At 36.1% G+C, this 72,089-nt stretch overlaps 7 protein-coding genes across 10 annotated transcripts in view; 3 read left to right on the top strand and 4 right to left on the bottom strand.

Annotated features, from left to right (window-relative positions):
• The window catches only part of Ufd4 (ubiquitin fusion-degradation 4-like), a 36,585-nt gene extending 23,699 nt beyond the window's left edge, over positions 1-12,886 (top strand). For all 4 annotated transcript variants that reach the window (XM_073083067.1, XM_073083070.1, XM_073083068.1 and 1 more), the window contains exons 39-46: positions 1-26; positions 706-910; positions 1,789-1,913; positions 2,007-2,122; positions 2,205-2,418; positions 7,693-7,934; positions 8,383-8,527; positions 9,777-12,886. The exon at positions 1-26 is cut by the window's left edge and continues 98 nt beyond it. In XM_073083067.1, the coding sequence (XP_072939168.1) occupies positions 1-26; positions 706-910; positions 1,789-1,913; positions 2,007-2,122; positions 2,205-2,418; positions 7,693-7,934; positions 8,383-8,527; positions 9,777-9,914 (1,211 nt within the window). In that variant the 3' untranslated portion in view covers positions 9,915-12,886. The remainder of the gene's footprint in view (positions 27-705; positions 911-1,788; positions 1,914-2,006; positions 2,123-2,204; positions 2,419-7,692; positions 7,935-8,382; positions 8,528-9,776) is intronic.
• Positions 12,887-15,710: 2,824 nt separating this feature from the next.
• Positions 15,711-16,662, top strand: LOC140749830 (uncharacterized). Its single transcript, XM_073083041.1, has one exon. The coding sequence runs from the start codon at positions 15,757-15,759 to the stop codon at positions 16,639-16,641; it is 885 nt and encodes a 294-aa protein (XP_072939142.1). The 5' UTR covers positions 15,711-15,756; the 3' UTR covers positions 16,642-16,662.
• Positions 16,663-20,292: 3,630 nt separating this feature from the next.
• LOC140749853 (uncharacterized) lies at positions 20,293-21,248 on the top strand. Its single transcript, XM_073083076.1, has one exon. The coding sequence runs from the start codon at positions 20,336-20,338 to the stop codon at positions 21,116-21,118; it is 783 nt and encodes a 260-aa protein (XP_072939177.1). The 5' UTR covers positions 20,293-20,335; the 3' UTR covers positions 21,119-21,248.
• Positions 21,249-27,076: 5,828 nt separating this feature from the next.
• LOC140749595 (uncharacterized) lies at positions 27,077-31,486 on the bottom strand. The gene is made up of 2 exons (XM_073082702.1): positions 31,481-31,486; positions 27,077-27,826 (listed from the first exon to the last, which is right to left on the bottom strand). Exons 1-2 carry the CDS (start codon positions 31,484-31,486, stop codon positions 27,077-27,079), a joined length of 756 nt encoding a protein of 251 aa, XP_072938803.1.
• Positions 31,487-32,074: 588 nt separating this feature from the next.
• On the bottom strand, positions 32,075-32,803 carry LOC140749407 (uncharacterized). Its single transcript, XM_073082438.1, has one exon. It carries the CDS (start codon positions 32,801-32,803, stop codon positions 32,075-32,077), a length of 729 nt encoding a protein of 242 aa, XP_072938539.1.
• A 6,908-nt stretch (positions 32,804-39,711) lies between these two features.
• LOC140749957 (uncharacterized) lies at positions 39,712-40,443 on the bottom strand. The gene has a single exon (XM_073083226.1). It carries the CDS (start codon positions 40,441-40,443, stop codon positions 39,712-39,714), a length of 732 nt encoding a protein of 243 aa, XP_072939327.1.
• A 4,000-nt stretch (positions 40,444-44,443) lies between these two features.
• LOC140749948 (uncharacterized) lies at positions 44,444-45,169 on the bottom strand. Its single transcript, XM_073083210.1, has one exon. The coding sequence runs from the start codon at positions 45,167-45,169 to the stop codon at positions 44,444-44,446; it is 726 nt and encodes a 241-aa protein (XP_072939311.1).
• Positions 45,170-72,089: the final 26,920 nt, after the last annotated feature.

The following is a 72,089-nucleotide window of genomic DNA, read 5'->3' as shown; positions in this document are numbered from 1 at the left end:
CTAACCTCTTGCGATCTGCAATGCAGGTATGAATTTATAATGTTTATACTTTTTTTTTTCCGCTACCAATATGATACTAATTAAATTAAAAATTAACTAATATTAAAAAATAAATGTTTATACTATTTATGCAAAAAAATAACTTCTTAAGGTATCAAATTTATAAGTTAAGTTTGGGTAATATTGGAGCTGGGGTGAAACTATATGATTTTGATTGTATACTAAATAGGCCATATCTACACTAATATTATAAAGAGGAAAACTTAGATTGTTTGTTTGGTTGTAATGAATAGGCTCAAAAACTACTGGACCGATTTTAAAAATTCTGTCACCATTCGAAAGCTACATTATCTACGAGTAACATTTTATATGAAATATATTTGATAAATAGATTTTGAGGTGGTACAAAGTTTGTCGGGTCAGCTAGTTTTTTATATAGGTATAGTCTGCGCCAAAGTTGCTAGTTGCGACGCGACTCATTTCTGTATTCAAATCGGACTAGAAGTTTGGCGCGGAATCTATATTGTTAACTATGCGATGAAAATCATTTGACCATTTTTTAAATAAACGACCAAGTAGCTAAATTTATTTTTCAATGTTTCATTTTTATATTTCAATTTCATAAATAAATTCTGAGGCGGTACAAAGTTTGCCTGGTCAGCTAGTAGGGAATAAAATGAAACTAAAACGCGTCGTGTGTGGTAGGTGATGCGCGTGCACGCCGGCCGGAAATCTGTGCTAGAGGTAGAGTTCGCGGGCGAGGAGGGCACCGGGCTGGGCCCCACACTGGAGTTCTACGCGCTGGTGGCGGCGGAGCTGCAGCGCGCCGACCTGCACATGTGGCTGCACGACGCGCCGCACGCGACGCCGGACGACGAGAACGCGCCCACGCACCTCACGCTGCCTGACGGTGAATTGTGTTCGATATTACCACGCTTATATAAAGTTGGGCTGTATGTATGTATGTTGTATATATGTAACGGAATCTTTGAACTCGATTCTTACCCACTTTGAACGGTCCGATTAATTTAAAATTTTGAACAATTATCAAGAACCAAAGATAATACACGATTTTAATAATTTTATCCCATTCTCCTCATCAGGATCGTCAGGAATCAGGATTAACGTTTTTCCTTGTGCTATTTTAGCGTCTTTTTTAGTTTTTACACTATTAACATTATTTAATACTGCTAAGGCGCGTTGAGTGTTTTTTTGGCCGACGGTGAAATTTTTGTTCTTTATTTAAATTAACACTGTTTAGGCGCGTTGAGTGTTTTTTTCGGCCGACGGTGAAATTTTTGTTCTTTATTTAAATTAGTACTGGTTTAGGCGCGTTGTGTGTTTTTTTGGTGGGGAAATGGGGGTGGGGAAATTTTTAGATTCTACCTGGGGGAAATTTTGGAAGCGTTCGCGTCGCTGACATGTATGTGTTTCTATGAGTACGACGCATTGTAGTTTACCAGCAGTAAAAACATACATGGATAAATTAATTCAATTATTTTACAAATAACATTTTTAATTTAGAAATTATGATGCTTTAATTTATTATATTACAATTAGTTAGGATATTAAAAAGGACAATTTTTATTGCCTCATGTTTACACTTTTGTAGGCGGTCCCATTTTTGAGTCTCTTTTTATTTAGACAATACTTTTGCATAAACAATGAACAGTGTGCTTGTTCTAAAATTGTACCAAATTTTACTTGTAGGGAGGAAATAATCATAGCAGTAATATTTTTGTAAAGGATTTTTTCTACAAATCTTAAATATATCATTACTATTCACAGAAAAGCCACCCGGATACTATGTTTCGCGTGCCGAAGGTCTGTTCCCGGCGCCGCTACCACAAGACTCTTCTATCTGTGATAAAGTTTGCAAGTATTTCTGGTTCCTAGGAGTATTTTTAGCTAAGGTAATTATATATTCATATTTTAAAACACTTTTAAATTCCACTTATAATTTTTATGATTTTATTACAAGTAAACATTTTTTTTTATAATATCAGGTACTACAAGACGGTCGTTTAGTAGATCTTCCGTTGTCGGAGCCGTTCTTACGTATCATGTGCGGCGAGGAGCTTTCGCCTGAACATTTGGAGGAGGTAGATCCTATCAGACATAGGTAATGTACATGTTTTAATGATTGTCTTAGAATATACTAACAATACACAAAAGTAAACATTTAAATTAATTAAATTCTCTAGGTTCCTCGCACACGTTTTGAAGGCGGCAGATGAGTATGCTGCGCTAATGAGTGACGCGTCAATCGAAGCGGAGCAGAAAGAGAAGTTAGCGCGTGATATCATGGTAGAGGGCGCTACGTTCGAACAGTTGTCGCTCACCATGACGCACATCGCTGCGCACACTGATCCCTCCGTCGCTGTGCAACCGCTATGCGATAACGGGGAGCATATAGAGGTATGTAGTGCTGAGTATATTATTATGTCTAGTAGAAAACAGTTTGTTATGCACGCAATACTATAACATTACATATCATGTTTTTTTTTTTAAATTTTGTTAAAAGTATTGTTGGGCAAGTTAAGTTAACTTCATTAAAATTAGTTTAAATTGACTGATATTAACAATTGGAATTGGATCTCAATTGTATTTTTATTAAGACCATATAGTTCATAAGCGTCCACTCGTCCATTAACGTCTGTTATTAATAATGAATCTTTCCAATGTTTTGTGTAACAAAGATCGACATTTGACAGTTTCTGCATCTTAAAAATAGGCTCGCCGCCTAGCGTAGTGAGCAGGCGTGTCTTAAAAGTTTATTACAAACTATTAAATACATTGTAATCCATTTTAAACCATATTGAGATAGACAAACAGTACAATTTTAAAAGTAATGTGACCGCGTATATAAGTCTTTTCACTATTGACAAGTTTGTGATCGGATCGACGTGAGCGCCGCTCGGGCCACAAAGTGAACGAGACGCACAATACTTCGGCAAGAATCGTCAACGCTTATCGCAACCCGACGTCTGTCTACAAAATAAGGATTCGTCCAACCGAACAGAGCGGTAAGCGGAGTATCCTTCAGAATTTTATTAAGTACAACAGAATTTTATTACAACAAAATGAATATCATGCGGTCGCCGACTAAAGGTGCAGGAGGGAGCAGTCATACTCAACCCGATTTATCTAAACTTAGTGCTTCAGACACAGACTTAAGAAATGTCGCGACGAGGAAAAGAAAAAACTTGGAAAATAATTTTGCCTATGAGTTTAGTGAATTCAAAAAAGAAATTTTAGAGATAATTAAAGACACAAATATACAACAAATTGAAAGTATAAACAAGATTGGCCAAAATATCCGCTCGATCAATGAACAATTAAAAGACATGAAAAGTACAACTGAACATTTAATAACAGAGAATGGTCTATTGAAGACACATGTTTCTAATTTAAATACCACTGTTAAGACCAATGAAGAAAAAATAATATCACTTCAGAATGAAATTAAACAGTTAAAATCCCAACCAAAAACAACTCAACCGACATCATTCGAACTAATGCCTGCTATGATAACTTCATGTGACGATGCATTAACTGAGCTACAAGAGCGAGCAGAGCGAAGCAAGAATATTATTATAACGGGCATTTCTGAACAAACGTGCAGTAACGCGATCGAAAGACGTGAAAATGACACAGCTATGGCATTTCAAGTCATACAAAGTATTCATCCAGATTGTCCAGAAATAAGAAAGATTATGCGTCTAGGTAAATACGAAGATAAGAAAACCCGCCCACTAAAAGTTTGCTTAGATTCTCAAGATACAGTTAAAACCATACTGCGAAATAAATCAAACGTAAAACTCGACGGCGTTCGAGTCTTTTCTGATCAGACACCATATCAACAAAAGTGCATGGCAAATCTCAAAAAAGAACTTCAACACAGACAAGAAGGTGGTGAAACAAACTTGACAATCAAATACATAAAAGGAACTCCAAAAATTGTAAAAATCCAGCCAAAAAACTGAATAGTCAAGAAAACACATCTAATGACGACCAGAAAATAACATATGAATTTACAACTAAATATAATGATGTTACAACCTCCTCCAAATCATTTAACTTCCTTTATGCTAATGTACGCAGCATCGTGACACCTGGAAAATTAGATGAGATTAGATGCGTTATAGATGCATTCAAAAATACTGTACATGTCATTATTCTAACCGAAACCTGGATAACGGACGAGCTAAAAGCCCAGACACTAATTATACCCAACTACACGCATCACTATAATTATAGAGTAAACTCTAGAGGCGGTGGAGTATCCATTTACGTGCACAACAACTTGAAACACGAGGCTATAGATGATCAATGCGATGACGGCAACCACTGGCTGTGGATACACATAGAAAAACTTTCTTTGGACATTGGAGCTGTATATAGACAACCGGCATCTAATGTAAACAAGTTTCTTGAAAACTATGAAACACAGCTAACAAATCGGAACAGGGCTATACTTTTCGGTGATCTAAACCTAAATTTACTGAGTAAAGAAAAATGTATAAAAGAATACAAGAGAATAGTCAAAGAAAATGGTTATGAAATACTAAATAAAATAGATAAAAGTCATTGTACACGCCAAACTCACACCTCTAAAACAATTTTAGATCACATCTGTACAAATCTTACACACAATAATTTTCATATGTGCATTATTGATAGTTCACTCTCAGACCATAAACAGATTTACTTATCACTCAAAAGATCAAAAGAGGAACGGCTAAAACGAGTTAAATATGAGGCTATCAATTATTTAGGTTTTTACACTACCGTTCAAAACTTGATTATAACAAATGCAAACTTAGATCATGAATACTATATTTTAGAAGCTATGTTAACACAGGCCCTTACCAAAAATAAGGTTATTAAAACAAAAATACTAAACCCCCCAAGAAAAGACTGGATAAATAAAACTTTAATTAACGCAATTAATGACAGAAACACGCTTTGGCGTAACTTAAAAAAGAATCCTGGTGATCAAGAACTTTATGAACGTTTTCATAAACAAAAAAATTCAACCCAACAAAATATTCAATCTGCCAAAACTAAATACTACCTCAATGCGTTTGCAAATTGTAAAAATAACGCTCTTAAAATGTGGCAACTCATAAACATTTTAGCTCGCAATAAAACAAAGAGTTATTGTACACCGTTAAAATTAAAAATTGACAATACAATTATTAACAATACAACGTCGGTATGTGAAGAATTTAACACTTTCTTTGCAAGTATAGGAACTAAATTAGCAAACGGAATCACTAAAAACTCCACAAGTGTTATTTATCCACAGACTAGCAATCAACGAAATGCGCTCGTATTAACTAAATTCAAGCCCGCCACTGAAGGTGAAGTAGAAAAAATAATAAATGACTTAAAAACAAACACTAGCACTGGAATAGACGGAATCAGCACTAAAATGATAAAGTCGGTCAAAGATCTAGTTTCTGTTAGTCTTACCCAATGCATTAATAAATGTTTGGAACGAGGAATATTCCCAGAGTCTTTAAAAATAGCAAAAGTTTGTCCAATTCATAAATCTGGTAGTAAAATGGATCCAGGTAATTACAGGCCAATTTCTGTCTTGTCCGTTATATCCAAAATTTTTGAAAAAATTTTACATAGTCGACTTAATGAGTATCTTCTATCAAAAAACTTCTTCTACGAAAAGCAGTACGGATTTCGACCAAAGTCAAGCACACTTTCTGCAACGATAGATTTAGTTACGCAAATTAAACTTAATATAGACAGGAAAAAAATAACACTAGGCGTTTTCATAGATTTAAAAAAAGCATTCGATACGGTGAGCCACGACATACTATTGCAAAAACTAAAACAAGAAGGTATCGCTGGAAGCGCTTTCGAAATATTAAAGTCATATTTGTCAAACAGACACCAAATTGTTAAAATTGATGGATGCCAAAGTACCCCCCAATTAATAACTTACGGAATTCCACAGGGCTCAATTTTGGGACCTTTGCTATTTCTTATTTATATAAACAGTATCCACAAAATTGGGCTAAAGGGAAATATCACTTTGTATGCTGATGACACCAGTTTGTTTTACTTCGGTGATTCTATTGATTTAATTGTTCTTGAGGCACAACGCGATCTTAACCTCTTAAATACCTGGTTACAATCTAATCTACTAACTATTAATACATCAAAAACAAACTATGTCATATTTGCAGCTAAAAACAAAAAAATTGGAAAAAATATAACTTTAACTATAAACAATGAAAAAATAAATCACGTAGATCAAGAAAAATATTTAGGCCTAATTTTAGACAAGCAACTAACGTGGAAACCACATATACAAAATATTCGATCTAAGCTAATATCAATAACGGGTGCATTACGTAGTATAGCGCGATGCCTGCCAAGACATGTTCGATACGTAATCTACAACACATTAGTAAAACCACATCTAGACTATCTTATTGAAGTCTGGGGTACGGCTGCTAAAAGTAATCTAAAATCGCTACAAATAACTCAAAATAAATTAATTAAAACTCTTTTTAAATACAACCATTTAACGTCTACAAGTAAGATATATAAAGAAACTAAGATCATGAACCTAATGCAATTATACAAATATAACACATGTGTTCTTATTAGAAAAATTTTGACCAAAGATATTCATTCAAATTTAGTTTTCACAAAAAAGATGACAGTTACGAAGCATTTAACAAGACAAGCCAATAATATCTGCCTTAGTAGACCTAGAACCAATTACGGCAAAAGAAATATTTTGTATGAAGGCGCACAGTACTACAATAAGCTGCCAAAAGATATAAAAGAAATAAAATCTTTAAACATATTTAAAAATCAGTTAAAAATACATTATCAAAAAGACTTACCTTTGTACTAAGGCAGAACAAATTTCATTCATATATTATACACACACATACACGCACACACACATACACGCACACACACACACACACACACACACACACACACACACACACACACACACACACACACACACACACACACACACACACACACACACACACACACACACACACACACACATACACATACACACACACACAAACACACGCGCGCGCGCACCCGCGCGCACACACACACACACACTTACACACATAAACACACACATACACAGCCATACACTTATATACGCACCTTAAATAATAAATATAAATAATACTATAATCGAATAAGACAAAAATCAATCAATATATTAATTAAAACTCAGTAAAATAATTCAGTACTATGTATAATAATTCTGTCCGCTCTTTACCTTGTATGTAGTAGTAGTAGTACCTTGTTGTGTAGTTGTTGGGCGTATCATTAGTAACAATAACAAGTTCGTTATTCCTTGCAATTCGCAGTGTACTTTTCTGAATCTACCCTCTTTGTCGAAAATTGTATTAACTGTTTTTGCTTTAGATACAAAATAATTATACTTATTATTGTTAAACTATCATTTATTTATTATCATGTTACTTACGCTAGGTGGCATATAATAGTTTTAATTATGTGTTTTCTCTGTAAGTGAATTGTGAATATTCTTAAGAGAAAATAAAGTCTTTAACCATTAAAAATGGTCAATTTCCAATGTTTGTTGGGCGTAAATTAGATTGATTGATTATTTTTAGTAATGGTTATAACCTGTTATATCTTAGTTATATAAACGTGTTGTGTCAGGTGGGCGCTCATAACGCGCGCGCGTACGCGGAGTCGGGCGCGCGCTGGGCGGTGCGCGAGGGCGTGCGGCGGCAGGCGGCGGCGTTCCGGCGCGGCTTCGCGCGCGTGTTCCCGCCGCGCCGCCTGCGCGCGTTCTCGCCGCCCGAGCTGCGGCTGCTGCTGTGCGGCGAGCGCGGGCCCGCGTGGACGCGCGACCACCTGCTGCAGTACACCGAGCCGAAGCTGGGCTACACGCGGGATAGGTATGTAGCGCCGTACTAGTTAGGTGGTTTCTTTTTGAGTTAATGCCGTCATCTTGGTCTCTTTTTTTAATGGTATTATAGTAATTCCTTCGTTCTCATATTTGCCCCATTTTTCTCACTTACAAAATATCACTAACATTTTTTATTGACTTCCTATTTATATAATGGTATTTATATATCCCGGTATTTACATACTGGGATCTCCGCTATTATGTTATCAATTTTTATAAAAATATATTGAATTGATTGAAAAAGTTTTAAATATGATTGACGCTTCCAGAGATTAGTGCGTTCAAGCAAACAAATCAATCTCTTCAATATAATATTAGCAAAGATTACTACCACATCATAATAAACAATGTTTCTTAATTATCTATTTCTCATTTACGTTTTCCTTCCATGAAAACTAAATAGTATAACATTAATAAAACAAACCAACATTTTTCAGCCCCGGTTTCCTGCGGCTGGTGGACGTGCTGGTGGAGATGTCGTGGCGCGAGCGCAAGGCGTTCCTGCAGTTCGCGACGGGCTGCAGCAGCCTGCCGCCCGGCGGGCTCGCCAACCTGCACCCGCGGCTCACCGTCGTGCGCAAGGTATGTTTGTTTTTTATAATATAGGAGTAGCAGACGAGCATGCAGTCCACCTGATGGTAAGTGGCTACTGCTGCCCATGGACATCTGTAATCAACCCCAGATAGGATTAAATATATATAACCTACCTGAGGTCGGCCTTCGAGCCTTCAAGGTTCCTACCAGATGCGTCGCTACCCCTGAGGACTAAGCTGGAATGCCTCGGAAAAGTATGTCTCCCTTACCACACCCTTTAAAACAGAACACAGCAGCGCCTAACACTGCTGTTATTAGGCCGAAATAGGTGTAGTGGTGGTGCCGCCGGAGTCGAATCACGTTCAATGTGCTGCAACTTAGTGTGTTTTTAGAGATCCCTAAACCCAAAGGTAAAACGAACCCTACTACTAAGCCCCCGCTGTCTGTCTGTCTATAACATACCTCTATCTCTGGAACCGTAATAGGTAGACAGTTTACATTTTTACAATGTATGTACTTCAATGGCTGCTATAATAAATAGCATAATTACTAAAATAATAAAATTAAAATTTGGAGTATACGGAGTGCCTATATACGTATGTTTTTTCCGCGTACGGTTCTGGTCCTTTGCGTGCCACACGCGTCGTGTCTTTTCGGAGGTGCATTTTCTGTCATATATGCCAAACGCACAATAGATGAGGAGGGAATGCGGATGCGTCGCATCCATTAAGTAGCCTCTTTTCCAGATAATGTCACTCGAAAGGATAAAAATATAACACGCGGCACTCCGGCGGCACCACCGCCACACCTATTTCTACCTAATAACAGCAGTGTTAGGCGCTGCTGTGTTTAGGTTTAAAGGGTGTGGTAAGGGAGACAGACATTTCCGAGGCATTCCAGCTTAGTCCTCAGGGGTAGCAGCGCATCTGTGGCTGACCTCAGGTAGGAATATCTAATCCTATCTGGGGTTGATTACAGATGTCCATGGGCGGCAGTAGCCACTTACCATCAGGTGGACTGCATGCTCGTCTGCTCCTCCTATAATATAAAAAAAAAAACGCAACATTTTGCATGTTAGACTTTTAGTCTTTCCAGTGACGATATGGATCTAATATTATGTTTTCCGTTTTTTTCATATATCTTTTAACTTCCACCTATACGAAATTTATCAATCTACTTTGTTCCATGACGGGTTCATTCACGAATGTGGGTGAAGCATGTATGCTGACTACTTCACTGTAATGCACTATTAAGTGATACCAAGCCTAAAAATGCTCATTTTGTATATTTTTGACAGGTTGACGCTGGAGACGGGTCATATCCTTCAGTTAACACGTGTGTACATTATCTGAAGCTCCCCGAGTACTCCTGCAAGGAAGTGCTTCGTGAAAGGCTGCTGGCCGCGACCAACGAGCGCGGCTTCCACCTCAATTAGGCTGAATAGTTTAATAAAGTGATTTTATCATGCTTGCTGTTAGAGGGCCTAAACAAGTTCGCCAATTGCAAATTAATCATTGCAAAACAACAAAAGCTGACTTTGAAATTTTTATGTACACAAATTTATATTCAGACGCCGAAAATACTAGGCGAGGCGAATAATTAGATGTTTTACTATAACAGGTAGCTGAGCTAGCTTTAGATCTATTCAAGTTTTGGGCATTTTTTTTAATTTCTAAATAAGTGTCACACACTGATGCCAAAAAAAAATTGTTTCGTTATGTTTTATTTTTTTTTGTCCACAAGAAAGTGACGTTAAAATCTACTACGAAAGTCAATTGCTTATAAATATTGGTTTTATTTCGAGATGGATATATTGAAATGATAAGTTTTAACTTTTAAGAATTTATCGTAAATCAGTTTTATCCCATTTGAATATATCATCATATCCATCATAATTATTATAATCAAACGTACAAATCGAGCGTATTTTAATCCGATATTGAATTTTCGCCGCCGCCATCAAATATTTTAATGCTTGGACATGTACAATAAGTACATCGTCAGTGGTAACTGCAGATAGTGAGAATTTGCTTCAAGATTGGTTGCGGGTTAGTATTCTGTGTCAGCTTATCCTGGGTTCACACGGCATTATAGTATAAGTTTTTATGCAAGACAAATTTTATCTAATAAATATTGGGCATACTTTGAGCAGTGCGGGTGTGAAAAATATCGTAGATCGTTAAACATTGATTGTATACTGAAGCTACCTGTTAATAAAATCGAATAAACTTTATGTATTCGGTTTGCAGTTACGATTGTTTTACGTAGCACACACGGCGCGATTCCATAATGATTTTAAGTGTTTAGACGTCTTCAATTGTGATATAAAAGAAAAGAAAAGACCGGCGTATGAAATGAAAACTTTAGCCAAATGTTTCTGGGCGTTTTGAATAGAATACGTCAGAAACATGCAGTGGTATGCCGTGTGAACCCAGCCATATCGTAACACGTCGCTGGTGAACATGTATAGGCGCTTTATGCCGTATCCGAAACATTGTACGAGTATTAACGGATTAAACGGCTTTTATTGACATTACGTGAATTTAAAATTAAGCTATAATATGCACATTTTACGCGATGTCCTTCCTTACACGGTAGTATGTAACAGTTTTAAAATAGTTTTACGACACTTAGTTGGTAACATAATAATCGTTTTGTGTATTCTGCAATAATATGTAATACTTTTGTAAATCTTTATTTTTGTGAATACTACAGTATAACTTGTATACGCCAACATATTATGCATATATTACCTATACTCACCATCATCATAATCCAAGTAACGTTTTCGTTTATAAGAGGCTTTTCTGTATACTATAATTTAATCGGTTTGAATTGAATAAAGTCATTGGGTTATCTGTTTTAATTATTATTATATGGTGATAGGAATTGGATTAAGAGCCCTTCAGTCATACCAAATTTTGAATTAATGTGATTAGCCTGTTTTTAGTTATAAAAAAGTGATAATTTAATTATGGATACAGGCAACAGGAATTTTATAATTATTTTGCACTTATTAAATTCAATATCAAAATTGCGCCGCTGAAGTCAATCGTGTCTTGAGGAGTTGGCGACTACCGTTGTGTATCTTCTCATATCTAAACCCAAATTTGGTATTTTACTAATTTGTATTAGTTTGTAAGCATCAATTTACCACGATGTAACTTATAATTTTAATTGTATAATGTAAGATAATTACTGCACTGCAGATTTTGTTGTTGTGTTTATGATTGGTGTTTCTTTAAAACGGAAATTTATATATAACGACAGAAAGCAATATATGGATAATATGTATAATTAATATATTCTCAATTTTTCTCATACTAAGTCAACATTTCACAAAATTATGAATTTTAAATTATCATTACATTATATTTTGTTCTAAAAGCCATTTTGAAATGTGGTATTGCTTGCTATTATACCACGGAGAAACTGTCGTACCTGGATACTTTGATACGCCAGGTATAGTCCGCGCCAAACTGATAGTCCGGTCTGAAGTTGTTACGAGCAGGTGTAGTCATACAATTTGCTATGGCGACGCGACTCATTTCTATATTCAGAGCGGACTAGCAGTTTAACGCGGGGTATACAGTACAGTATTTCATGGAATTAAAGGTTTTTCAATGGTTTATTTACAAACAGGTTATTGGCAAAGTGTGTTTTAAATATTGTAGTGTGAACTTTTCATAACGAAATCCCTGTTAAGTTTATTGGTCTATCGTTATTTACTACTCAGTATAACATAACATATTTTATGCTCAACTATGATAAACGAAAAGAGACGTAATAGATTTTACTATTTAAAAAAGCGTGTTAAAAATGATAATCAAAGGCATTTGGCGACGTAATCGATGAAAAATATGTCTGTTTCAAATACTTCATAATTATAATATATTATTATCTGATACCTAATTATGAAAAAAAAAAGAAACAGCAGAGGTTCAGGGTTGCGAATTACTTTTACATATTAATGAGGATCTTAGCAAACATCAAGATCAGGAAAATACTGAGTGATTTACGATTCATTATAAGGAGATTCACACTATAAAACACAGCATCACTATATTGTGGATTCAATTACTATCTGGACATTGTAATCATCAAAATCTAAGTTACAAATGTTACATTGCAATATTACATTTGGTTTTATGTAACCGTTTTTTAGAAAATCTCATCTTCAGGGTGTGAAACACGTATTAATACGAACAATATTTAGCAGTATGTTCCTTTAGTTAAATATTTTTGTCAACTGAAAGTTGGTATTGTGATTTATATAAAAAGATATGAATTAAAATATATTTAGTTTTAAATTGATAGGTATATGAATGAAAATAATAATTTAGCATCTTGTAGCACTCCTGATATTTGTTGTTGAGGGTTGTATCAATAAAGCGAGTAAAAAATAAATATGCAGTTTCATTTTTTTCCTTTTTAATTGACACATGTGACAATAAATTATACCTTTTTATTAAATTATTGATGAAATAGGCGTTTCATATTTGTTATGATTGTATTTTTGATCATGTTTTACATGTTTACACGACCCACAATAAAGTATCGCCTTTTGGACACTTTACATAAAAAGAAAAATAGGGTTGCAAATGCGACCTAGGTCATGAATTTGGCGCCTGCTCCTGCGGCAGTTGTGGCACTTGAGGCCATACAACTAAGTATGCCTTTAAATACACTTTACGATAGAACATGGGATCAACATTGCTATCATATTGCTATAGGGTGACATACTCTTCCGCGGCGTTCCAGCTTAGTCCTCAGGGGTAGTGGCACGTCTGTGGCCGAACTCAGGTAGGAATATCTAATCCTATCTAGGGTTGATTACAGATGTCCATGGCCGGCAGTAGCCACTTACCATCAGGTGGACTGCATGCTCATCTGCTACTCCTATATTATAAAAAATACGATACGATACGATAGAAGTATGTATGTGGCATCAGTGCAACAGTTGAACTACGAAGTCTCTCAGGTACATAGGAACATACGTACTACTGTCTGTCCGTTATTTCTATGTTGAGACTAACTTCTATAGGTAAATCTGCATTGTACACATTTCAAGGATTTAAGAATATTTACCAATAGGTGTGTTCTTTGCCCATTATACCTGTCTTTTTTTTTAAATGAAATGAAAATCATTCTTTCTTAAATAAATGCACTTTTAACCTTGTAGTTATGTAATGTTTGTACCTACGTATGCCGAAATAATATTATGCTCAGCGTGTAACAGAAGGATTATCTGTGGACGTGATTCGGTAACTGGATTGCGGTTTCCAGCGGGTCGTATCGATACGGTTGGTGAAGTTTATAGTCGACGCTACACTAGGCAGCTGAAGTTACAAATTTTTGGTCGGTCAGCAGCTTGAACAATATTGACGATCGGTTTTAAATTATGTTGAATATGTCGTTTATAGGTTTATTTTTTACATATAAATCTATCATTCAATAACATGTTGATAAGTGTAGTAAAGTACCTGCATTATTAAATACAAATATTTTTAGGATTACTGTTAAAACTGAAATAATTGCATTAGGTTACTTTTACCGTCGTATTGTCGCATCTGTTTCATCGCCGAAACATTTTTTTTATAAATATACAATTAACATACTAAAGTAGGTAGTCACTACAGCCCATGCACGTATGTAATCAATCTCAAGTAATATAATTGGAGTCCTATAATATGAGGTCGCAAAATAAGTGTAGTACCTTAGCATCTACATCCTTAAAACTAGAGCATATCCAGGCACTGCTGGAATAAGATCAGAAAGCGTGTGTGTAATTTTATAACATGTAGTGTGTAACATGTGTAACACTTTTCTTTTTATCAACGGGACTTTTTATCCCTGATTTTGTTTCATCATTTTATTTATAATCGGTCATTTTATCATACTCCTTACACTATCTACTCTCAATACACATAATAATCTACATAGTGTACCTACACAGTAAAATAGTAGATACTAAATTACATTATAAAGGGCATAAAATACCTACAGGGGGGAATTAACCTTAACGTGTAGGTACGACTCATTTATCTACCATTATCTACTAAATATAATAATACAAGGAATAATGAACTCAATTCCAATTTACTTAAGTACGTTCTAAGTACATAAATTTAATTGTAATTAGGCGGTAAGTGAGCATGTCGGGCTCAGTAATTAACTTCGAATAAGACACTTTCAATAAGAGTTCGTTGTCTTGCCTTCCCTTGTCGACTATAATTTAATGCAGACAATTATTATATGGTAAAATCATAATTCATTTTATATTTTTACAGTAATAAGGAAAGCTCTACTCCTAAAACTTTTAAATCAGACTTTCACAGTTTAAGTATATACCTACATACTAGTATTTTTTTAATTTTGTATGTAAATATACATATAGGTACGTTAATCCATTACGTACTATGCTATTGTTAGGCTCGGGTCTCCTCTCACAGAAGAGCTTAGACCATAGTCCATCGCGCTGACCAAATGAGAATTTGTAGACGTCACACACCCTTGATAAGAAGGCGCCGGTGTGCAGGTAGGTATTTATTATTTAAACATGCGTCATTCACTGCTTAAACAGCTGAAAACTGATTTCTAAAACTATAAATCAGAGAAAATCAGAAATACGTGGGATGAGAGATGCCTGCATTCGAACTCACGACCTCCCGATAAAGACTTCGAGTTTCTAACCACAAAGCTGTCACTGCTTTTGATACTAATTATGAGTCATGAAACTGTAATAACCCATTTTTAATTCTTTGGTATGTCTTCAAAGATGATCGGTGATAATATTATGAATCGTGTGATCGTACGTCAAAGCCATATTATATTGATTTCAATATACTGGCGCTACACGGATAACTATGAGCACTCCAAGAGCTCTATTCAGAAGTTTTCAATCTCCAACTAGTAAGATGTTACGTTAGAACTTCGGAAGTAACTCGTTAAGTATTCGCTTATAGAAACCTTCATAATAATAAATACTATGCCAATATTAATATTGTTTAATATTTGTTATTTTCCGCTTTACAGTTGGTAAAAAATACTTTGTAATAATTCGCTGTTATATTTAAAAGCATCGTAAACAAACAAAGACCTATCAGTTGGTGAAAGGGTGGATGGGTAGAAGGGTAGGTAATAACTAAATATCCTTCTATTCTATTTAACTGAATGGTACACTTTACTTTTTAATGAAAAATGTCTAATTATGACCATTGTTACTGGGCATGGTTGAGACATTGAATCTTGCCGCTGCGCAACGTAGCCGCTGATCAATGCGACATAGTTGCAACCTTGGGACTTTACACAATTCAGTTGTACTACAGTTAACAACTAAAGGAACTAATCAGTATAAAAACTTTGCTGGTATCGGTAGAGGTATCATTCAACAGCTTCAGCGTCAACGGCCCAGTCGAAACATGAGGAGCCTTTTGTTGTGCTGCGTCGTCCTTGCGGCGATCGCATACGTCAGTTGCAGGGAGGTGCCGAGGAACAAGAGGGATGCCGACTTGGAGGTAGCGGCGACTCATAAGGGTGGCAAGTGGGATAAGGGCGGTGGCCACGAGCATCACGAAGATCATCACCATGACCATGGAGAGAAGGGTCACAAGGGATACAAGGGCCACCATCACCATGAACACGGCAAAAAAGGACACCATCATCACGAAGGACACAAAGGACACCATGATGAACATGGTGGTCACAAGAAGCATCATCACCACCACGATGGACATCATCATGAACATCATCACGGTGAAAAGGGACACAAGGGACACGGGCATCATGAAGAAGGTCACTACCACAAAGGCCACTCTACCAAGGGCCATCACGGTGTACACAAACATGACGAGTTCAAAAAGGAGAAACATTTCCACGATCACCATCATGACGGTGGTCATCATGAACATCATGGAGGACACCATGAAGAGCACGGGCACAAGAAGGGCGGTGAATTCCATAAGGGTCACAAACACGGAGGACACCATCACCATGAACACGGAAAGAAGGGTCACCATGAAAAGGGAGGACATCATCACGACCACAAGGGACATCACGAAGAGGACGGTCATCATGATCACCATCATCATCATCATGATCATGGGAAGAAGGGAGGCCATGAAGACCACAAGCACTGGGGTTACAAGAAGGGTCACAAATAAGCTTTAGATTGCTTCCGTGATAGTACAAACCAAATGATTTAAGTAATTTTAAGTCATTTTTAAAGTCTGCTATTAAGACTTCTTATTACATATTAGTTTTAAATGTTATCATTGTCGACTGTTATTGTTAATAAAAATATTAAACCAGATACGTTGTTTATAATATGGGTATCAATTAATAATTGCTGTATGTGGAAATATTTGCGGCTACTATTGTATCAAAGAAAAAGTTTGTTGTTGGAAGTTGAACCAAACATAGTAATTTCACAGCACGTTTGGTTTCGACAACAAAGTTACATAAAATAGTTGGCCGTGCTTCGCTGGCAACGCTTCCCGACGAGATAAGTAACTCAAAATGTTGAGAAACTAGACCGGTACCCGAGATTGGCCTACATTTTGGTGGTCAACAAATTAGTCGTGGTTGCAATCAACCGTTTCCTAAAGAAAACAGTGGTACTGAAATTGATCACATTTCTTAATAGGTAAGTGGGTACCGTCGCCCACAAAGGCCATGGTGGTGGAGAAATACAGATACACAAAAGATATTTAGTCTTAAAAATGTTATTCATTCTTTAAACAGATAGGTATTGAACATTCATAGTATTCACCAAGACTGAATGGCATTAAGCAGGAAAACTATTAATAAAAATAAGTTTCTGGTGAATGAATAAACGTTCCGTTCGATTTTTTTTTACCAGGACTATAGACTTTTAGACAGTCTAACTTTTGCCGTTATTACCTATAATGTACCAAATAGTGATTATATTTTAAAACCACAAGTTCTACATCAGATTAAATAAGTTAATGATGCAAATCTCATAGCATAACCTATTTAACTTTGACATTAAGGATTCGTAGATACTTAGTATTTGTTATCAAAAAAATCTACAACATTTTCATATACCTAAGTCCTAGAAATACTAATATAGATTCATTTGTCACCTTTTTGTTTTACAGAACATTATTACATTATGGAAATAATAAGATTGGAGTGTTGGTTCATGGTTTTTAAATACATGGCATTATCTATTATACGTATTTTTTCATATACCTACCTACCTACTTACTTATATATTTTTATAAAATAATAGTAGCTTACGAACATGCCTTCTACCTGATAGTAAGTGGCTACTACTGCCCATGGCCATCTGTAATCAACCCCAGATAGAATTCTGATTTCTACCTGAGGTCGGCCACAGGTAGAAATCAGATCTTATCACACGAACACTAATGTAAGGTAGAGATAGGTGTGGCAGTTGTCCCGCCGGAGTCGAACCACACAGGGTTCTTCCTATGTCGTTCGACTACCACCTTCTACTACCTTCAAATGTAGAAGTACCAAATGAGTCATGAGTCCATCTGATGGTAAATTGCCACTAATTCAAATAGAATCCCGACCCTTGAAGGTGGTAAAACCCTTTGTGGTTCGACTCCGGCGGCATCACCGCCACACCTATTTCTACCTAATAACATTAGTGTTAGGCCAGCTGTGTTCCGGTTTGAAGGGTGTGATAAGGTAAGACAGCCTTTTCCGAGGCGTTCCAGCTTAGTCCTCAGGGGTAGCGGCGCATCTGCAGCCGGCCTCACGTAGGTATATCTAATCCTATCTGGGGTTGATTACAGATGTCCATGGGCGGCACTAGTTACTTACCATCAGGTGGACTGCATGCTCGTTTTGACTCTTATATTATAAAAAAAAAATAAAAAAAGAATCATTGCAGGGGAATGGAGCGCTTCATTAATAGTCTCTATGGAAATAATCTACTTTTTGTCTTTCAGTTTGACATAGCTTCCTTTATTGTACCAACATGAACACTTAGACCATTTAAATATTTACGTTCCTTGTTTAGATATCTATTTGTCTGGAAATAGAATCCCGAGCCACCTTGCGTTAAAGTTCTATTCTTTAATTAGATATATTTGATAATTGACAGTGGTCATGACCTACCTACTAAATTCAAGTTCTAATTCATAATTCAAACGATTATCATTACTTACTATTATAATTATGATATAAGTTTTATTGATTAAGAAAAATAAGTTTCGTTGAAAAAAAGTATGCGTTGCGGAGGCTCTACACAACACACCAATATATTTACTTCTACCATAGATTAGTAAAGATTACTCACTCCTAACAAGAAAATGTACCCAGTTTTGAGAATTGAAAAAGTTGCGTAAAAAAGTATTGCCACGTCTCCGTGCTAAAATGCCCTTAAAATATTTGAAATAATTATTTATTGATTATGTAAATTACGCAGTATTAGTTATTTATTCGTAAATTTTCTCTAAAAATGTTTTTATTTGTCAAGAATTAAAAAAGAACTTACTAATAAGCCATTTGTGGCTTCATTCAATTGCAAGGCGGCGAAGTATCTTTACTAATCTATGCTTCTACCATTAAGTTATAAAAGTGTAATAAACATGTCGATCATAGCATAACCATGAGGCGGCAGGAGCTCATTTTGATGTGAAACATCTATAGCCGCACGTAAAACCGATTTCCGGCGTGGCGACGCATGCATACGATGGTATATATATATACAGTCTATATGCAGTAGTGTGTACGGTGTGGCGACGCGTCGCCATGCGCAATCAGTATTTTATCATTATGACATATTTAGTTCCTATCACAATATGTTCTTTTCTGCATATTACTTTTACAAAATAATGTCGATGTTTCACATCTGCCAGGCGTCCCGTGACGGCTCACATTTTTTTTAACTGAAATTATATACCCTTTTACGGTTCTACACGGAAACCCATTACTAACGATACGCCGACCGTTTGCCCTACCTAAAGGGATGTATCTTTTGGATCGTAATAGATAGCTGGTTGAAACTTTTACAGTATAGGGTATCACTAAATATGGTGAATATTGAAGCGCATTGAAAACAAAAAGCTAAATACTTAAACAATTATTTTTTTTATATTTATTTTTTACCGTAGTGCGCGAGTCCCTTATTTAATAGATCTTATTTTTATTTCATTTTAACCTTAGTCGAGCGAGTCTGCTGCAGTAACTATATTTGTCCATATGTGATAAGTTTCAGACTATTAAAACGCTGTTTATACAATACTATTTAATCCTTTATGGTTAGATAACTTATTTTGCGTAAAAGTTGGTAACAATAATCACATCAACTTGCTTTTTGTTATTACTAAAATTAGGTAAGCAATTACTGTAGCGATAAACGTTTGTTGCATTAGAGCCTTCTAAATAAGTAAATGAAAAATACATGTTGATGGAGTGGATATATAATCAATTTACAATAATATTCTTATTTATTAACAGTATTGGTAGGCATAGTTTACTTATCTACGTATTTATTGTTTGTTCATTACAAACATTTTAATTTATTGAAATAAAACAATCTGTTCTGTTTAACTGATGTCTTAATTAGCTACAGGTTAGCTACACTTTCCATTATCTACATTACATTAAATAATCAATGCAGTTATGATATTTTTATTGACTAAGCGCAATTGTTTGATTGCAAGAAGTTGGAGTTGGATATGCGTAAAAGAGTACGAGCGCGAGCTTATTGCAACAAACCGACGCGATTGTCTGGCGACGACTCACTTGACACAACTTACACAACTCTTTATATAAAACTGCAGCACTATCAATAATCTTGTCAATTTAAGGAAATAGTCAAGCTGCATAAGGACTGTCATATCAAGGCGAGTCACTGACATGAAGGCAGTTTTTGCGTTAGGTTTAATTACATTTGTAGCATTCGCATATGCACGGAGATTACCTCCTTTGAAAAATGAACACGTCGAAGATAAAACCGAGAAACAAATAACTGATCAAGATCATGCAGCCACCGGCCATAAAAAGGAACAACACCATAATCACGACTTCAAGAAGGGATCAGGCAGGGAGCATCACGCACACCACCACCATGATCATGGGGAGAAAGGTCACAAGGGATACAAAGGCCATCACCATCACGAGGAAGGCAAGAAAGGGCATCATGACAAGGAAACTCATAAGGGAGAATACGACGACCATAGTGGTCACAAGAATAAGCATCACCACGAGGACCAACATTACGATGAGCATCATAAAGGTGAAAAAGGTGAGAAGGGGCATAAGTATGCGGAAAAAGGACATTACAATAAAGGACATTCGACTAAGGGGCATCATGAAATCCACAAAATCGACGAGTTTAAGAAAGATAAAAAATTCTTTGATGAAGAGGGAGATTCAGGTCACGAGGAGAAGCACGGCGGTTTTCACGAAGAGCATGGACACAAGAAGGGCGGGCACTTCGCGAAAGGGCACCATCACGGTGGACATCACGAGCACGAACATGGCGAGGCTGGGCATCACGAGAAGGGCGGGCATCATCACGACCATAAAGGGCACAAGGAAGCCGGCGGCCACGACTCACATTACCATCATCATCATGACCAAGCCAAGAAAGGTGGACATGACCATCACAAACATTGGGCTTACAAGAAGAGTCATTAAGGAACTTCTGATCGATCCCCTTGCATTGGAAAACTATAACATTCTGCCGTTAATGTATTTTGCTGTTCAATCTTTAGCGTCGAGTTATTTATTGCGTGGATTAATTTATAAATAATGAATAAGATTTTTATTTGAGAATGATAATGTATTTTATACTTAATTAAAATAAACTTTAAGTTATTATTTATGGACATCTAATAAGATAATGTTACACTAATATAATGCTTAATTATTAAATTGTATAAAACAGTAATGACATTTTTAGTATTATTTATGGACGTTGGTGATGGTGACCTCACCTTTTACAATAAGAATTTTGTTTACAAATATTTTTCAATAACAATAATATTTATAATCAGGGATGAAATTCAATTGGATTCGTTATTTGGATTGAAAATTGTTACAAAAATATGATTGCAATAAAGCAATCGGGTTATTGTCATGTGAAGTAATGTTAAATACGTAATAGAATAAAAAATCAGCCAAGTGCGAGTCGAACTTACCTATTGTGGGTTCCGTTCCGTATCACTACACAATCAGTTTATGATGTTCTACCGATAGAGATAGAGATACACATCTCTCTTAAGTTTAAAAAAGTGGAAATAAAAAATCACACTTTGTTTGTTGAGATAATTGCCACATATTTCAGAAAAAATGAGGGACACATAAATGGATGGACGGACGTAAACGCTAAATAACTCTAAAAATGTAGTGCATTATATTATTGCACGACTTTGCAATAATATTTCTTAAAATCATTGACAGAACAATAAAAAAATCTAGCAGGTAAGTAATATTTGATTTAGTTCAGATAGGTCGTCGAATATTTTAACAGCTTCTTGCAATATGCTTAAAACCCAGGGTTCTAGGTCAAAAAGTTAAGACCAGCAGAGGTATTCTTAGGTTGTTTTTGATATAAAGCGCACACCGGGAGAAAATGTAGTAACTTCAATTACCCTCAATGCTCTATCTACATCCCAGAAGATTCATGGGGTTTATAATAACTGCTACATTATGGATTACATAATCTCTTAATGAGGGCAGCTGCAAATAGATTTTGCTTTCTGAGATTGTCTATTCCTAAGTAATAATAATAATAACAGCTTCATTAATCATATACCTAATATTTAATTTCTAATGTGGTTGAGACTCGCGAGGAATAACAGTCGAAAAAAGTTATTCCTCGCGAGTGGCAAAGTATTTGTGATCGGATTCTGGTATATATATTAGTAATGAGTAGACCATAGATTAGTAATGGGTAGAATCCAAGTAGTTACACATATCGATCGGGGCAGTAGTCCATTGCTTTGCATTGGTAGAGATATATAACGCATACAACATACAATGTTACACACATAATTCACAACTATAATAACAAAATATGGCATATTTCCTTTTCGAATATACGGATAGTTTTATATATATGGACACAAATTTGATACATTTTTGATGTGTAATGCAGCGGTTATCCATCCCTGTAGCTGTCTAAGAGCTTTTAAGGTAATTAGCTTTGATAACCGCCACTTTGTTCGCGTGGTCGACGCTGAAGCCAGCCGTTATTTTTATTATCTGAATATTAAGCGTTGCAAGCGTTACGTTTATTTATAAATGCATATTGCTTTATTAATTTATATTTTGTTCTTCATTATGTAATATTACTTGGTATAAAACTTTCTTCACGCTTTTTTTAGGTAATGCTTCTTATAAATTATTAGCTCCTAGGGACTAAAGTATAAAACTTCATATTAGCCGAGATATAATATTGCTAATATAAGTAAGCAGGTACTTTATTACATTCTTCGGAACACTGCAACTTTATATCATTATTAAAACGATATAGTAGATATAAATGGTTTATTTTTTGTATATGATACGAGTTATTATTTTTAAAATAAATAACATTCTTATAAAACTTTGCATTTTGCTTATTTTAAGGTGATTTTTTACGGATCCAAATTATTTCAATGAAAATACATTGTTTTGACAATTGATGTTTAAAATTATTACCAAATGGTGATAAATATTCGGTTATAAAAGTAGAAAAGTTATAGCAGTTTTATGTATTTTAGCAACTACATATTTAAATGACTCTTCATCCTTATTGCAACTGTAGAATCGTTTGATTACATTGAGGCGTACATAATGTTTATTAATCTTTAAATAATTTAATTTAGAAGTATTGGCGTACCTTATTACTTTTTCTAAATGATTCCTATTTTTTGAGGATAACATAGTTTTACATAGTGGTCTGATGTGATCGATTGGTAGAGCTTTTATAGTAATTAGCGCGCGCGTATGGCGCTCAATGTCACACCTCGCACTAGATTTATGACTCCGACCGCGGGACGGCTTAATCCGCCTCTGAGCGAGGAGCTCCTGTGACGCTCGTGACACGCCGCTTACAATACTTTCCTTACATCAATATTAGCAATAAATCTCTTGGGCGAATTGCAGCGCAACTAACTTTTGTGAATACTACAATCCTTAAAACATATTTTTCTTATTTTAAGGTAGTTTTAATTTGGTTTAATATTGTTATAATATTCAGTAGTTTTCTGTATAAATGTATTTATGAAGTTCAAAATCTTTACCAAATAGTGTTAAATACTCTAGTCTAAAATGCATTATATAAATTGATTCTAAATGCAGTCGCAATGTAAAATTATTTAGTAAGGTTAAGTCTTGCATGAAATTTACCGTAGTATTTTCATACATAACTAATTTTACTACATAACGGATTAAGTAATATAATGCCCCATCCTAAAATCTTTTTTGCTAATTAATAGGTACTCATAGTGAGCTTATGTGATCGATTGGTAAGACTTTTATAGTAATTAGCGCGCGCGTATGGCGCTCAATGTCACACCTCGCACTAGATTTATGACTCTGCCCGCGTGACGGCTTAATCCGCCTCTGAGCGAGGAGCTCCTGTGACGCTCGTGACACGCCGCTTACAATACTTTCCTTACATCAATATTAGCAATAAATCTCTTGGGCGAATTGCAGCGCAACTAACTTAAGCGAGCAATCAAATTCCTCAAACATTTATCTCTTTTTTTTATCAACGTAGTTTTAATTTGGTTTATTAATATCTTTTTCACCAAAGAATACTCATAGTGGGCTGATGTGATCGATTGGTCAAGCTTTTATAGTAATTAGAGCGCGAGTATGGCACTCAATGTCACACCTCGCACTAGATTTATGACTCCGATCCATAGACTTAGATTTTTTTCGCTACGCATAAGCGTATATCTATGCTCCGATCGCTTGACGGCTTAATCCGCCTCTGAGCGAGGAGCTCCTGTGACGACCGCGACACGCCGCTTACAATACTTTCCTGACATCAATATTAGCAATAAATGCTTGGTCGAATTGCAGCGACAGAAACTTTGGGCCTTTTGCTATTTATATCTACATCATGTAGACATCTCATGATGGATGTCTATTGTTAAATATCACTAAATACATGGAAATAATTATTTACAATCTTTTTCTTTTTGCTTTGTATTATTTTCAGTTTAATACACGTAGATACGTATGGGCGGATCTTGGAAACAGTTAAAACAAACTTTATGGCTTTCATGTGAATTTTGTGGCTTTACCGAGAGTATCTATCTTAGGATATTTTACTCCGATATTTTTTTATAAAATAAGGATTCTTGTAGACCGAGTAGAGCTCCAATACTTTTATTTAAACATTTTTAAAGTATGATAATACTTGTCGTTAATTAAATAATAATAATAATCTGGAATAAAAGAATAATACAGGCATGTGCTTAATGGTTAAAAGAGACTTGCAAAATTATTATAATTGCAATAATATTAGTCAATATTATTAGATTCAATTCAACTGTATTGCGCCTGAAAATAACGCAAAAGCAAAACATGCTTTTTGTAACATTCGGTGTAAAATTATTCTCGCCTTGAGAATAAAGCACGCTGCAGATTATTGGCTATATTCAGAGTATGGTGTTTTGTAATTAACAAATTATAATATAACATCGAGAAATTCCTGGCCGTTGGTCGCCTAGTAACTTAGACCGATATTGTGATAAAAATGTGCCAATATATCTCACACAGCCCTATGCGCCTGTCGCAAGGTAGAGCAACATAGTAACAATTATCAGATATGAAAAAGTGAAGCTAAAATAATGAAGCTACAAGCTCTGCGTGTACAAAGTCGAGGTTTATAGGTTGGATTAAAATAAACAATATTACTATGGAATGCAGTAACGGTAGCTACTGCAAAAATAATGTCATAAGGACATTATTTTTGTAATACTAATGTATATACTAATGTATATTCTCAAAAACTGACATCTTTGTTGTAGTCACCGTGCAGAGTTAGGTATAGTGAGGGTTGCAGCAGGAGATACTTTCGAAAGAAGGGATTTTGATTGTCCTGAATGTAATCAATAGTAACGAAAAAACTAGTGCTCATGTTTAAGCGGTAGAAAAGAAGAAGTGGAAGTTTTAAGGTTTGGTTCAACCCCAGAGGAACTAACGCCACACCTTCTGCATTCTACCAGCAGTGTTTAGTACTGCTGTGTTCGATTAAGAAGGCTGTGGTAAGAGAGACATAATTAGCCGAGACATTCCAAATTATTCATTAGGCATGCAACACAGCTATGGCTGACCTCATGTAGGACTCTATCTTGTCTGGGGTTGATTATCGATGTCCATGTAGTCACTTACTACCTACTGGACTATATGCACCTTTCCTTCTAAATCATAAATATATTAGCCGCTCTGTACGGCTTAATTTTTGGAAGCTTAATTTATTTTACATTAAGCAAACGTACTCCGATTTATAAGTTAAGTAGGGAGGGTGGAAGTTACAGAAGTAAGAGGAGGGGGAAGTAAAAGTTGTTCGCTGTTAAGCATTAAACATTTTATTAAATCTTGTAACTTTTCTCTCGCGGTTTCGTCAGTTCTTGTAATTGAACGCGCAAGTTAACACTAATAAAATTTAAACTTCACTTTTCACATTAAATATCATTTAGGTAGCTAGTTAAAGCATTTAAATAAGATATTTTATGTGTTATATAGTTATGTGTTATTGATAGTCATGTTAAAGAAGCCTAAATACTGAATTTCGTATCACGGGTTTCAGGTAGAGCTGCTGTAAAAACTGTTTAAAATACTTATACCTATAGAGCAATATTTATAACAACAGTATCTCAGTATTCTTCACAAATCTTAAGTCATATTATAAATGCGACTGTGAGTTTGTTTGTTTCCTAAACTTTCACGCTATAGCTACCCGATTGTCATGAAAATTGTGTACACTCATCCAGAAAAAGACATAAGGTATCTTTTTTTTTATAATAAAGGAGTAGCAGACGTGCATGCACTCCACCTGATGGTAAGTGACTACTGCCGCCCATGGACATCTGTAATCATCCCCAGATAGGATACCTGAGGTCGGATTAAGCTGGAATGCCTCGGAAAAGTCTGTCTCCCTTACCACACCCTTCAAAACGGAACACAGCAGTATTTAATATTGCTGTTATTAGGCAGAAATAGGTCTGGCGGTGGTGCCGCCGGAGTCGAACCACAAAGGGTTCTACCACCTTCAAAATCTATCTTTTCTCCCGATAAAAGTACTGTTTCTGAAGGATAGATAACAACCTTTGAATGCGCGCGAACCCTGTGGTAAAAGTAAGTTCTTCATAATATCTATCTATCTTGATTTTATTGTATTCGTGACTATTTGTATCACTCTATTAAATTATGTTTTCTAGTCAGCCTATATGTTACCGTAAATTTGGCGCATAGCTTCATGTACTTCATGTACTATCTTTCTCTTATTGTTATAAATTTTAATATGTACCGGGTGGCAAGGAAATCATTATTTTAAACATTTTTAACCTGTATTTACATGTGACATTTATAACAGTAACAAAAATATTATAAATAACAGTAAAAAATAGAAAATCAACAGCCAAAGTCAAAGTCTTAGTGTCCCTTCTTAAAGCCCCAGTGCTTGTGGTCCTCGTGGCCGCCCTTCTTTCCGTCGTGGTGGTTGTGGTGATGATGTTCATGGTGGCTGTCTTCCTCGTGGTGACCCTTGTGGCCATGGTGGTGTCCTCCCTTCTCGTGATGACCCTTCTTGCCATGGTGATGCTCGTGATGTCCATGGTGTTTGTGGCCCTTGTGGAAGTGTCCTCCCTTCTTGTGTCCGTGCTCATGATGGTGACCACCATGTCCTTCTTCGAAACTGGAATCACCATGTTTGTCGTGGAAGTGCTTCTCTTTCTTGAACTCATCTACTTTGTGGACACCGTGATGACCCTTGGTGGAGTGACCCTTGTGATAGTGTCCTTTTTCATCGAAGCCATGACCCTTTTCGCCTTTTTCGCCATGATGATGCTCATGATGGTGGCCATCATCATGATGATGGTGTTTTTTATGGCCACCGTGTTCGTCGTGGTGTCCCTTGTGTCCCTCGTCGTGGTGGTGGCCCTTCTTGCCGTGCTCATGATGATGGTGGCCCTTGTAGCCCTTATGGCCCTTTCCACCATGGTCATGGTGATGATCTGCGTGGTGCTCCTTACCACCACCCTTCTCGTGTTTATTTGAGGCGGCGGTGTCGAGGTCTGCGTCTCGTTTCTGCCGGATGTCCCTGGCGCTGGTCAGGACCACTAGAACCAGCAGGCAGCTGATTCCGAGAACTAAATTCATTTTCACTGTTGTTATCACCGCCGCCTGTTACACAGTGGTCATAATTGTGTTCGACAAGGTTTTATAGACACTAGTCCTCGGCTTTTCTCAGCACCTGATTTGGCAACTATTGCGGCCCGGCTTCTACTTGAACCTACGTTATTAGCAAGGTCAAATGTTTTGTTGATTTAAAATTACTATTAACTATAATGAATTTCTATTAGGTAGATAAACGTTTCAATAAGTTTTAGTAATATCCCAAACAAAATTAAGGCATACTTAGGCACTTTAAACATAATCCAAGATGCATGTGAATCCTTGATTAAATAGAACAATCTGCATTAATTACTATTACACAAATAAGTATATTTGATTGGTAAATAACCTGAGGTGCGTTTAAATATAAGATTTTATATTTAGTAAATTGATGTAGTGACGAAAAATTATATTTGTATGCGTAGGAATGGTGCTTGTGTGTTAATTTACCGTACAGTATTATTAAATATTAATTAATACCTTGGAGTATTATTAATTATTAAGAAATTGTTCAATTTTACTTGCATTTTTAGTAAACTCTCAATTTTCTTTAATTCAATGATAACTAATACTATTAAAATAACGTCAAAGGTTGCTATTAGAAAATTTGATGAGTCTTTTAAAAGTCATGTTTAGAGGTGAACAGTGGAGCAACAAGAGAAATCTAGTTTTCTTAATAAGCAATAAAGAGTTTTTAGTTTCCGATTATAGGTAGAGACTTCAGTCTTTGCTAAAACGGCAGAGTTGGGCGAGCCACAAAGAGTACTTAATCATTAATGAGTCAGGAATTTGTCGCGCAATAAGCATATCTTTATGATTGAAAATTAATGATGTAAATATGTGTAGGTTACTTATTTTTAAATAAATAAGGTTCGGAATAGAATAGATGGATAGAAGAGATAAGGTTTTTAATGGTAAAGGATGGGAAGTTTCATGTTGATGATGAAAAAAATACGGCAAAAGTGACCAGTCATCAGCATTTACAAATCCATTGGACCTTCCTTCTTATTCACAAAGGGGTAGTTTTGCCGTAGCTATTATCCTTAACTGTACGTGTTGGCGGCAATAGATGAATAATTCTAATATAAGACATTGTTACAACATAAGAACATATTAATGATAACATATTCATAAATTGAGCTTTAATAAAGATCATATGTTATTATCATTGCCGGATTTGGATGGTTTGAAACATTCAACACAGGCGCCCGGACATTAACAAAAAGCAATGCAGTCATAAAATACATTTTGTACCTAAATTGAAACTAAGCATACATTATGAGGACAAGGTGGTAGAACCCTTTTTGGTTCGACTCCGGCGGCACCACCGCCACGCCTATTTCTGCCTAATAATAACAGTGTTAAGCGCTGCTGTGTTCTGGATTGAAGGGTGTGGTAAGGGTAATATATTTTTCCGAGGCGTTTCAAGTTAGTCTTCAGGGGTAGCGGCGCATCTGTCGCCGATTTCAGGTAGGCATATCTAATCATATCTGGGGTTCATTAGAGATGTCCATGGGCGGCAGTAGTCGCTTACCATCAGGTGGACTGCATGCTCGTCTGCTACTCCTTTATAATTTTTAAAAGACATAGAATGATATTCCTGTAGTAGGTAAAAACCGAGTAAATGGGACTTTTTGACGACGCTCATTCCACGAGTTTCGCCAAACTAATTTCGTATTTTTCTAACCGCCGCCGTCTAATTATGCGGGATTTTCAGATCAATCACTTGAGCTGTAATTAAGTTTCGCTGCGGTCTTCCTACCACTTGTAATTGATATTTAGGATCCTGTCTGTATACATAAATTTTACGACTTTTAATAAAAAACCTGGATTTAGATTTCGTTTAAATTTTAATTATGTATCTTCGTTTGCAAAGTAAACATAATGTGTAATGTTGTTTGTTATGAAAGAGAGAAAGTGTATGAATACAAGGATGAAGCTGACTGAAATAAGAAAATATTAAAATGGCGATGATAGTTTTAATACATCCAGCTAACCAACAGTCTTTGAAGGTTCATGTCTAGTTTTGCGGGACAAAGGACTATTCCTTCTTTGCACCAAGGCGATTGGTCAGTCCTTTGCTAGTTTTAGATATTTATTTATATGGTCGGCTTACCTTAGATTGCTAAGGTAGATTTTTGATTTGTGAAGGTGAACTCATGTACGCTGTCATATTGAAAACAGGTGTAAAAGAATTATGGAACATAATTAATATAGAATATTCTACGATTTTGAAACAGAAGTTAAAATAAGGTTTTATTGTGGAAGATAATTTATTTATATGTGAGGCAGTCTTCAATAGCGGCAACGCATCATTTATCGATTTACGTGTAAACCTTGTTCTATTAAGCGTAAAACCTAATGTAAGTCATAAGTTCCCAAAAAATACTACATAGTTTGATAAACTTTGTATTGTAAATAGGCACAAGTTAATGTAATGTAAATAGGCACAAGGTAATTAATACTCAACTAATATTCTTACACATGATATTTGACAGTTATTTCATACTAGCTATTTTTAATTTTGATCTTTGGTAGACAGAAAAGGATAGTTTGATTATTAATAGCCCGATAATTGGTATTTCGGGGCCAGTATAACCGTACTGAAAACTTAATGGTTTAAAACTCGTTCTCCCAATCAGGAGGTCCGTGGTTCAAATCTCTTGGCACCCAACCTGAACATGTGCTTAAGCGTAGAAGGAAAACATCGTGACGAAACCTACACGCTTGAGTTCTAAGGTTCTCAAGGGTGTGTGAAGTCTTCCAATCCGCACTTGGCCAGCGCGGTAGACTATGACCTAAATCCCTCTCGCTCTGAGAGGAGACCCTTAGCTGTAGGAGAATAACGAGTTGACGACGACGAGCCCTGATAACAGATGCGAGTAAAATAAAATTCGGGAGAAACTTACTGTTAGTAGAGAGCTTAATATAGGTAAATACTAAATATTTTGTGTGTAAAATACCCATGTCATCCGTGACATGGTTGTTTATTATTGAATTTCTTCAGATATACATAGATAAGCTGAAGAGAGCACTATATTGTTATAATGGTTATTGTAGCGTATCTCAATTTATAAACTTGTAGAGATTTTTTTTTCTATAATATAGGAGTAGCAGATGAGCATGCAGTCCACCTGATGGTAAGTGGCTACTGCCGCCCATGGACATCTGTAATCAACCCCAGATAGGATTAGATATTCCTACTTGAGGTCGGCCACAGATGTGCTGCTACCCCTGAGGACTAAGCTGGAACGCCTCGGAAAAGTATGTCTCCCTTACCACACCCTTAAAAACCGGAACACAGCAGCGCCTAACACTGCTGTTATTAGGTAGAAATAGGTGTGGCGGCAGTGCCGCCGGAGTCGAACAACAAAGGGTTCTACCACCTTCAAAAATTGATCGATGCAATCATTTTAGTAGCTAGATATTTAATATTATATTGAGCGTACAAACGGAAGTGCTTATTTAAATACTCATTGGAATTACTCAAAAAAGGCAAAAAACGTTAAAGAAAATCTTATTATGAATTTGCTAGTTAAAATGAATTCTATTTCCTAACTGTAGATTAAAGCTTTAAAATTTTGAATAAAGAAACATTTACATACCCGGCGCACTCGCTCGCGCTGAAATTTTTATACATCCCGGAGGAACTATAAGACTCACCGTCATATGAAGTTTCTTTTCATATGTTTGTTTTAATTAGCTCTTTATATAATTTGGCTTGCGAAAACTTTTACCTACCTGTGGTAATAAATTGTGTTAAACGCTCATATGAAATTTCTAGTGAAAGAATGAAACTATATCTTCGACCAATTTACCACTTTTATTATTCCCGCGCAAAATACAACTCAAACGTCAAGAGCTTTCTTTTTTTTTAATACGCTTTTATTTATGCTAACTCATAATCGTACCAGCCAGTGACTATACAAATTCACCTATTATAAAAATAACACATCATGAAAATAGCACAAAATAATTAATTTTAATAAAATTAGAATTTTTAATTAATAAAATTAGAATTAAAGTATATTAATTAATATAATGAAATGATTTGAATATATTTCTAACACTTGATATTACAGTTTTACCTAGAAGGGTAGGTTTAATAATGTTATATAACATTAATTGGAGGAAGGATTGTCCAAATAAGATATACATATTTATTTAAAAAAATTAATATTCTGTAAAAAAATATAACAAGTCATTTGTAACATAAAATCAACAATTAAAAAAATAAGGTACTAGTAACATATTAGTTTAACCAGATTTATGGCCCCAGTGCTTGTGCTCGCCATGGCCTCCCTTCTTGCCATGATCATGGTGATGATGATGATGCTCATGGTGACCGTGTTCACCGTGGTGTCCCTTGTGGTGGTGGTGGTGACCTCCGTCTTCATGATGGTGTCCCTTGCCGTGGTGGTGGTCGTGGTGTCCGTGGTGCTTGTGTCCGTGGTGGAAGTGACCGCCCTTCTTGTGTCCGCCCTCATGGTGGTGACCGCCGTAGTGTTCATGGTGACCCTTCTCGCCGTGGTGGTCGTGGAAGTGCTTGTCCTTCTTGAACTCATCATGCTTTTCAATACCGTGGTGTCCCTTCGTGTCATGTCCCTTGTGCCAGTGGCCGTGCTCGTCATGACCGTGTCCATGGTCGCCCTTCTCGCCGTGATGGTGGTGGTGATGGTGGCCTTCATCATGGTGATGGTGTTTCTTGTGGTGTCCCTCCTCACCGTGGTGTCCCTTGTGTCCTCCATGGTGGTGGTGTCCGTGGTGTCCGTGGTGGTCTTCATGATGGCCCTTGTGTCCCTTGTGACCATGATCCTCATGATCATGGTGGTGATGTCCGTGGTGTTCGTGGCCGCCACCCTTATGGTGACCATGGCCGGAAGCCGCGCCTTCGAGATCAGCTGATCGCTTCTCCCTGATCTCCCTAGCGGAGACCGCAGCCACAAGGGCTGCTAGCCCTAAAGCTAATATCAAAGTAGTTCTCATTGTGACGAGCTGTGCTGTTTGAATGATACTCCCTTTGGTAGCGTAAATATTTTATAGTGCTAGTTGGTAGCGGTTGGGAAACAGCGCGAAGGCGAGAAGCGCGCAAGAGAAATCCTACTGGTAGTTGCTGAAGCGTCGTTGAAAGTTGCTCATATTATGAACATTTTGATGTTACTGTCACCTATACTTAGTATATTTGATATTATTTTATCTAGATAGTAAGCCACTAAGACGTTGATATATTATATTTTAATCTAATTGGTGCACCCAAAAATTCCTTTTTAATATTTTTATTATTAATAGCATCAAATATTTGTGTAAATCATATAGCTAGCTAGCAAAATACCAGGCTTTTATTTATGTATTATTTAGGTGGTTTAAGTTGTATATTAGTTATGTAGATTTCGTAATTACCATAAATATGTATTAAGTAGATAAATTATTGTTTACAGAAGCTATAATATGTTATGATAAAATATCCTCAACGAAAAAATATATTATATCACCACCAATATGTCTTAAGACACGTTTTTAAGAGTATTTGTCAAAAACAAAATATAATTGTTATAATTGAGAGGGTATAAGAATTTCATTAAAGTATTTCTATGAATGAAACTACTACTTATCAATTTTAGTACCTACATATTACATACTAGCTGACCCGGCAAACTTTGTACCGCCTCAAAAGCTATTTATCAAATATATTTCATATAACATATAGCCTATGTTACTCGTGGATAATGTAGCTTTCGAATTGGTGAAAGAATTTTTAAAATCGGTCCAGTAGTTTTTGAGCCTATTCATTACAATCAAACAAACAAACAAAGTTTTCCTCTTTATAATATTAGTAAACATTGGTATGTCAATAAAAGAAATATACCTATTTATAAGAGCCAAGTGTGTATGTACAAAAGGTTACCTACTGCCGCTCGTTGAAACGTATGACCCACATCAAATAGGACAGGAATGAATCGTATATGAGTTAGATCATAAATGCATTGGTGCCTCTCACGATCAAGTTCGAACATTTCATATCTGCCTTACACTCTTAGAGAAGAACGCAGCTGTTCCCACTAAAGATGAAAAAATGTACTTTAATGAAATATAGATGTGGTGTCCCCGCCACCAAACCACGATTAGCTATATCACCTATGAACTCATTGAATTGCAGTAAGATTTATGATATCTTTCTTATTATGAGTTGAAAGTACAAACAATTCTCATGTGTTTAAGAGGTTAACATGTTAACATGTTGAAAACGAAATTGTTGTAATTTCTTCTGATACGCGAAGAATCGGTACAATGTGGGCAATATTCGCCACTGTTTAATAATTCTTTAAAAATATTTTAAAAGCAATAATAAATTAATATGTATATTCTATTCCATTCTATTACTGTTCCACTGCTAGGCTCCTCTTAGAGTGAGAGGCGATGTTTTCCTTCACTGTTGTAGGTAGCGAATAGTTAAACGCTCATACGCATATAACTTAAAAAAAAAATGAAAAGTGATTTTTACATGATTTTTTTAACCACATTGCTTATATAAAATGAGATAGCAAAATTGTAGAGATTTGGTCTGTTTCCAGAATTTTGAGAAGGTACGGCTCAAAGTATTTCGCATGGTGCATACTCCATACGTTCAGAATTGTGGACCAGTTTAAGAGTTTATTTATTAACATTTTGAGGAGCATAAAAGAGAAAGTCTCAGTTAGAACAATAGTGGTATTAAAATACCTTCAGGGCGGTTTTTCTGTCGCGCGTGTTTAATAGGCTTGCATCCACTTCCCACTCACGCGCGTGCCACTTGTACCTTATTGTGTTCGTATCATACGCACACGCACACTGCTAGCGAAGAGATTGCAGTGAGTTAATTAATGGGTGGGACCTGTGTGCGGGCGTAGGTAAATACGCGTGACAGGAAAAGCTCCCTAAAACACTTTTGACAGTAAAATAACCTGGTCTAAAATATTATTTATGATATTTTAAAATCTATTAAAAATCCCGTCGTTCCTTCATCGAAATTAAAATAGCGACTTTGGCAATTGTGTCTAAAGTCAATGGCGATCAAAATGGACATCATCCGAATGTTCGGGCTTAATGTAAAACGAATAGTATTTAGTCATTATTGAAAAAAGTTGTTTGAATTGAATTATTGCGCGATAATGAAGCACATTCATAAATATACATTAGTTTTCACAAGAATACGCTAAAAAGGGAAGAAATCGATAAAAAATCTTATTGAAGCGATTTTTTCGATTATGAGATTTTTTACTATGCAAATGACGGGAATCAACTATTTCATTTTCTTATGGGGTTAATTCATTCCAAATAAACGCAATAGAGATATAATGGTACCATGTCTGTGACAGCTGAGATCACAAAATATCTGAACATTTTTTCAAATCCTTCTTGCTTCCTTTGTTATTGAAATTAAATAATCTATTTTTGGCGAAAAAAGGTCGACATCCTGTTGGCATGGAGACAGGAATATAATCCTTCTAGTAACAATATAATAATACGTCATCACAAGTATTTGGGATTTATCTTTTTGTTCGTCTTCATTATAAAAATGTATTTCATTATAATAATGTTCGTAGCGTGAATGTTTTGCAACATTTTTTGTGTACACTACAAGAAAAGAAACTAAGCTAACGCCTTTCTTCTGTCTGTCTACCTGTCCTCCCTCATATTCCTTTTATGCTATTATTGTATCACATATGAATTAAATTCAAGGAATGTGTTATTGAAATGGTTTTAATTTATGGACTATCGTAATAACGATGCTATGGCTTAACTATTGGTAATAACGATGAATGTGTTATTGGGTGATTTTAGTGTAAACTCAGTTAAAATAAGTTATAAGCAACTAAAACTGGAAACGTAAAGGATCGGAACGCATCCCCAAGTAATTGTATGTACACTTTATTTTAAAGTATTTAAAAATACATTGCACAGTGGTACGGAACCCTCTGTGCATTACAACTCACATTTTTTTAAATTGAAAATGCTGGTAGTTAGATACAAAGCACCTTGGTATTAATGTCCAAGGGCAACGAAAGTAGTTCCTTCCGTATTTTATTAAAAGTAAAAAAATGTAAAAAAATTGTTTCTATAATAAATATAATAAAACTTCCGCAACGGAAGTCAGAATATCAATATTATTTTAAGCAATCGAACTGCACTACAAGGTTAAGTTAGTCAACATCTTTTTAAAGAGTAGCGGCGTGACATGTTAAGTCACTTTACTACGAGAATTAGTTCGACGTTTGTCAAAAGCAGCTTTTTTAATTCTTTTATATGGATTTTCTTGTGACTTTAAATAAGGATTCTTATGTAATAGTAAGTTATCTAATTTTATCCATCTGATGCTAAATATATATATCCTATGGACATCCGAGACTAAGTTCAAATTGAAAGATCCTTATTTAAGGCATGGAACATACGAGCGACAATTCGCGCTGAGGACCGACGCCGACTGTCGCTGACGACAAGCGGCGACAGTAGGCGGCGGTTACTAGCGCCAGTTAACAACAGTTTGCGATGTACGGCAGCAGTAGTCGCTTCTTGTTGTCTGTCGTCATAGATTAGTATGTCGTTAGCAACCGACGACAGAATACATTCGCGATTTTGCGATATTGTTTTGTCTTTGAATGCTAATGAAAGTCGGCGTCATTCGCTGGTTGTCGCTCATATATTAGAGCCCTAAAAACTAACTTGGGATGCCTTATATAGTAAGTAAGCACAATTCAAGTGTGTCAAACTACAAGCACAACACTACTGAGATAAGTGAGGTGAGGTGGTTGTCTGTTCACTAAGTGCGAGATAAGAGCCGATGTGACCGGTGTCAACCACCTTTAACCTTATTTTAGAACCTGTGAAAAGGTTATGATAGGGTTATGAAAATACTAGCAATAGCTATTATAGAAATGGGTTTTCTGTCTAACAAATATTTGCATTGTCAAACTTTTACTGTGTAAACTTTTACTTAATACGATAAAATCTGTTTTTTGGAAAAGGGTGTTTTATAAAGGTATAATTAATTTTCATACGGACTTTGTGGGGTTAAGTTTGAAAACTCTAACATTTAAGCAATGGTCATTTGTATTTTCAGTCACCGTAGATTCTGGAGTCAAGTCTACACTAAGTTTCGGTAATTCATTTCTCATAGAGTCCGAATGTTTTAATTGAAAATTCAGTGTAAAAAAAAACAGCTGAATACAGAACCTTCTCCTTTCGAAGTCGGTTAAAAATGGCAAAAATGTGTCTTCATCCTGAAGATGCATAAACAAAGCTCATGCGATAGTCATTTAAGAAATAAATACAGGTCACAAGTGGAATCAAATAAATAAATAATTATACTTTAAACTCAGTATTGTTTTAATTCTCTATATTAAAACCTAATCAAAAATTGCAAACAAAAAAATGTTCTCGTTTCAAACCCATTTTAAAAAAAGGTTAGGAAGTTATATGTATGTACGGTTTTCTAGTATATTATAAACGTAATATTGTGAATGCTTTTCCTGTCCCGCGTGGTTACGACAGCAGACGTGTCCCATCTGTGCACATGAATTAACTTGCTGCAATCTTATCATTTTGTGCGTGTGTATGAGAGTGAGAGCTTACAGACCGTTTCTCTTCTGCCTCCGCAAACACAAACTAATAAAAGCGTGTTAAAAAGCTGTTTTAGAATGTCGGTAATTATTATTTTCAGAACAAGAGATAGCTATCCTTTGTTCGTGTGTTGAAGGAAGATAAAAGCACCGTGAGTCTTAAAACAGCAGGATGCCACGCGTGCAAGTGACCCATCTCACTACCGCTAGCATAAACACGCACATAGACAAAGACGGGACAGTACCCTTAGTATGAGTTTTTACGTTTTTACAAAAATGACTGTTTTTTATTTGTTTACGTATTTCCCATACTTTTCCAATCAGTTTTGATACAGTCAGCTGGGAGCGCTGATTGGAAATGTATAGGCAAATTCGTAAACAAATACAAAAACAGTTATCTTTGTAAAAATGTAAATCTCATACTAAGCTTACAGATGTCAGAAAAGGGCTTAATCTGTAATTGATGTTTTTAAACTGCTAAATATTAAACATGCAAAATAGCAAAAGAATAGTTGTTAATTATAAATTCAGAAAATACCCAAGTGAACTACAGATTTATTGTTATAAGTAGACGCAGTAGAACATTTTTAATTCATGTACCACTGTGACAGCGCTAGGCTAATAAGTTTAAAGTTTTTTAGGAATTATAATTGCTTTGAGATTTTTGTAAAAGCTTTTAAAGAACCGTATAGTCATTAAAATTAATGTCGTCCAACTTTTGTTTAATTGCAATGAGGCAGTTCTCGTTTTTCATAATAAATAGATTTAATTTTCAAGGATTCTTCTAAACACATATGTTTTCTACTTTATCCCATTTTGTGTGTATACTAAAAACTAGTTTTTTCATATCGATGTGCTAGTTACCGCACATTGCTATATTGTATTTATTGCTATGTGAAAATTTTTAACAGTAGGATGAATTTATCTCCGCAGAAAAAAAAACACAGTGCGCTTTTCTTAGTAACTTTCTTAAAGGTACAATAATTATTTGGAATTATTTGGAGCTTTTTTAATTATTATTATTATTTTTAATTATTTTTGGAATTATTTTTAATTTACAAACTCTACAATAAAATTCCATTTACGTATTTTTATTGTAATTTGCGCATCCTCCATTGCCTCCATTTAATTTCATAGTGGGTACACACTTTTCGTAACGTAGACACAGATAGTAGTAGTAGTAGTAGTAGTAGTAGTAGTAGTAGTGAGTGGTGAAAATCTTGACCTAATTACAGCTTTACAGTATTTAACAGGGTATAATAAACTGACATAAAACTGACTGATGAAATATAATGTATGAATTGAAATTTTATAAAGGGCTGTCTTTGAAGCTTTCGATATTGTCATCGTAACAACATATGAGGAATGTATACATCCAGAGCCGGGCTTAGGGAATGACGGGCGAAGCTCATTCCACGGGGCCTCCATACGATAGGGGCCCCCACAATAGAAGTGAGAAAATGTCCAAACGTCGGCTGTTTAGCCACTTTTACGTATTTTTTCCAAACAGACGTTTACCGCACATTTTATTTCACTTGCACTTAATCAATCACTGCATTATATGTTGAAATAAATGTATTTGTTGGTAATAAAATTCTGAAAGCCGTGGCCGACAAAATATTTTTTCGTTTTGGAAATAATTAGGGGCCCCCGCTCCTTCATTGCCCCAGGGACTCCAAACCTCCAAATCCGGCCCTGCATATATCAGTTGCATCGCTCGGTAGTAAAAACTACGAAAAGAACAAACGATACTTTTCTTTTATTTCTTTCTTAGATACAAGAACTTTAATCCATGTGTAGGTAAAGGGAGAAGCCTTGGTTCGTTTAATATGATCGTAATGAAGTGGAAATATACAAAAAGCTCACACTACAATATCACCCATATGTACTATCTAGTAAAATGCTATTTTAAAAATAGAAATATATAAAATATTTTAAAAATATTATTTTTAGACCTCGTTAAATAATCATTTTTTCAACCCCGCTTAAATTACCTTGTATGTATGTATCTGGGTATGTAGCGAAATCTTTGAACTCGATTTTAACCACTTTAAACGGTCAGATTAATTGAAAATTTTTAACAATTATCAAGAACCGTTGACTTTAACTTTAAATATGCTTTCTGTAATATACAAATTTTAATATCATTATGATACACTGATATTTTATAAAGACTAGTAAATAAGAGGATACATAATTAATTATGTAAAATGGTTTATTTTCTTTTTTAAAAAAGTCATAACAAAAACATTCGTTCGTAACATATCAACAAATAATAACAAAGGTACTATTAACATCTTAGTGACCAGATTTGTGGCCCCAGTGCTTGTGGTCTTCATGACCTCCCTTCTTGCCATGATCATGATGATGATGATGATGCTCGTGGTGACCATCTTCACCGTGGTGTCCCTTGTGGTGGTGGTGGTGGCCTCCGTGTTCACCGTGATGTCCCTTGCCGTGGTCGTGCTCATGGTGGCCGTGGTGTTTGTGTCCGTGATGGAAGTGACCGCCCTTCTTGTGTCCGCCCTCATGATGGTGGCCGCCGTAGTGTTCATGGTGACCCTTCTCGCCGTGGTGGTCGTGGAAGTGCTTGTCCTTCTTGAACTCATCATGCTTTTCAATGCCATGGTGTCCCTTCGTGTCGTGTCCCTTGTGCCAGTGGCCGTGCTCCTCGTGACCGTGTCCATGGTCGCCCTTCTCCCCATGATTGTGGTGGTGATGGTAGCCGTCATCGTGGTGGTGGTGTTTCTTGTGTCCGCCATGCTCGCCGTGGTGTCCCTTGTGTCCTTCATGGTGGTGGTGACCTTTGTGTCCGTGGTGGTGTTCATGGTGGCCCTTGTGTCCCTTGTGGTCATGATCACCGTGATCATGGTGGTGGTGTCCGTGGTGTTCGTGGCCGCCACCCTTGTCCCAGTGGTGACCGGAAGCTGCGGCTTCGAGATCAGCTGATCTCTTCTCCCTGATCTCCCTAGCGGAGATAGCAGCCACGAGGGCCGCAAGCCCTAAAGTCAGAAGTAATGTATTTCTCATTGTTCAAGCTGTTCCTGTTGAATGATGTCTGGTCTACTGGCGAACAGATTTTATAGTGGCAGCTACAACTGTTAGGAAACATCAAGTTGTTCGCTAGTGTCAAGGTTGTAACGGCAAGTATCGGCGGCTGAAGAGATTTCCAAATGCTAGTTCCATTATTGAAGCATTATGAAGTTTTGTGTAAAACCGGAACTAAGATATTGGTCGTGTTTTTTAAAATATGTAAGTATATCATGTTAAATAATCGTTCTATTGTAAGTCCATATGAGAATGTTACAAAATGTTATTAAGATCCGTACTGTAAAATCTGTTGTGTAAAGATGCCTGATACTTTTCAGGTACAGTATCAACGATATAAGTCACAAGAAAAGAATATATTAAAAAGGGCTTAAACAAGCCTTTATTGTTTTTACAATAGGAAAAATAAAATGACTTACATTATGTTTTCCGTATTGTTCTTAGAGTATTCAAGTGATTCTTGATACCAAGAGATGCTTTTCATACTACTAAAACTTGAAGCTGGCAAGTCATTTTATTTAATAATTCCTAAGATATAGGTCAATAATTAATAATACTCACAGATAATTGTTTAGATTTATTTATTTAATCATTTTTTTATATATTTTATAGATCGAAGAATCGATATGAGATTTTTTGTGTCTATAATTATTTTATGTTTTAGTAGAGTGTAAAGTATTTAAAATCAAATTCTTGTAGACAATTTGAACAACATGAGGCAATATGAACAGTCAACATTGTTTAGGATTTTTTAAATTATAACTAATGGAAACACAGGTTTCTTTGATTTACTATTTGCTTCTTGTTTCACTGTGGAGATATTATTATTTTTTTATTTATTTATGGAGTTTCTTGCGCCGCTTCTTCTCCATAGCGAAATACCTTCCGAAGCGGTGGTAGTTTGTTGACTTTCAAAAAGTATTCTATATGAATCAATTTTGAATAAATGAGATTTGAATTTGAATTTGAATTTTACTTATATTGAGTTGGTTCGAGCATCGTGGGCCTGCGATTTGACTCGATACTACTAAAATGTTATCTTGCATATAACAGGGCACATAAAAGTAAAAGCAATATGTTAGCTCAATCTATGTATATATGAATAATTCAGAACATAAGCCTATGTAACATTTCACAAGAGAGATGCCTTAAGGGTTGAATGGTATGACGTTGAGTTGATTCTCAAAGCTAGTCATTCTTGAAAGTTCAAGTTGGTTCTTGGTTATTTACATGTTGCTTATAGTAATTAAGTTAAATTTTTATGTACGATTATGTACTCGTAGATAACTCACTGGGGTGTACTCGGTACATGCTGTAACACCTTTTATTTTTTCTTAACGAGGGGGAAACCTTCAAAAGGTACCCGACGATGTGGGAGCGACGCCGGGTTATGTGGGATTTTTATCGCACTAAAACCCCCCGGTGGCCGTCCTCAACGCTTGTTAGAGAATTCCGGGATCTCCGACGGAACTCAACCGGAGTCCTCCAAGCGCGATGCCCCGATCGGGCTCTGCCCCGGGACAGCAGTTTTCGCTCCTCCCACACCATTTGGTGTTCACGACGGTATGCGACCACACATACGGCCGTCCTTCCCGGAGTCGCTTACTGGACGGTTCGAGCTCCCACTCTTGCCGCCCGCAACTCCAGAAGCCCCTTTTTAGTCGCCTCTTACGACAGGCAGGGAACCGTAGTCCTATTCTAGTTCCGGAACTACAGGGACAACATGCTGCAACACCTATCCGTCATCCACAAGGTCTAGGATTAACGCGAATCAATCAATTACGCGTCTGACGTTTATGGCGGTACATACTCGACACTTCGTCACTGTTCAGCGAGTTTAAAAGGTCGTAGAACGCTCAGTGGTTAAATTTCGGCAGCACCACCGCCATACCTATTTCCGTCTAATAACAGCAGTGTTAAACGGTGTTGTGTTTTAGTTTGAAAGGTGTGGTAAAGGACATACTTTTTCAAGGCATTCCAGCTCAGTTCTCAGAGGTAGAAGCGCATCTGTGGGTGACCTCGGGTAGGACTCTAATCTTATCTGGGGTTGATTACAGATGTCCATAGGCGATAGTAGTACAATCAGGTGGACTGCATGGTCGCTTGCTACTCTTATATTATAAAGATGTACTCGGCCGATTGTTCGCGAGTATCTGAATCTAGCATTATAATATGTGTGTGGACTGTGTTCTGTGTGAGCAGTATGCTGCGTATGTGTCAAAGCGGTGCCGACTAGTTTTACTTTGCATTTTTTGCCGTTTTCAACCCCGAGGTTCAATGTAAACATATAACGTCTATGGTGGATTGTACGCTCGTGTGTTTTAATCATGGAAAAAGTGCTATTGTTTCATTTCCAGTATTTAGTTCTCATCAGTTATTCCATTTTTTATTTGTTGTATAAGTACCAAAGATTTTTCTGAATAGCAAATATGGCTGTCGTGTCGTCATTGTTGTTTAGTAGATACAGGTGAATATGATTTTTAATGAACACTTTCTACACTCACAGCCCCACACTAGGATTCCCTGCGTCGTGGATGCCATGGACACACACATAGACCAATACACAAACACCCAGACCCAGAAACAGAAATCTAAATTCATCTTTTAGATATCTGTCTGGCCGGGGATCGAACCCGGGACTCTTTGCGCGTCAGACCGGTATGATGGCCGCTCCGCCACGCGGGTCGTCAAAATTAGTTGAATAAGGTGAATATGATTAGTTGAGTAATACTTTTCTTTTCTGTGTATACATAGAATTAAATAATGTAAATGTACATACATAGAATTTTATAGTTACAAGAATAGTGTCTCACGCTGCATACCCAAGTGCACCTGCCGGTTTTTCAGTAATTACGCATGAAACATAAGGCTTCCACGCTCAGTGAAGACTCGTTCAGATGCAGACCCTCGAGGTCTGATAACTTAGTCGATTTCTGGCGACAGTAGAATCTCCACTGATTATTAAACTTGGGATAAGTTCTCACAATTAAGGTAAAAAAATACAAATTCAAATCATATTCCTGAATCATAAGAAAAAATCGGCATTAGTTTCCTGACTACGGCAAACAGAAGGGATATGATTTAGGCCGGTGTGTGTGTATTGCTTATTATTGCTTCATATCTTCGAAGCTATAATTTGTCAAATGAGTATGATTGAAAGAATCTTGATCATCCGCTAGTTGAGTGTAATAAATATTGTGTATTACTTATTTAGAGACTATGTGAGCGCTATAAAATGTATCAGAGAAAATATTTTTCTACAAGAACATAACAAGAAAATATTCATATAATATTTAGCACATAGTCGGATACTATATTAAAATGTTTGGTTGCACAATTTACTTTAAAATAAAAAATGTACCTACATACTTAATAGTATGTTAAGGTATAATAGTAAACAATGTTACGTTTGATGATTACTATCTATACTAATATTATAAAGGGGAAAACTTTGTTTGATTGATTGTAATTAATAGGCTCAAAAACTACTGGATCGATTTTAAAAATTCTTTCACTATTCGAAAACTACATTATCCACGAGTAACATAGGCTATATTTTATATGAAATATATTTGATAAATAGATTTTGAGGCGGTACAAAGTTTGCCGGGTCTGCTAGTCTTTACATAAAGATCCAGTCGAAATTTGTTTAATTATTTCTAAGATTTTCTCGTTGAGACGTAAATCAAAATGCTTTTGTTTTTATTTTTAACCGTTTTATAATGCTGGTATCTGCATTGAGGTACTATTAAAATATAAAATAACAGTAAGGTTTTATTTTACTGGTATTTGTACAACTTGTTGGTAAGCTACATATATTATGATACCGCCTTAATTCCCAAAGGCGAGTAGGCCTGTACACGCGAGCGGAGGTGAGCAAATAATAAATACAAATAATAAATAAATAAATATTTATTCGTGTATCACAAAATAACAGTAACAAAATAACTTCATTGCCTTACGTCGTAATTAAGGTGTCACTTCATTTGTGTCCTTTGTCCCAGCCCCAACCCTTGTGCTCCTCATGGCCTCCCTTGTCTCCATGGCCTTCATCATGGTGGTGGTACTCGTGGTGGCCACCTTCGTCGTGGTGTCCCTTATGGTCATGATGGTGTCCTCCTTTCTCATGGAATCCCTTCTGGCCGTGCTCCTGTTCGTGGAATCCACCCTCCTTGTGTCCCTTATCGAAGTGGCCTCCCTTCTTGTAACCGTCTTCATGGTGGTGACCACCGTATCCCTCCTCAAAACCGGACTCACCGTGCTTATCGTGGAAGTGTTTGTTCTTCTTGAACTCGTCTAACTTGTGGATACCATGGTGTCCCTTAGTGGAGTGACCTTTGTGGTAGTGTCCCTTTTCTTCGTATTCGTGTCCTTTCTCACCCTTTTCGCCATGATGGTGCTCGCCGTAGTATCCGTCGTCGTGGTGATGATGCTTTTTGTGACCCTCGTCTTCGCCATAGTATCCCTTGTGTCCCTCATGGTCAACGTGTCCCTTCTTGCCGTGTTCGTGTTCGTGGAATCCCTTGTAACCCTTTTCACCGTGTTCACCATGTTCGTGGTGATGATCGCCGTGATGTTCGCCACCGCCTCCTTTTTCCCAGTGGTTTGAGGCCGCCGCCAGAAGATCCGCTTCTCTCTTGTACCGCGTTTCCCTTGCGTATGCAGCTGCCACCAACGCCACGAGGCAGATGAAAGTAAAACTCCTCATGTTTGTCTCTTCTCCTGAAACTGGTGTACGATTGCCAAATGATACCTGTTACTAGTTTCACTCGCCTTATATAGTATTGCCACAGAATACTGTGTGCTTTTAATGTCAGGGTAACTGAAAATTGGCGGTCACAGCAAGGCGAGTGACCTGGATCTATTTTATTGTTATAATAAAACTTATAACGTCGGTATTTTATTAAATTACATATTTATTTACTCAGAGTACTTCTATTTAAAAGCGATTTCGAATTTCAATCGGTAAGTTATTGCGTCAAGATTATTACAACAATAACCCGTTTGATTTGATTGTATATTTATTAAATGAAATTGGGTACTAACAGAATAATGGAACTACGTTATTGTGAGTGTATACAACTTTTATAAAAATTAATGAGAATAAGCGTGAATATTAGTTTTGCATAAGATGTGAGGCAAAATATAGATATAAAAGAAATTATTGCAAACATGCTTGTGGTAATCAAAAAGTTATTGTATATTTAGCTTACTTTGACTTGTAACCTTAGTATGAGTTTCTAAGTTTTGACAAAAAATACCGTTTTTGTATTTGATTACTTATTTCCCATATATTTCCAATAAGTTCTGATACAATCCGCTAGAGGCGTTGATTGGAAATGTATGGGCAAATACGTAAACAAATACCAAAACAGTCATTTTTGTAAAAAAGTAAAAACTCATACTAAGGGTACAGCAATAGAAATAAAACTATGATAAACTTACATGTTCAATACTATCTATTTAACTATAACAAATACTAAACACTTTTAAGGTGGTAGAACCCTTTATGGTTCGACTCCGGCGGCACCACCGCCACACCTATTTCTACCTTTTTTTTTTTTTTTTTCCTCGAGGGGGAAACCTTCAAAAGGTATCCGACGACGTGGGAGCGACGCCGGGTTATGTGGGATTTTTACCGCACTAAAACCCCCCCGGTGGCCGTCCTCAACGCTTGTTGGAGAACTCCGGGATCTCCGACGGAACGCAACCGGAGCCCTCCAAGCGCGATGCCCCGATCGGGCTCTACCCTGGGGGAGCAGTTTTCGCTCCTCCCACACCATGTAGTGTTTACGACGGTATGCGACCACACATACCGCCGTCCTTCCCGGGGTCGCTAGCTGGACGGTTCGAGCTCCCACTCTTGCCGCCCGCAACCCCGGAAGCCCCCTTTTAGTCGCCTCCTACGACAGGCAGGGGATACCGTAGCCCTATTCTAGTCCCGGAACTACAGGGACAACACCTATTTCTACCTAATAACAGCAGTGTTAGGCGCTGCTGTGTTCCGGCTTGAAGGGTGTGGTAAGGGAGACAGACTTTTCCGAGGCGTTCCAGCTTAGTCCTCAGGGGTAGCGGCGCATCTGTGGCCGACCTCAGATGGGAATATCTAATCCTATCTGGGGTTGATTACAGATGTCCATGGGCGGCAGTAGCCACTTACCATTAGGTGGACTATATGCTCGTCTGCTACTCCTATATTATAAAAAAAAAAAACTATTCAGAGATGCCTAAGATAATGTTGTTGAAAATATAGACTTATATTTATGCGGTCCAATTTCACTTTAATTATAAGTTTAAATTATATTGGATGAGATTCATTACTAACGATGAATTACCTCAATTAATATTTAGATAAAGTTTTAGCAGAACGTGAGTGTTAAACCAATTAAATGTTATTTATAAAGCCCTTTTTACATGTCTACGCTTATTTTAATAATCGTCATCATTAAAGTGGAAAATATATTTCAGATAAACGCCTCCAGAGGTCGTTCCCCTGTCCTGCCCGCTATGATATAAGGCCCTTCAAAAAGGTTTAAAATGCATTGGTGCCTCCTCTAGTCTTATAAATGTGTATAGACGGCGGTGACTCCATTAAACAGTCCGTGCATTACCTAATACAACCTAGCCAGAATCAATCTCTTTTGTTATTTCATATAAAAATAGCAGACGTGCATGTAGTCCACCTGATGCTAAGTGGCTACTGCCACCCATAGACGTCTGTAATCAACCCCAGATAGGATTAGATATTCCTACCTGAAGTCGGCCACATATGCGCCGCTACCCCTGAGGACTAAGCTGGAACGCCTCGGAAAAGTATGTGTTCCTTACCAAACCCTTCAAACCAGAAGTCAGTACCGTTTAACACTGCTGTTATGAGGTAGAAATATGTGTGGCGGTGGTGCCCCCGGAGTATAAAAAAAGGATTCTACTACCTTCAAGTCACTCCGCCTGCATTATCTAGTACAACCAAGCGAGGTTTCAGTATTAACATAATATTACCCAGCTTTATTCGCATGACAATACTAGTCGATTCAATCAATCTGGTGTTGTAATCTTTTAAATATTGAGTTGGGGGTTGAAATCGAAATTCGAGAAGGATGAGACCCTCGACGGCGAAGTACGTTTTCACCAGAGTCAAGGGCGCGGCGTGTCAAGGTGTCGTTGCGAAGGCGTCGCCCTCGTTTTTTCCAATAAGTTTTGTTTGAAAATAATTCTCTCGATCGATATCTTGCGTCATCGTTTCCGGTCCAGCGCACACGCGCTGTCTCAAGCGAGAGACAGTGCTCGTGAACTAGGCTGGGCTGATCGACGGATAGCTGTCAAACAAAATATTCAAGTTTTTCTAATGTCATCATCATCATCAGCAACCCATTACTGTCCCACTGCTGGTTTCCTCACGATGTTTTCCTTCACCGTTTTAGCAAGTGATAATTAATTTCTAATACGCACGTAACTTCGGAAAATCAGAGATGCGGTGCCTGGGATTTGAACCTCGTACCCCTCGATCGAGGGGCCGAGTTTCTATACCACTAGGCTATCACTGCTGTCAGGGCAGCTATCACTGCTGCTTTCTTATGTAGTTAACTAGATATTGTCACTGAAAGGCTAAAGTCTAACACTCAAAAGGGTCACTTTGCGTGTTAGACTTTGGCCTTTCCAGTGACAACATTTGCGTGTTAGACAGTAACGATATAATCACGACAAGTAGGCTAATTCGATGATAGTAATAAGTAGAAAGAAAGAAGAGTTCTCCTTCAATTTTAATCGCGAATACTGCCCGCACAATAAATAAATATAGTTCAAAAAACTAAAAAACCATCAACTAAAAAGTAGAAAATAATTTTCAATCTAGGAATCAATTAAGGAACAGTAAATTGTATAATTGTAAAAAAAGCGTGGAATGCTCCACTTATCAATTTTCGAAAATCTAAATATAAATAGAATATCTAAATATAAATTTGTAATTTTATAAATTACATGTTTTGCAACAAATTCATTTCATTTTAATTTATGATAGAAAATGTAGACTATATTTATATGTAAAAACACAATTTCCACCTTTTTCTAATTTATTAGGATAAGTACCTACTAGCAATGTGTAATTGATAATTGCCACACGTATTTATGTTTTATTACAGCGGTTTTGAATGATCTTTTGAAGAGTGTAGTATAGCATAGAAATATGACAGTATGATTAGGTCATAGATTAGTAGAGATTACTCACTCCTAACAAGAAAATGTATCCAATTTTGAGAATTGAAATAGTTGCGTAAAAAAGTTTTGCCACGTCTCCGTGCTAAAATGTCCCTAAAATATTTGAAATAATTATTTATTTATTATGTAAATTACGCAGTATTCGTTATTTATTCGTAAATTTTGTCTAAAATTGTTTTTATTTGTCAAGAATTCAAAAAAAGAACTTACTAATAAGCCGTTTGTGGCTTCATTGAATTTCAAGGCGGCGAAGTATCTTTACTAATCTATGGATTAGGTATAAGTCTTATTAACTCTTTTACTCTATATGTCATTGGTAATAGAAGTTTATGGATGGCAGTCTCAGCCCAATTTCTGTTTCCAAAAGAAAAAATATCAATTAGTTATCAATGTTTGAAATATTAACCAAATTTGGTTTGAAAATTTATGACTGATTATTTTACAAATAGTCAACCTGAGCACTTGACCACTGACGATCACAAAAGTATATAAACTATGCTTTTATAATATATAAAATTTAGATTTTTATATCAGTTTCATTGAATTTAAATAAAATAAGAAATGCATTTGATCAACTATTCGATTGTATCATAATGCAGTATTACGTCTCTTAAAATTTAGATATAAACTTTTTCATTTGTCATTTGTCCTTGAGCAGTGCTGCAATCGCGAATCAGCTGTGCAGACTTATCAGTGGCTACCAACAAAAAGTCAGGTGCATTCAGCCGAAGACTACCAAGAATGTTGTTCACTTTTCTTTTCGTTCTTGCGTTGGCAAAGTCACACAAAAAGGTATAAGTCAGTAAACTAAATTAAATAACTTTTTGTAATGGATGTGAATTCTTCGCGCATTGAAATTTATGGGTTAATAATTAGATGTATTTTTTTAATATAAGATAGAGGCAGCAAACAATGTTAAGTGGTCATCGTCGCGAGGTACAAACATGCAGTTTTAATGGTAAGTGGTCATCATCGCCCATGGACATCTATAATCAATCCTAGATAGATTTTTTCTACGGTCTGTCACAGATATGTTGCTATCTTTGGGGACTAAATTGGGAAGTCTTGTATAAATGTCTCTACGATACTCGTTTAACCAATATGCAAGAGAGGTGGTAAACTACAATTATAAGGCAGGAATAGATATAACTTACCTGTATAAAAAGATTTTTTATATACGACAAAAATAGCTATTTATTCGTTAAGCATAGGTCCTATAGTAGTCTTAAATATCATAATTTATGCATGATATGAGATGCATAAATAACGAATACTTCGTTATATTAATAAACAGACCACTCTAGTGCAATTTTCAAATACCACGCGAAATATTTACGTAACATTCCATAATGTTACGTTTATAAACGTGAATTAAACCAATGCAGGCTAGTACGACCAGTATGTACGTCCGGTAAATAACATTATAAACGGTTAATTAAACGCTACAAATAAATACATCTATTTAGATTGCCGACGGCGGAATGTTATTTGAATAGATTGTTTAGTCTAAATAGACGGGCTAACATATAATATACACAACATAGGTAATATTATTATACACTTAGTCATATGATCCCAATTTTATATTTCAATTTCAATTCAATTTTTCGCTGCCGAATGGAATTGAATAATAAAATCTATATAGTTAATTGTGTCAGGTGTTACTTTGCGGGAATCCATGCTATTAAGTTAAGATTAAAACTACTTCGCAACTTTTCGCTACAAATATGTATAATGGAGTATATTTTAAACCATGCAGTATGTACCTCCCTCCCTCCGACAAAGGATGCGTGCAGATGCAAAAAATTAAAAATACATAACACCACCAATGTGGTGGATTGTTGCGAAGTAGTTTTAATCTTAACTTAATAAATCTATACAGTTTGTTCTTATAGGGAGTTACCACCGCCATCTATTTCTAGCGTGAAGCAGTTCTTGTTTCGGTGGAAGAATTGGCCATCTTGGTCTTCAACAATGGCAACGCACATGTGATCAGTTTTAGATAAGAATCTGGTTTCACATGGTGTCGGTTACAGAGGAATAGGTGGCAATGTGCTGCATCCTCGTTTTCCAAGTCAATATTTGGAAATAAAAAATAAACATTTTCATTGTTCCTAAACGTTTCTTCCAATGTATTTTTATTCAATTACAAAGTATTTTGATTCTTTTATGTATTTATACTTGATACTTATCGATAGAGTATTTTAATTTAGTTAAAAAAAAATCTTCTGATGTTCTAATTAAAGCGTATGATAATAACCAGACTAGGGTTTCTCTAATAGGTACATAAAATAACTTAAAACATAATGTATCTTACGATAGGTTAATATGCTATTGTTAGGAACGATGTTAAGAGTAAAAAAATAATAATTGACAAATGATGGTATTAAAAAAAACTAAAAGTGGGCGTACAAAAGGGTACTGTAGATCGTCTACTGGTTAGTTATTTTCCGATCGTTGTACAGTACGTTACTCTGCACTTTTGATGTAAAATTGCGTTTAATTGTTATTCTCTTCATTTATTTACAAAAGTTAAGGTGTTCGGCTTATAAAAAGTTAGTTTTTAAATAATTTCCTGACGATATTCCTTATACTATCGTATTGATTGGGTAAGAAGACATTGTCATGCTGTGAATCAGTTCAGACATTCGAACCTCTTGCAAGGATTTCGGCGTTCGAGATTAGGTTCTGCGGGTTTGTGGCCGAATCACACAGTCAGGGTAGCATGATATTATTCTAGATGTATTTCATTCCTCTCAAATGAATTAATGGATTATTTGTATTTATCATGTAAGAATGAAGATTTATTTCATTGCTTTAAATTTCGATTTCAATTAAAAAAACCGTTCGTATTACTGTGGCGGTGCTATGTCTATAATTGCCCCCTTTACAGTCCAGGAAAAATATTCACTTGCATCAATATGTGTATGTAAGGTTAAAGGTAAAACTAGAACTACCTACATAAAATTTAAAAAATCTAGTAGTACGAATTATCAATAGCAAACTTAGATTTTTATTTTTTGAAGATGTTTATGCTAGAATTAGACAAAAAATAACAAAGCGAACAATTTCGATGAATTTCTTGAAATAATTCATTCCATTGATTTTTTTAATATCAACCATTTATTCTTGGGTAAATTCTGCTTCTCCTGTCCCCATCAATTGATTTTTATAGACGAGAATTGTCATTCAGGCAGAGAGTCGCAGTCGACTCCTGGGTCGTCGATTGTCGTGATATGAAAAGCAGGTGGATCGACCTTTCGTGTCTTGAATACTAAACGACTTGTTATCGTCTCATTCTTGCCACCGACGAAGGTTAAATTATCTTTCCAATCTCGTTGGATGCTACAGAAATTTGGGCTCACTCTTAAAAATGTACCTTTTTGAAAATTGACACTTAACGTGTAGATTTCAGAATTTAATTAAATATGAATCCGTTTACTTTTAGAGGATGTTATTTACTTTTTTATGGGATTGAAGTGGCAAACGAGTATGCATAATGCAATCTAACTGGTGGTGAGTCACTGTCACCCATGGACAATTGTAACTAAATCCATACATCGCTTCTTTGCAAGAAGTATGGCACAACTCAAAATTCATTTTTCTGTTAAAGATACAATTTAATCCCAAATATTTCCAGATAAGTTTAGTTTTTACTTTAAGTTATTACAGGTGCCTTGCCACTCTTGAAAACTAAGATGGTCGCTGTCATGTGTGCAAATCAGCTGGCATGCATACCTGAAACACACCCAAGGCTTGACAAAAATATGAACTGTATGCCTTAGTGGCAGTATGTGACTAGCTGCTGCACCATTAGCTACAGAATCCAAACATTCAAAAATATTCGCAAGGAAATGCCTATCTTCATATACAAAAGAGGGTTCAGAAGCGTAGCGTTTATCAGACTCATTGCGTTCACCGTTGACCTTCATTGACCTCCCTGGGGCTCGTTTCTGTAACAGAAAATTAGGTAAATGAATATAATTTTCTTAACGTTGTTAATCCTTTCCACTGTTTTATCGAAAAATCATGCAACACTACGATAATTTTCACTTTGTGGTTTTAATACCCACACTAATTTACCCGATTATAAGGAAGGGTTTCATTAATCTATGATGTTTTCTGAAAAGCATTGTACGACTAATGTACAGCCAGCTCAAAAAGTAGATGATCATATTAAGGTTTCAAAAAGACATATACACCCAGCGTTGATAAGTAGCTCAACACAACTAGCATCATAATTAGATGAAGGTCATAAAGTTTCAAAAGCACATGAACACTACAGTGTCAAAAGTGGCTGACAATGACATATCATGTCAGTGTCGTTATCTATTTTGTACATACGTTGTTCAGCTACTTTTGACGCATTAGTGTTGAGCTAATTTTGATGATGATGATGTACTAGTGAAGTTGACTGTACTTTTAAGTAAAATGCCATTTATTAATTACCTACTAAATTATTGGAATAATTTATCTGAAAACCTTCTATTCTGTTTAAGAGCGTAATTCCATTTGATGAGGCAGGGTTGAAACGAGCTCAATTGGGTTGGGACGAAGTTAGGCATCCTAAAGCAATAATCGGCCTTGATATATAGCTTCGCATTTTCGTAACAAAAACATATAATGCTTAAATAACCGTTCACTGTCATTACTGTTCCACTGCTGGGCACGGCTTTCATCTCATAGTGAGAAGGGTTCAGGCCATAGATCACGATGGCCAAATGAGGATTGGCAGACTTCTCGATTTGAGACTTTTTTGAGCTTTTTACGCTTGAGTTTTTCTTTATCATTAAAGCAAATGATAACTTAATATCTGTCTAATACACACTTGGCTTCGAAAAATCAGATCTAATAAAGAGTAAAATACAAATCAGAACCTTTGAATCATTCAAATCAGACCCCACTTTTAAAGGCATATTCGCTACAAAATATTATTTAAATTCGATTGGGTTTGTGTAATTTACAATAACCAGTTTAATTTGTCCTTTCGTGTTATTATTGTAGGTTTACGTTTCGAAATGGGATAGAAACGGCGTATTGTTCCCGCTACACAAAGCCTTCTTGTATTAGAGGGTTTGAAGCTTGACCCACTAAGTTCCTCGGCGATGCTACACATTTTCGTATGCGACGTGGACGCGTTATGTATGCAGACACACTTTAGTGTCTCATATTTTTTTTTCCATAATTATACCTATTTTATAATTTATAATGGAATTATTTACTTTCTTGTTCCACTGTATTGTTTATGTACCACAAAGGTATGCCGGAATCGAATCCCACATCTGGCTGAATTATAGACCAGAATGATTGAGAATCACCGTAACCAGTTGCTTCATATATTCCAATCATAGCTTTATGAATCGTAGGTGGTGTCCTTGTAGTTCCGGGACTAGAATAGGGCTACGGTAACTCCTGCCTTCCGTAAGAGGCGACTAAAAGGGGGCTTCCGGGGTTGCGGGCGGCAAGAGTGGGAGTTCTAGTCCTCTAGTAAGCGATCCCGGGAAGGACGGCGGTATGTGTGGTCGCATAGCGTCGTGTACACCAAATGGTGCAGGAGGAGCGAAAACTGCTCCCCCAGGGACGAGCCCGATCGGGGCATCGCGCTTGGAGGACTCCGGTTGCGTTCCGTCGCAAATCCCGGAGTACTCCAACAAGCGTTGAGGACGGCCACCGGGGGGGTTTTAGTGCGGTAAGAATCCCACATAACCCGGCGTTGCTCCTACGTCGTCGGGTACCTTTTGAACGTTTCCCCCTTGATAAGAAAAAAAAGGTGTCTTTTTAGGAGATTATCTAGTTATCTAGTAAAAAACGAGTCCACCTTTCAATATTTTCACATAGTTAATACAATTTTCTATCAACTCCAAGACGAGTAAGTTTACAAAAATAAGTATCACATACAGTAATTTGTACTTTGAAATATTGCATTATTCGTATTTCAGCACCATTATTAGCAGCAGAATAATACTTAAGAAATTATTATAATAAAAATAAAGAGAGATTACTACTTAAGAATTAGTATAATAAAATGTCTTGTTATACGAAGCGTGGTATGTACCGCAATGCCTGCTATTACCTTCGGTATGGGCTTCCGGCATTCGGTGGGCGGCCGGGCGTCCCGCACTCCAGCTGGGCACGACTACAAGCCACCCGTGCATTTCTCGGCTCACTGACCTGGAAGGCATATATAATTGATTCTGCTATTGCCCCGAACGCTACCGAAACCCAAAATTTCATGAAAAGTTTGATCTTTCAACCGTAAATTATTCCACCATTGCGAATGTACATTTCGTAATTAAGAAGGTTCGTCAAGGGAACTTCTGGTTTCTCCCGTTGATTATTGAGACGGAATGTTATTTGTTTTGGGTCGTATAGAAAATGTATACGCAATTTTAGAATTTTGACGGTATGTATACAACGTCTTTTCTGGTACTTTGTCTTTTGTAGAATTTATGAGTAGGTATCAAACACAAAATTCGTATTCGAAATGAAATAAAGATACACTTGAGGACAACAAAGTTGTATCACTTGGGTACTTATTGAAATCAAAGATTTTTTACCATTGGCTTACTTTATCCTTAATATTACATTATATAAGCAGTTGATCTCTAAACTGTTTTGAATTTTGTATATACCTTGTCAAAAATCAAATACTTATATTCATCGGAATTGAAAATAACTTGTTTCATATTTTATCAATATCAAGTCTCCTTTTTATTTTTGTTTAACTACAGTTTTCAACCGCTGCGAGGCGACTTCTCATATTAACTACTTGTCTATAACTAAATAAACACGATAACTCAAACTAAACTCAATTTACATGTGCAGTTGATGTTGCTCATTAATTAGTAGAAACTTTTTCGAAACGACTCTCCGTAACTTTTTAAAAACGTTAAATGAAATGTATACCTTTTAATATTACCCTTTTAATTACTATAAGTACTTCTTCTTTAAATAGGTTACATATTAGTTAGCAATATTCATTGTCCAGTTTTCTACTTCAAAAATTTCTTGAAGTTAAAAATACTACGAATTAATTAAGAACCTAAAAAATTATAAAAAGCGCGACTTTACCTAAGAGCCTTCATTAAAACATTGGATTTAGGTTGCCAAATGCTTGGCCCGTCAGAAATAACCGAGTACCTTCTCGTATTAATGGAGGTAAAACTTTAGCAAAGTCCCGTTTCCGTAGCCATTTGTCAAACAAAAAATATTGGCCAACTTTCAGGCCAGAAGTGTTGCCAGACACGACTTATATAAATAACCTACCCGGCATGGTTAGTTTAAGCCTTATTTTATGTGACTTCTTTATTGTATATGACACAAGTTTCCGTCGAGATTGGGCTGTTACCGGTGATAAATGCTTGTAATTCCAATTATATTGAAAATTTTGAGTTAGATTTCTTGAGAACATGTGTTCTTAGTTCAATGTGGTGGGTTTATGAAGTTTCTAGAGTTCCGTACGCAAAAGGTACAAATGGATCACTAAGCCTCCGCCGTCTTTCCTTCTGTCCGTTGTCGGTCTGTCTGCCCGTCCGTCACAGGGCTCATAACTGTAATAGATAGAAACTAGATTTTTTTACAGATTACGTATAATAATAGTGGACGCTACAAAATATATTACAACAGAAGCTAAAAAAGGGGGTTGCCATACAAGAAACCGGGGTTCTTCCGCTTTATTTATTGAACCGTAATATGTAGACAGTTCAAATTTTCACAAGGCATTTTCTTTTATGGCTGTTATGATAACAAATACTAAAATTAAAACAATGGGTGGTACGGAACCCTCCACGTGCGAGGTCGACATGCACTTGGCTAATTATGTCTCGTAGTAATGCCTAGAATTGCAACAATCGTGGAGATCTCGTAGCGACAAATTGTCGGCACGTTTTAAACCGTTGTCGTCGATTAGCGCGCACGTACGTAGTGTTAAGCTCGTAATTACATTTGTAATTATAAACGAGAAAGTCAGGATCCATCCTCATCCTTACCAATATTATAAATCCTAAAGTAACTCTGTCTGTCTGTTTGTCTATTATTCACGCCTAAACCACTGAACCGATTTTAATGAAATTTTGTACAAAGATAGTCTGAGACTCGAGAAAGGACATAGGATAGTTTTATCCCGGAAATGCCACGGGAAGTAGGGATGGCGATCTAAGATCGATTAATCGGAGAATCGATCTTTTGGACCAAAAAATCGATTTTTTAATCGATATTAGTAAAAATTTAATCGTAAACTATGCATTTGATCAAGTGATGGTCTTTAGCAAAGTTGTTGTCCATGAGCCCACGTAGGTTTCAGAGTTGGTACGACCAATTTTCGCCAGTTGGCGCCACTGTCATTACAATGAAGGTACGAATTTTCATTTTTATGTATGTTAGTATGTCATATTATTTTATTATAAACGCGGGCGAAGCCGCGGGCAAAAACTGGTAGTACATAAAGTATCACTTTGGCTTTGTCTGTATTATTGATAAAGAATACACGATTAAAGTATTATTTGCTGTATTTCGGTGATGATCAAAAACATAATTTCAACTATTGTCAAATGAATATTTTAGAAGCTTTAAGTTGTATAGTTGTGTTCAGTTGAGTTGTATAGTAAGACGATGTATAGTAGTAGTAATATAGTAGTTGGACGACCCGCGTGGCGGAGCGGTCACCATGCCGGTCTGACGCGCAGAGGGTCCCGGGTTCGATCCCCGGCCAGACAGACTTCTAAATAATGAATTTAGATTTCTGTTTCTGGGTCTGGGTGTTCGTGTATTTGTCTCCGTGTGTGTCCATAGGGCCCACGATACAGGGAATCTTAGTGTGGGGCTGTGAGTGTAGCTTTCTACAAAAAAAATCTTGATTTATGTTGATAGTAAGCGGTGCCAATATATGTATATGTGCATATTTCTTTTTATACCTAGTAATAAATAGGTTTAAAAACTTCGATCACGTTCAGTTTAAAAAATATGCATTCAAATCGAGAACACTGAAAATAACATATTAAAGCGAGGTTTACGCTCAATAATAATCTTTGTGTTGTACATGACCAGTTGAAATACATAAAGTTACAATTTATTTCTAAATCGCTTTCCCGAAGTCGATTATCATTTATTTCAGACACTGTTAAATAATTTCTCGACGTTATTTTAAAAGTTATACCAGTGACCTTTACAAGTTTGTCTTATTCTAATATTTCTTCGAAATGAAAGCCAGAATTTTAATTTCTACGTGGGTGTGATTTCTGAGCAGTCAGATTAGAGTTTTGTTGAGTAATGGATTCAATAATACTTAATACGTAAACATGTTTTGACGCCTTTTAATCATACTTACGAAAATGAGAAAAAATGACAAGTATTTCGCCTTACAAATGAATGAAATTGAAGCGTCTCTTCTAAAATGTGGTATTGTCTCCATTACCTTTGGTTTAATATTACGTATATAACAATAGATACGTTTAATGTAATTAGTTTCTTTAACGGTTTGTTTGTTCCGTTGTAATCTTGGAAATGGCTAAACAGATTCTGATGACATTTTTAGGCAAATGGTTTTTTTTTTGCTCTGCATTTACATTCACTGTAATAATAGAGATAGAGTTTTTTTTTAATATAATATATAGTAGCAAACGAGCATGCAGTGCACCTGATGGTAAGTAGCTACTGCCGCCCATGGACATCTGTAATCAACCCCAGATAGGATTTGTTATTCCTACCTGAGGTCGACCACAGATGCGCTGCTACCCCTGAGGACTAAGCTGGAACGCCTCGGAAAAGTCTGTCTCCCTTACAACATCCTTCAAAACGGAACACAGCAGCGACTGACATTGCTGTTATTAGGCAGAAATAGGTGTGGCGGTGGTGCCGCTGGAGTCGAACCACAAAGGGTGCTACCACCTTGAAAATCAAAGTCAAATAAATAAATGAGTATAAGCGTCTATGCGCATCTTGTATTCATGCATAATTATTTTCTCATATATATCCAGATTCACGAAGAATTTTATGAAGGAAAAAACCTGTAATAGAATTTCAAACACGTAGGTAGGTTGTTACAGAAAATGATTAAAGTCCGGAAAAGTCCTAAAAAGCCAGGCTTAACTCCGTTTCGTAGCGGTTTTCAAATCGTAGCGGTATTTTCTCGTAGCTACCTGCAAACCCTTCGGAGCAGAGGTTCCCAAAGTTATTTTACTTTTAGTTTTAGAATCAATTATTTCGAACGCCTATTTTTTACATATTTTGGGAATAGTTCAGCGAAAACAATTCCTGTTTCAGTGACTCGTTAGGCTAAATAAAAGGCAAACGTATCGTTCCCTAAACTGCTTCCATGTTCTCCAAATTGTCGCCCAACGCCCTGCAGTCCCTTCTCCCTCCTCCTCCAAACTCCCACTTTGGGAAGCACTGGTTTAGAGTAAACGAATATTGTACATTTCACGCTGAGTATTGCTATTTGAATGTGTGGCACGTTGATCGCATCAGTTTGGATAGTGAGGCACACGTTCCTATTAGGATTGAGAGTGAGAGAGATGGACCAACATTTGCCAAATGAACTTTTAACATTGTCTGCTTTGTTTTTCTAAGTTAGGAATGCGAAGACGATATACGTCAGTAGGTAATTGGTTTAACTGTTTTTTTTAATATATATATTTATAAGTATGTTCGTTAATCTTTATATCCATACAGATATCGGCCTTTTAAAATCCTCATCTGGATATGGCTCTCTTATATTTAGTACCATATTGTCTGTTTTGAGACTGCCACAGATGCGCCGCTACCCCTGAGGACTAAGCTGGAAAGCCTCGGAAAAGTATGTCTCCCTTACCACACTCTTCAAACTACAACATAGCAGTGCTGCTGCACACTGCTGTTATGAGGCAGAAATAGGTGTGGCGGTGGTGCCGCCGGAGTCGAACCACAAAGGGTTCTACCACCTTCAAGTTTTGGTTTTTGTTATTTATAATATAAATACTTTCATATAATAATACCTTTATCTTTTTAAATTTCCGTTTTTTAATATGTTTCGTACGTGAAGAAGCTGTGAGTTCAAATATCACTTAGCTTTGCTAACAATCAAAAGGAGAGAAAATATTTAATATAAATTGATTATATGCCTTACGAGTATTCCGATCTCGATGTTTGTCACGTTGAACGTGTCAGTCACGATATTGAAGTTCACTTTTACATTTGAGGGAGGGAGAGACGTTTTGCGGAAAACTAAGTGCATTTTCATAAAAAGTTTACATACAAATCTGTTAGTACGGATTGATTTGATCTATGTCCATTTACCATAGGATGGACGACAGCTTCATTTGCTTAAATCCATATTTAAATAGGCACAGACGCTTTTGGAATTTTTGGTCCTCTTTTTTACCCAACTAACGTTACCGGTAATGTTTTTCGAAAGTATATAATGATTACGATCGAATTTCGACCACTGAGCACGTTAGTCAGTCATTTATACATTTTTGCAGCAGACGTTGGTCAATCAATATCGATTAGCAGTGCCTATAGCGATTCGTCTCCATATTAGCACTACCGGTACAGCGTGCATCAAATTCTGCCGGCGAATTTGGATAATTGGATACGCTGATACTCTGATACGTTGTAACGAGATTAGATTCACACTATGTTTCTTTAGTGCATGGATATCGTGAGCTTGTTAGTAATTTTTTACACTTACACAACCATAATTTCTGTCTTTTATATTATAGTAAATGAAAAAGGTTATATTTATACCTACCTTTTTCTATTTTACTTGTCAGCTGGTCTTCTTTCTCTTTGATAGTTATAAACGAGATCTAATAAAAAGTTTTCCAAAATTTTCAGATAGGGATTATGTCAAATCAAATCAAATCAAAAATTTTTATTCAAAATAGGTTCTTTACAGATCACTTTTTGAATGTCAAAGCAACTACCACCACTTCACAAGGTGTTTCGTTATGGAGAAGAAGCGGCGAAAGAAACTCCATAACACACATCTTTTAAAAAAAATGTTTTTGACAATGTTACCTTAACGTAATGGTACATGTGGAGCTGGAGCTAATTCAGACCACACCGTTTTGTCAGTCAAATAATCACTTACTTTATAGTACGCTTTTTTACATAGCGTTAGTTTAACGACATGTTTAAACTTTTTTTCTGTGAGAACTTTTAAACTTTTTTTCTATGATCGAATTTCTATCACTGAGCGAAGAGTATTTTATCTTAAAACTACATATGCACCTATGTACTATTTGGTCTATAACAAGTATATTTGATTGGAAGATTAATTCGTAATTCCATGCATGTAATTATTGTCAAATATTGTTTTGGTCTCTGTTTGTTATGGCTCCGAGTTCGGTCCTACGCCGTGTATATATCTAAATGGTACCCTTTCCGGACCGGGCTTTGGTATGACACGCAGGAAACCCTTACAGGGTTATGAGGGTAAAAAACAAGTAAATTGGGTACACTTTGTGGTTTTTAAGTAAATGTCAGTTTTCAAGTTGATCATAATAATATGCTAATACTTAACATGATTTTAAATTTGTCGTTCAGAATGTCTTTCAGTCGGGCTAGTATTTAAAATGGCTGAATTTTGATGGGGACATTCTCGCAATAATTTACAGGGACAGATAGAGGCAAATTAGGCAATTGCCCAAATTGAAAAGATATCCAAATATTTATTAAGCTTTTCTTTTTTAATTATATGTAGTACCTTGTAATTATTATGTTAGTCACGTATTTGTGAGTTAAATGCAGACATAGCGACATCCAGCAAACTATTGGGTGCTTCGCTCGCATTTGACTTAATTGATTTTCTTCAACAGTACCTGCGAATACAATTAAGGAGTTGCAATCAGGTTAAGATTGTTCTGTCTTGATGCCAAATTTAAATAGTTACGCAAATAGCACTCCCGTAATTGGGATGGTTTGTTGGTGCAAATTTTATATAGTTGCAGCTGTACGTCTTTGGTTGGTGATTTTATTATAATTTTAAAGAAAAAGTTGTTTTACAAAGGTATAAGAATAAAAGAAACAAAAACATTATGCTTAGAGTCGAAATTAAAATAACATCTATTATTATCAGAAATAAATATAATTGAGATATTTGCATATAATTATGAGTACAACAAATAAATAGTAAATGTTCATTGTTCTTATGTTCTAAATGATAATGGGGTATGTAGCCAGCCTCTACTTTCATAAACGATAAAAACCATAGATACAATTATAATTTACTTTTATATGTATAGTTTAATTTATTTCTTTTAATTTTCTGTAAGTGTAATTATAATTGTAAATATTTTTCAGTTAATAAAGATTATATACAAAAAATTTACTTGCCGTTAAAAATTTTAAGACAATATGTTTTATATCAACGTATATTTTTACTCTATACCAACGTATCTTTACACTTTAATAAATTTGCGTTTCCTGCAACTATTGAAGGACGTTAATACAAGAAAGACACTGGATGGAAGTATCTCTTCAAATAAGTTATAATTTTTTTCACATATTTATAGCTTTATAATGTCTAGACATTATATTACATCGTCTACATAAATATGAATACGTTAGTGATAAAGTTGAATGTCCCAAAAGTATTGAACGCGTTAATACAAGATAGATTGTGGATAAATAGCCCTCTCCTCAAACATTTGCCGGTGTAATAATTCTTCCGTATATCTCTAGTTCCACGACGGGCCTTTTGTCCCTCGTCCTTGATAGAAAGCCTATTGGATTGATGGCTCCTATTTGCACGGAGTTCGAGCTGATCTCCAATGACTTTCGAGTTCGCCCCCAGTGTCGCATCGATTTGAATATAATGGGGACGGATTATCTAGCTTTTGTCTGTACCTATCTTCCTTTGTCTTAAACCAAATTATTCAATTACGTATTTTAGTAATTATTTTATACTTCATTTATTTACTAACCTGGTATAATTATTTATTATTAGAAATGCTGATTAAAGTTACAATACATTTTATTATAACGCTTATTTTATTTAAAGTTACAATGCAAGAATTATTATAACGCAATAATGGACATTTTCAATCATAAGAGTATTATGAAAAAGGCTGATGAAAATATAAGAGTAGGTACTAGCGTTCATAATATTAAACTCTCGAGAGACTTAGTGCAGTGAGAGAGAAAATTGGACGGGCAATGTCCCAATAATCAATATTTCATTAAAATCAACTCTTCAAAAGGAAACTGTAAAATAGCATTTGAATTTAAGTCGCATTAAAAGTTTGCGTGAGTCGAGTTCGCAGCACAATGGGGCTGTTGGAAAAATTCTAATTACTTTACGGAGTTGGGTTGGAATTTTAAAAGTTACTCGTCGGCCCCGAGTCTTAGGGCATAAAACGAATATTTTGCATTAAGAAACATCAATAATGAAGAATAAATTAATCATGGGCCATGTTGATTAAAGTTTGCGAGCGATTATACTTGCGAGATGCGGACAGGCGGGGTTTACGAACTTTTTCGTGTTTTCTCGGATTCAGGGGTTTCGTAATTTGTGTTAGCGTTTGCCACCGACTTTTTTGATTGGAGTCACGGGTATAACAGAGGACTCTCTACAACATTACTTGAAAATAAATAAAGATAAAATAAACTGCAACACCATCGTTAGGTTAAATTAGTAGTAATATTTCTTTATACTTAATATGGATCTTCTAAAAGTGAAATCTCACCACATAATGTAAAAAAAAAAACATTTTTCTATGGTGTGTATATAGTATGTATTTGTAGATGTGAGTACGTGGCTATAGATATAAGTATGTATTATACGAATTATGTTTACGCTATGAGCGCCTTTCGATTAATACACACCAACTTGCTATTGTACAATGTTGCTATATTATTTCTATAGATCCGTAGCAACTTCGTGTGTTCTTCAATTCTCAAACTTGAGAAAGTAACAAATACAATGTAATAGCTTATAAATAGCATGACTTATATTATTATAAAAATAATGTATCGGCGAAACCATAACCAGAAAAAAATTAAGAACATTAAATACCGATTTGTTTCTTAACTATTTTGTACATAAACATAATAAGTATTTAATGTTTTTGATGAAAGTTACTATGATATAAATGTCTCCAATATTATTATTAGATTTGTATTATTATTTACTGGATTGCGTTTGACATTTTCATCTCTTTCGCCTGTTGAAATATGACACGCCCTACGGCTTATATGATTGTACATAACAACATACTCGTACGATATATTTCACTGTTTCTCAAAGTTATCCAACTTTTAGGTAGAACCTTGGCTAAGCGATAGTTAGACGTATTGTAACGAATAATGAACCGGTGTAACTCCGAACGCCGCAGGCCCGCGAAGTGTTGGCAATTTGGTACAGCCGGCGTTTGTTCAAGTCGTTTTTCTTCAGCTTCGTTCAATAAATGTACGCCCCGAGTGCCTTTTTACACAATGTTAGCCGATATTCCGCACATTGTATCATAATTGCTTTCTTTAAAGCGAACTGCCTGAGAAATTAATATTGCCTTTAAGTTAACAGCTAATTTGATAAGTTATTAAACGGATATAAAGATGATACTCATTCATGTGAAGGGTATTAAGAGAGATGTTAGAGACATACTATAATACGGCAATAATAAGAAAATACGAGTAGTTAAAAGTTGATGTGTTATTTGCCTCATCACTACTTTGCTTGAAGGAATTTCTATAACTATAAGGACAGTTAACTTCAAATTTCAATTTTAATAGTCAATTTAATATCATAAAATATATTAATAAAATTATACCGATGTATAAGCGATTTTGGTTATATAAATTAAAATTTAAAAAGTTTTATATAAAACCCATAATATTCCTGGAACATTAATTATAACTTTTAAATTGCTTTCTTTATAACTTTTTGGATCACGTTTATTTATAACACTGTACATTCAACTCTTTTTATTTCGAAGCTAAAGATAAAAATATATATGCAGTCCGTTTGATAGTAAGTTGACGACCCGCGTTGACGACCCGCGTGGCGGAGCGGCCACCATACCGGTCTGACGCGCAAAGGGTCCCGGCTTCGATCCCCGGCCAGACAGATGCCGGCTAAATGATGAATTTAGATTTCTGTTTCTGGGTCTGGGTGTTTGTGTATTTGTCTATGTGTGTGTCCATGGCACTCACGACACAGGGAGAGGGGGAGGTATAGAACGGATATGAAGTCTCTTAATAAAACAGGGTATCTGCCTGAATGTGATCATAGATTCGTTACCACTTCTATTTAGAATGTCTGACAAAAGAAGGTATAGTCCGCGCCAAACTGTTAGTCCGCTCTGAAGTTGTTGCGAGCAGGTGTAGTCATCCATTATGCTATGGCGATTCGATTCATTTCTATATTCAGTGCGGACTAGCAGTTTTACGCGAACTATACATATGTTATACTATCTAGAACTTAGCAGCGCGATCACTGCCGCTATAAGTAGTTTTAGTATTCAGGTTGCTTCAAGACTTGTGCCCGTAATTGCTTTCCCACCGTAGTTTCAATACTCAGATACTCATTACTGACGGAGACTGCACTACAGAGAAGGACGTAATTATATTCAGTGTGTCGCTACGAAGCCTTCGTAGCTCCGCCGAATTAACATTTCCTCTTTAAAACTACTACTAACGAAATGACAATCGACCGGTTGGAAATAGAAGCTTTATGTGAATTTAGATCGTAATTAAGTAAAGTATTTACATATGTACCTATCGTGCAATTTGGAATGTATGAATTGCACACACTAATGCTGCAATGATAATGGAAAAATGATGTAGGTAACGACAATTATTAAAAATTATTGATTATTAAGTTTTTGTCAAAAACTATAGAGACTAAAAAGATTACAAATTGACCAAAAAGGTCGACAAGTCAGAAGTTGAACGGGCTCAAGTCCACTTACCCCAAATAAACAAAAAATCTTGAGGCCTCTAACAGTAGATATTGTGCTTTTTAGTGGGGTATATTATGAAGGTCGTAACCATAATTTCAATAAGATATGAGCCATATGAATGTATGTTTATCCCACCAAGACAGGTTATGATAACATTTTATTAAGAAATAAGAATTATATTCTAACAATTTTAAACAACAATATTTATTAGTCTATTAATTGAAATATAACTTGTTTTCAAGTGTCAAGTAATTTGTGTCACAAAATATGAAGACGTTATTTAAGCTTGCATAGGGATGCTTCCCTAAAGGTGTAGGGGAGCCCGGAAACCAAAATTTGGTAAACAGTATATGCGAGGAATGCGAAGCGACGAAGAAAAAGAAAAATGGGGACGCTTGCGTGTATGATATACATAAGTAACTCTAGTTCGTTTACGGACGCGAGAAAAAAGAAAACGAGCGTTCACTACATAATGAATGTAGCTGTATTTGGCGAGTACGAAAAATCTCTGCGATACGTGAGGGCAGGTGTTTTACGCATGTTGTGTTTTATATCCATTATCCGGCAACATCCGGCGTACCTACTTTTAGACCGTTTCATCTTGCGCCCGAGCGGGTCAGCGTAATTTATTACCTATTGTGCGGATATTTCATTTATCACGGTGAATTCAATTTACAGAACAATTAATCATTCCACAATACCTACTTGTCGGCGGAGGATTGGTTGCCGGGTGCCGGAGACTAGTCTCGTAAAAACATGTGCTTTCACTACACGATTAAATGACATTTAATATTTCAAACTGACAATTACTTGCAACTGTTTTTGCTGTTCACAAAAATGTAGTATTGCTTGTGTGCTTTACCAGTTGTACAGATTTATTCTTTTCTTATAACATAGACGTAGCAGACGAGCATGCAGTATACTTGACGGTAAATGACTACTCCCGCCCAAGGATATCGATAATATAATTAGCCCCAGGTAGGATTAGATATCGCTTGAGGTCGGCAACAGATGCGCCGCTACCTCTGAGGACTAAGGTGGAACGCCTCGGAAAAGTATGTCTCCCTTACCACACCGTTCAAGTTAGAACACAGTAGCGCTTAACACTGCTTTAGGTAGAAATAGGTGGCGGTGGTGTCGCCGGAGTCAAACCTCAGAGGGTTCTACCACCTTTATTTGTTGCTTTTTCTATATTTTTAAAAGCAAAAGAACTCATTGAAATTCGCCTACAATTATATTACAGTTGCTTATTGTAGTCACGAAGTAACTCTTCTGTGTTCTGGGAGTTATGGTAAGCAGAATAATTTTTTGAAGTATTTTATTACAGGTTCAGATATTATGGGTATCTACAGCAAGACGTCTGTGATCGATACAAGAACTCTGTTCTATATATTTAATATTGTAGGCTACTCATTTTCTTCTATTACTAGCTTAAAACTATTATTATCCTTATATTTTTATACATCTCAAAATATTGATATTTTTTATTTCAATTTAGGCTACTACCAAATTTCCAACAGCTAGTAGGTGTATTGTAAGGATAGAACAAAATAATAGTAACAGCGAATAAAAATAAAAAGAAAATAAACTGGATCAAAATTTCAGAACCACTTCATAAATACTGTCTTTATGGAAATACAGAAGTTATGAAAAGTGGCAATCACGCCGGGTTTCAATCAGGAAACTGATTGGCGTACGGTTCTTTAAAACCTTGTGACCGTATTACGGATTCGAAATTTCGCATAGTATGGGTTTGGAGTTGATTTTTGATGAACTATTTTGATTAGTTTACGTAAAATATTAAAGAAGTTTAGAGAGTTTTTTCATCAGGTTTATTCATTTAAAATCATCGTTATTATTTGCTAAGTAATAAAAAGACATATCAACGTTTCCTGGGTATGTTCTTATAGGTATTTTTATGAGCCACTTATTCTCCATTATGATTATTTTTTGAGTTTTGATATACTAACTTATCGTGGGCGTGTTATTATAGGCCTTTTTATGCTCTATATATAATCCTAATACAATATCTTTTTATACTGGCGTTCCCACTAAAGAAGAAATTAAAAATGTCTAAAATAATGTAAATAGTAGGTTTTTTTTGTGGCTTGGCTTCAAAATTACCATCGCCACAGGTGTTTCAAAGGGTGTGTTAGTTAAGTATAGGTCCATAGGAGATAGTGACCACTTGGCGTTCATAAGCCACACAGACGACTAAATATCAATTGGGTTGCAATACCGTAGCAGAATTCCAAAATGTAATAAAAGATTAAATATCCATTTCTGAATTTCCAATATCGATTTTGGATAAACCCAACGTAAAGGTATATAGTTTTGCCTTGTTTAAATTGGTTGTGGTTTTGGAAAGTAGAAATAAAATCAGTCTCTCACCATAGGTTCGCATAAAATTGTAAGCTTCAAGAAGTTTTAGATACTTACATATTAATTTTTTAAAATCAATGTGCATTTTTTGCGGTTACGCACATGAAAGTTTTTCATTATTACTATTTATTTAAAGTATATCATGAAAAATAACAATGGGTATGTGTGAGGTATACTTAGATAATATATCCTTTAATTTTTCCTGCTGTGTCCCACTGGCCCCATCTCCGTTCACGTGTGAATTTAGGAAGGTTGCTAATATTTACTTTACATTTTATCAAGTGGGAAATTCGATTAGGCGTTACATTACATTTTTATAATCTTTGAACCGGAATCTCACACACTTTTTATTCCATAACGATGCACAATACGGCACGGTAATTATAGGCGTAAAATCTGTTTTGTTTTATTGATATTACTGAGAGTAGATTCATTAGGAACAGCAAAATGTAATTAGATTTTTTAGAGTTGGTAATGTAAGAAGATGTGAGAATTTCAAATATGAGTCTCAATGGACGACAAATTATTTGTAACTAAAATATTCTTTATAAAGTATTGATTTCATCATCATTATCATCATCATTAACACATTATTATCCCACTGCTGGGCACGGTTCTCCTCTAAGAAGGATTAGGCCATCGTGCACCGCGAGTGCGAATTGGTACACTTCACATATCTTTAAAAACTTTTTTAAAGATTTTTCAGGTATGCAGGTTTCTTCATGAGATGTTCTTCTTTACCGTCTAAGCAAGTAATAATTAACTTCTAATAAGTTCATAACTTTGAAAAATTAGAGGTGCGCGTCTAAAACTTGGCCGTCGGATCCCTGTTACTGCTGGCGTATAAAAGTATGGATTTATAATAATAATATGTTCGTTCATGATGTGAAAATCTTAAAAGCAGGTACACTTGAACAATTTTCTTTTTCATTTGTTTGGATTTAGCTTTCGAAGGTAAAAATGTAAATGGGCCAAAAGTAAGCAACGTTGAACATGGCGACGTAAGCTGTATTTAAACGTTACAATAAGTGAGGGCCTGAAACGGTTGCCGGTTGCGTAAATATGTGTATAGGCACGATTACCGAAGCTTTGCTTCAATCCCGACCTTCGGCCTTTCAAATTTGATACTTATCCCATTTTGATGGGTAAGTCTCGGTTTTTTATAAGTTTGGGGTAGCAAACGAGGGTGCTGTTTTAATGGTAGATGGTTACTGTCGCCCATGGTCATCTGCGACAAACTTCATATAAAATAAGGGTTATACCTGATGAAGATCATAGATGTCTTACCACCCTACTAACTAAGATGGTTGTTTCATAATTATGTAAGTCGACGACGCCCCTTCTACGAAATGACAGAACTATTTTATGATGTTAGAAATAGGTGGTGGTGGTGAACAGTACTGGCTACTAGAAAAGTATACTTTCCTTTTTTTGGTATCTTAAATACGATTACAACTACAATCCGAAAAAGACATTAGTATTCAGTCTTAAGTCTTTTTCGATTAAGACTACACCTATATTACTTAAATATATAAGCAGCTATTACAGAATAATGTAGAATCTTCCATACCTCTATAAAGAGTTCTAGGATACAATTCAAGAGAATTTTGTACCTAAGATAAACATTTCATCTATCAATGTTTTATTGATACTATTATTATACAATTCAACAGAATAAATAGATCGAAAAATAGGTACACAAAATTGAAAATCCTTGTGGTTATTCTATCAAATTAACCGAACCCATTTAATTCCTGCTTGTTTCCCAACTGGGACTGAATTAACATTCTACTTTGAATACTTAACCACTTTAATCTACCGCACAGCTCCACTACTGCTTTTGAAGATTTCTACAAGTCACATTTGAAACTTTCATTATTTGGTTGCAAAACCAATAACAATTTTACTTCAATTGTTTGTTTTAGTGGCTTATTTCTTATAACAATACCAATGTAGGTACTCGTTTTAATGTGGGTTAAGGCTAATTGAATTAAATGTAATTGAGGTAGTAAATGGTCGTAACGGCAGTGTTATCTGTAACCGTTTTTTTTTCTTTACTAGGGGAACCCTTCAAAAGGTACCCGACGACGTGGGAGCGACGCCGGGTTATGTGGGATTCTTAGCGCACTAAAACCCTCCCGGTGGCCGTCCTCAACGCTTGTTGGAGAACTCCGGGATCTCCGACGGAACGCAACCGGAGTCCTCCAAGCGCGATGCCCCGATCGGGCTTTACCCTGGGGGAGCAGTTTTCGCTCCTCCCGCACCATCAGGTGTTCACGACGGTATGCGACCACACATACCGCCGGCCTTCCCGGGATCGCTTACTGGACGACTCGAGCTCCCACTCTTGCCGCCCGCAACCCCGGAAGCCCCCTTTTAGTTGCCTCTTACGACAGGCAGGAGTTACCGTAGCCCTATTCTAGTCCCGGAACTACAGGGACAGTTATCTGTAACCTACTCTTAGAACAGAAGTTCAACCTGAAGTTAATTTGAGTTAAGAAGTCTAATTAGAAAACTTATACTGTACAACATAAGTAAATCTGCTCCATATAATCCGTCAAACTAGAACAAAGCGGTGCAAACAAATATACTGCCTTTTAATCGTATACCTACGTGTTGTTTATTTTATAGTATTCAGAGGAAAGAAATAAAAGAAAATCTTATTGTATTATTGTAATAATGAAAATAAACATTATAAGGTACGGGCCTGCTTTTGCCAGCGTCATGCGATATACACTGTATTATTACCACTATGACACTTTCTAGGTGTCACGTAACCAACGATTAATTTTTAAGGTGGTATAACCCTTTGTGGTTCGACTCCGGCGGCACCACCGCCACATTATAACCTAATTCTACCTTATAACAGCAGTGTTAGGCGCTGCTGTGTTCCGGTTTGAAGGGTGTGGTTAGGGAGACAGACTCTTCCAAGGCGTTGCAGCTTAGTCCTCAGGGGTAGCAGCGCATCTGTGGCCGACCTCAGGTAGGAATATCTAATCCTATCTGGAGTTAATTACAGATGTCCATGGGCGGCAGTAGCATCAGGTGGACTGCATGCTCGTCTGCTACTCCTATATTATAAAAAAACGACATCTCATATATTAAGTCCATCTAGCCCCTTGAACTGTAAAGAATCAAAGTATTAGACATACATACTCACTCATACATACGCTCGAAAAATATTATCCTCCCAGCGCAGTCGGGTACAAACCTATTATACAGTATAAATTGTGTAGCATCCCGGCTAAAGAATAGGATCCTTCTCGTGAATAGCGTTTAAGGCGACTGAGGCTGTAGCTTGCGTCATTCAACTAAAGCCTTGCTTTAGCTTCAGTAACCGACTTAACTTATAATAGCAAAATTCTTAATAAAAATAAATTTTCTTATAGCAGTTAGTCACTTTATTTCTGGCTATTTTTAAGTCTGATGGATTATTGTTTGCTTTGGAATTAGGTAAGATTGTACGCTGGTATACAGCTATGACGTAGGAACATGGAGTTGGCTTTCATAGTAGAGAACGCATTAGTAATTTAATATTTAAAATTCCACTTTACACATATCTTATATATAAAATTCTCGTGTCACAATGTTAGTTACCGTACTCCGAAACGGCTTTACCGATTTTCACCAAATTTTATATGCATATTCAGTAGGTCTGAGAATCGGCAATTATCTATTTTTCATACCCCTTCATCCTTACCATTTTTTTATTTATATGGCAACGCAACGTTTGCCAGGTCAGCAAGTTTATTTAAAAATAATTTTCAGGAAAAGTCCATTAAATTATTTCGCGTATCTATTAAAATAAATACCTAAACCGAATACCTGTAATATGGTGTTAACATATTTAATTCCGTTATTTACCTACGCAGCCCTAATTCAACAAACGCTAATACATGCTCACGCGAGCGTGGCCCTACGCTCGTCCATGTGCGTACCGCTCAGTAAGCGAAATATTAATATTTGTCGGACCGTGCTTATAAAGGAATATAAATTAATTTTTGAAGCTGAATGTACTTTACAATTTTATCGCGAGCTTGGGTGTACATTTATTGTGTGCTTATTGTGTTGAAGCGCGCTTATTTATTTTCTGGTATGAAAGTTTTTGTGGAATTATTACAAAGCGGGTTGTTTTGAGTGCAAAATTGTGGTGTT

The sequence above is a fragment of the Epargyreus clarus genome, unplaced genomic scaffold (assembly GCF_041222505.1).
Source record: "Epargyreus clarus isolate Ecla_fem2 unplaced genomic scaffold, WU_Ecla_fem_2.2 ptg000018l, whole genome shotgun sequence".
Lineage (NCBI taxonomy): Eukaryota > Metazoa > Arthropoda > Insecta > Lepidoptera > Hesperiidae > Epargyreus > Epargyreus clarus.
The sequence above is the reverse complement of the archived record's forward strand: the minus strand, read 5'-3'. Positions and strand labels throughout refer to the sequence as shown.

What these genes read in the sequence shown, in the direction of transcription:
- LOC140749830 (XM_073083041.1), top strand. Translation starts at nt 15,757, where the DNA reads ATGCGACATAGTTGCAACCTTGGGACTTTACACAATTCAGTTGTACTA.
- LOC140749853 (XM_073083076.1), top strand. Translation starts at nt 20,336, where the DNA reads ATGAAGGCAGTTTTTGCGTTAGGTTTAATTACATTTGTAGCATTCGCA.
- LOC140749407 (XM_073082438.1), bottom strand. Translation starts at nt 32,803, where the DNA reads ATGAGAACTACTTTGATATTAGCTTTAGGGCTAGCAGCCCTTGTGGCT.
- LOC140749957 (XM_073083226.1), bottom strand. Translation starts at nt 40,443, where the DNA reads ATGAGAAATACATTACTTCTGACTTTAGGGCTTGCGGCCCTCGTGGCT.
- LOC140749948 (XM_073083210.1), bottom strand. Translation starts at nt 45,169, where the DNA reads ATGAGGAGTTTTACTTTCATCTGCCTCGTGGCGTTGGTGGCAGCTGCA.